The sequence below is a fragment of the Galendromus occidentalis genome, unplaced genomic scaffold (genome assembly GCF_000255335.2).
Source record: "Galendromus occidentalis unplaced genomic scaffold, Mocc_1.1 scf7180000077476, whole genome shotgun sequence".
NCBI lineage: Eukaryota > Metazoa > Arthropoda > Arachnida > Mesostigmata > Phytoseiidae > Galendromus > Galendromus occidentalis.
Window position 1 is genome coordinate 262647 of NW_003805464.1, and position 66025 is coordinate 328671.

General features: G+C 50.9%; 9 protein-coding genes across 9 annotated transcripts; 5 read left to right on the forward strand and 4 right to left on the reverse strand.

Moving 5' to 3' along the window:
• The first annotated feature begins 1384 nt into the window (after nt 1-1384).
• On the forward strand, nt 1385-3040 carry LOC108864467 (uncharacterized). Its single transcript, XM_018640182.1, has 2 exons — nt 1385-1393; nt 1502-3040. Exons 1-2 carry the CDS (start codon nt 1385-1387, stop codon nt 3038-3040), a joined length of 1548 nt encoding a protein of 515 aa, XP_018495698.1.
• A 1554-nt stretch (nt 3041-4594) lies between these two features.
• On the forward strand, nt 4595-8766 carry LOC100898279 (valine--tRNA ligase, mitochondrial). The gene is made up of 13 exons (XM_029111922.1): nt 4595-4941; nt 5037-5157; nt 5258-5385; nt 5522-5661; nt 5774-5911; nt 6194-6389; nt 6464-6672; nt 6771-6894; nt 6997-7257; nt 7358-7594; nt 7691-7904; nt 8016-8236; nt 8347-8766. Exons 1-13 carry the CDS (start codon nt 4756-4758, stop codon nt 8764-8766), a joined length of 2595 nt encoding a protein of 864 aa, XP_028967755.1. The 5' UTR covers nt 4595-4755.
• Nucleotides 8767-8822: 56 nt separating this feature from the next.
• LOC100904282 (dual specificity mitogen-activated protein kinase kinase 7) lies at nt 8823-11195 on the reverse strand. Its single transcript, XM_003744957.2, has 5 exons — nt 10912-11195; nt 10537-10784; nt 10238-10427; nt 9992-10150; nt 8823-9869 (listed from the first exon to the last, which is right to left on the reverse strand). The coding sequence occupies exons 1-5, from the start codon at nt 11153-11155 to the stop codon at nt 9595-9597; spliced, it is 1116 nt and encodes a 371-aa protein (XP_003745005.1). The 5' UTR covers nt 11156-11195; the 3' UTR covers nt 8823-9594.
• Nucleotides 11196-15234: 4039 nt separating this feature from the next.
• Nucleotides 15235-21060, forward strand: LOC100898428 (uncharacterized). The gene is made up of 6 exons (XM_018640184.1): nt 15235-15508; nt 15607-15747; nt 18899-19084; nt 19481-20342; nt 20450-20721; nt 20818-21060. The coding sequence occupies exons 1-6, from the start codon at nt 15347-15349 to the stop codon at nt 21058-21060; spliced, it is 1866 nt and encodes a 621-aa protein (XP_018495700.1). The 5' UTR covers nt 15235-15346.
• A 329-nt stretch (nt 21061-21389) lies between these two features.
• LOC100898568 (valine-rich protein-like) lies at nt 21390-22235 on the reverse strand. Its single transcript, XM_003745004.1, has one exon. It carries the CDS (start codon nt 22233-22235, stop codon nt 21390-21392), a length of 846 nt encoding a protein of 281 aa, XP_003745052.1.
• A 2124-nt stretch (nt 22236-24359) lies between these two features.
• LOC100904425 (proline-rich protein 4) lies at nt 24360-25288 on the forward strand. The gene has a single exon (XM_003744958.2). It carries the CDS (start codon nt 24383-24385, stop codon nt 25070-25072), a length of 690 nt encoding a protein of 229 aa, XP_003745006.1. The 5' UTR covers nt 24360-24382; the 3' UTR covers nt 25073-25288.
• A 4090-nt stretch (nt 25289-29378) lies between these two features.
• Nucleotides 29379-30294, reverse strand: LOC100905055 (E3 ubiquitin-protein ligase RNF12-B-like). Its single transcript, XM_003744963.2, has one exon. The coding sequence runs from the start codon at nt 30285-30287 to the stop codon at nt 29583-29585; it is 705 nt and encodes a 234-aa protein (XP_003745011.1). The 5' UTR covers nt 30288-30294; the 3' UTR covers nt 29379-29582.
• Nucleotides 30295-44309: 14015 nt separating this feature from the next.
• Nucleotides 44310-45166, reverse strand: LOC100905196 (zinc finger protein 512B). Its single transcript, XM_003744964.2, has one exon. It carries the CDS (start codon nt 45099-45101, stop codon nt 44442-44444), a length of 660 nt encoding a protein of 219 aa, XP_003745012.1. The 5' UTR covers nt 45102-45166; the 3' UTR covers nt 44310-44441.
• A 17104-nt stretch (nt 45167-62270) lies between these two features.
• On the forward strand, nt 62271-62960 carry LOC100898855 (MAGE-like protein 2). Its single transcript, XM_003745005.1, has one exon. The coding sequence runs from the start codon at nt 62271-62273 to the stop codon at nt 62958-62960; it is 690 nt and encodes a 229-aa protein (XP_003745053.1).
• Nucleotides 62961-66025: the final 3065 nt, after the last annotated feature.

A 66025-nucleotide genomic window follows, 5' to 3' on the forward strand; every position in this document is an offset into this window, starting at 1 on the left:
AAGCTTCGCAGTCGCTCGTTGTCTCGACTAACCGTGTAGTCGAGAATAGCATCCGAGTTTATCTTGCCGTGAAGCTCCGCCAAGCTTCCAACCGTCTTCGGCCTCATCAAGCTCGCGTGATGTCGCAAATATCGCAGCTGCTTTTGTGGGATAATTTGCGAAGCTGGTCGGATTGGCAGACCCCGCCGACGATCGATCACAACATCCATCGGTAGTTTGCGAGGATTCTCCCGTATGTCTCTTATCATGGCATCTTTCGTTGCACGATACTCCTTGGCATAACCTCGGGAGTCTGGCAAGTGATTGTGTATACCAAAAACGTTCAAGATGCTACCTGACGATGTGATTCTCGCGGTGACGGGGCATCGTATGGAATTCTTCTTTCTTGAGTAAGACTTGCACCTCAAGCTTAGAGTAGAATCGGAGTGACTTTGCTTGATGTGAAAAACGAAAACTGACGAGCCTTCCTCTGAGCCGACTTCGTAGCGGCCTCTTTCGTGACACCAACAATCCGTCTCTCCAAAACGGAGCGAAGGAATTCTTGTAAATGCTCCCGACATCTCGAATGAACTTCGTGGCGAACGGAGTTTGCGCCAGGAGCCGCAAAATTCGTTTTCTTTTGGACATTTCGCACAGGAAAATTCTAGGTTGTGATGCAAGGAACTCGTATCCAATATCGGGGTCGATGGAGACTAGGGGAAAAGTACCAGTTATGGAACACGTACCAGTTATGGAACACCTGGTGTTCTTTCGACAGTCCCGAAGCAAAAAAAGCGATCTTATGGGTTTCAAGTGGTACAATATTTTGTTCGAGACCCAGGCTACCGTTTTCCAGTTGAAAAACAACGATTTAGCCATTCTCGCGCAAGATCGGAGAAGATCTATGCTCCTGATGCCGAAATTAGAGGAAGACGAAGTATTTTCCTAAGCTTATCCATAATTGTTTCGAGGCTGGGCTTTCCAAACCGATTCTCATATGGTGACAAACGAGTCTGTTCCTGAGTCTAACTCGGAAAGACTCGAAAAATTGGGAAATTCGGAATCGAAAAACCTCATTCGAGGTCATATAAACTCGTGTTCCATAAGTGGTCCGGAATTTTTCACGGTGAGACCAGTTTTGGAACACCACTAGAAATGTCGATCATTGTCCCAAAACGAGCCCATCGTCGTTCAGTGGAAGTAGAATTCCAAAAAGACGATGTTCCTGGCCCGGACTCCATTGGAGAGAGGATATTGAAGCCTCGAATGTATTATCAATTATCATCTCGAGAATGTTGCGGAACTAATGTCGGCTCCGATCACATTCGTGAAACAGTTAGTTGAGCCCGCAGTTAGTCGAGCCCGCAGTTAGTCGAGAAGAGTGCGAGATTTGCGATCATTCAGGATGCCTGCGGTGAGTACCGAGGGAATCGGCGTTGACTCCCTACGTATTATCGTTGATCAGATTTCGAGTCAGCCGGGGCATTTCGTTCGTTTTCATCCCATGGCTCCCGCCTTTCAGAACGCCCAATATGATGCAGCTGATTTGAAGAGAGCAATCGCGTCTGTCAGGAGAGGTACTGGTCTACGAGAAGCAGCGAGACATTTCAATGTGCCTCCGAGTACTCTACACAGGAAAGTCAAAAGCGACGACGATGACCCTCAAAGACAAAGGCGTGGTCCGCATCCTATTCTGGGAGAGACTGAAGAAGACGTAGTGGAGTGGGTGAAGAAAATGGCACGAATGGGCTTCCCAGTCACTATGTGTGCGTTGCAACAAGTCGGGCTGAAACTCGCAAAGCTGGCAAGCAAGAATGGGATCGAGAGAGCTGAGCAGATAGTGTCTGCAGAAAAATGGGTGCGATTATTCCGTGACCGGCACAAGGACCTTGTTCTGCGAAAAGCGGAACATGTTTCGAACGCTCAAGCCAGTGTTTCCGAGAGCGACATACGATCGTTTTTCACAAGAATCGAATCCCGACTGGCTGAGGACAATCTGATGGCAATCCTTCGCGAGCCTAGTCGCATATTCAACACGGATGAGACCGGGATGGCTCTCAATCCTGAAGGAGGACTCGTTGTCGCTGAGAAAGGGTCTCGCGTTGTTTATGTCCGAGGAGGCTCAGAAAAAGAGATGGTCACAGTCCTCGTGACGGGGTCCGCTGCGGGGTCTCTAGCACCTACAGCGATGGTCCTGCGGCGGAAGCGTTTACCTCCCGCTCTCACCAATTCCGCTCGCGAAGGCTTCTGCGTATTGAAATCGGACAGAGGGTGGATGACGGGCTCGGTTTTCCGCACATATCTCGAGTCGCAGTTCGTGCCTTTCTTAGTCAAGAATGGCATCCAGCGTCCTGTGCTGCTTTTTCTAGACAACCACAGATCGCATCTGACGATGGAAGTAACCGATTTTTGTGAAAGCCAAGGTATCGTACTTTTGCCCCTCATGCCCAACGCGACTCACATATTGCAGCCACTCGACGTAGCTGTGTTCAGACCGCTCAAAGCGATTTGGTTCAATACGGCGAGCGCGTGGAGGATGCAAAATGGAGGTCGAGCAATGAGGAAGGACGAGTTCGTAGTGCTGCTGCAGAAAGCTTTCGAAAACTTCGAATCATCGTGGCTCATCAACGGATTCCGGAAAGCAGGGTTATCACCCTGGGACCCCAATGCGGTAGACTATTCCAAAATCTGTAGCGCGGAGGGAGCAGTAGATGACGGCCAGAATGAGTCGACGCCTCGAGAACGCTCCATGTACGATTTCATGTTTGATCTTGAAGAGCGACTGACAGTTGAGCAGCTCGATTTGTTCCGCCAGCACGATGGCAAAGATTGGCACGGACCTGCACGCATGAAAGATCTCTATAACCTATGGTTGGAAGCCGATCGGCGAGTCCGCGGAGAAATCCCATCTCCGCAAGAGAGCGAGGAAGAGCGCGCACCGTCAAGCTCCGAATCTCTATGCCAAGAAGACATATTAGCTGTCCCAGAACCCTATAAGCCAAAACGCCGACTGAGTTGTTCTCACTCACTGTTCATCGATAGCTTCTGCGTTCCAGAATAAATCGAGCAGGCATGATAAGATGTTCGAGGACCTCAGATTAATCCTGACATGTGTCATAATTGGTCTAATCGCTGTTATACATGTGAACAGAGGTGTTCCAGAACCGGTCTGATCTTGTTCCACAAGTGGTACAGGTGTGTTCCAGAACTGGTAGGACCATGTCTGAAACTTCAGGCTCCAACTCCAGGGGAAATAAATTTCTCCGCTGCGGCATTCCTAGCTCTGATGATAGCTGAGTATCTAAGCTTCACTTCAAGGCCAAAGAGACGTTTCTATCCGTGTTGGTCTCCGAGATATTGTCTCTCTCATGTATGCAGAGCCCTTAGGTGTTCCATAATTGGTACTTTTCCCCTATTTTTTTTTCGACATGCAAGCGACATTTTCAGACGTTGCGACGTTCAAATTCAAAAATTCAGAAACACGTCGCGGACCTTCGCCTCGAGATCTGAGATCTGAGCAGATGCTCATGGAATTTCCTTCTGCTGCCGTATCCATGCGGACAGTGAACATCATGGATAGTTGCGATAATTCCTCTAGTATTAAGCGTTCACAGGGGGAATCAATCCTGGGGCCTGTCATGCGTCCTTCCCGCTCCCTCGTCCTTCTTTTTCCTGTCTCACGGAGCTCCTGTCCCCGTTTTCCCGTTTCAGTATGTCTCGTTTCTTTCATTCCCGCGTCTCCTTCGTCGCGTGTTTCTCCTTCCTTATTTACCGTGGTTTGTACCGTGGTACCGTGGTGTGTTTTTTCGGGTCGTTCTCGTTCTTCGCTGGCTGCAGTCTTTGACTACTGTCCAAAATGGAGCAGACAGACAGCAGTAACCGCTACTGGTCCTGAGAGCAATCGTTTCCAGTCCACAGAGGAAAGGCTCCTCCATACAAGAACGGTCATTCCCTGAGAACTGCCCTTAATTCGAGTCCTGAAGTCTTAGTGACTTCCACGTCGATCGGCTGGGCAATCTAGGAGTCCATAGGCGACGCGGAGTCGAGCATGCGAAGCATTTGCTTTCATATTGATGGGGGAATAAGGTATGGGACATACAGAAATAGAAAACATATTTATAGGTTTCTCACATTTTATAGTCCGCCGCCTTTTTGGGAAAGCCATCTAAACCGCCACTTTCTTAAAACAAGTCGCCGCGCCATGATATCTCTCGGCCAACGTAGCGGGCTCATCGCCTAGACTGTCGGACCGCCCGCTCATGGGAGATGAACGAGTATTCATCAATCGATGTAAACATCCAGGGTGCAACCACCGAGAGTCCTTACGGACGGATGCAGACCATATGAGAGGTAAAATCCCAGACACCTTCTAGAACATTCTGCGCGGGATCTTTCGAAAGGATCGCGCCGTGAGAGGGTCGGACTCAGATTGAGCGAAGGAATTCAGGCGGACCAATCCCTTGCAGGGTCCATTCGAATCGTGGAGGGACGCAGATCGAGCTCGCGGGATGGAGCGGAGATTCCTCATACTGCGGAAATCACATCCTCGAGAACCGCCTGCTGACTACGATTCGAGGAGCGTGCTCGCCCCTAAATCAAAACAGAGCTGTGTCGGCAAGACGTCCATGCGCGGAAAGTGCTTCTCGTCGGAGTGAAATCTCGGACTTGACGGATCAATATGGATTGAAGGAGCGAGTGGGAAAGTCGGGCTCCAGTTGGAGGAATTTGGTCTCGGACTCCTATCTCGGGTCGCGAAGGGCAAATCCTGACGGGACGATGCTGCGTGGGAGGCGGAAACTTTTGTTCTCAATGGGACGGAGACACTGCGCCAGTTCGAAGAAAGTAACCGCTGAATTCGAAGATAAGTATGTTTCTGAAAGAGTCGAAGTAGGATGGGAACAAGAGTGGTCTCTGAAGCGTGCTCAGCGAAACGATGCTCCGAATGAGACAACATTTCGAATGGTGGGTTCTGTTCGATTTCCCGACCAAAAAACAGCCGATAGCTTCCGTCCACCCATGATTGACGTTCTCTATCGTCAAATTCCCGGAAACTCAAGGTTCTGCCCCCGCCGAATATCACGGGAGATCTTCATCTGGGTCACGCTCTGACGGTTGCGATCGAGGATGCGATTTGCAGGTTCCGAAGACTCAGAGGCTCATCCGTAATCTGGATACCCGGTCAGTATCATGCAGAGCGATATTGAGATGCAAGAATTCGCCATTCACTCTTGTCCAATCCCTCGGGGAGATCGTCGTATCATTCAAACCTCCTCTCCAGGAACCGATCATGCCGGCATCGCCACTCAAACGGTCCTGGAGCGTATGCTGGCGAGCCAGTATGAACATCCCGCGCGGATTTCCGAGGAGCAGCGTCTCGATCTCGCCCGAAAATGGAGGGGAGAGAAGGTGAGTCTCCCGGCGTCGAATTCACTCCGGCTCAATCTTGGTGCCTCTGTGTGAAAAAGTCGATACGAACTCCCCCCCTTCCCCCAAAGGATAGAAAGTTCCCTCGAAGAAAAATATGCGATCAATGGATTTCCAGGAAACAATCATAAACTCCCAACTCCGTCGACTCGGGGCTTCGCTGAATTGGAACCGTTCCCTTTTCACCATGGATGAAAAAATGAGCGCGGCGACTATCGAGGCGTTCGTTCGAATACACAGAGCCGGGAAAATCTACCGGTAGGTTAAATTGCCTTTCCAAAGAATAATTGTAGAAAATATCTCTGATCTCAAAAAAGATTCGATTCATACGATTTCCCTGGAATCCATCGTAGCCCGTGATTCTTTCCAGGAACCGACGTTTGGTCAATTGGTGTTCCGCGCTCCAATCCACGATCTCAGACATCGAAGTCGATCATATGAATATTAAGCCTAATCAAAAAGTCGACGGAGTAAACCTGGGCTGCATGCATCAGTTCGCCTATCCCGTGCTAGGGGGTAATTATCTCTCGATAGTCGAGCATTATCAATCAATCGCTACTGACTTGTCCGCGATGACAGTATGGACATTCGGACATTCACTCATACTAAGAGGAAATGAGCAGATTACTCGCCAGTCAGCCTGGAAAAGAACACGAAAATCGGTTGGTGTAAGTCGAGAATGTCCGCGCCCTTCTCTGCTCGGGCTGTAATTTCACGATCGGGACTGGTCATCCCTGGATGCCATTTTCTTCCCCGTGAGCATCAGGTCCTAGGTGAAAGTCACATACAGGCTCTCGAGTAGTGATACAGGATCTCTTCCAGGCGGGGAAGTCGTGGTCAGCACAGGTCGTCTGGACACTATGCTGGCTGACGTGGCTGTTGCCGTCCACCCAGAGGACAAAAGATACGCACATTTGGATCACGGTCAAACCGTCCTAGAACACCCGATCACAGGACGGAAACTGAAACTATTGAAAGATTCTCAGGTGCGTCCGCTCACTTGGATAGAGCCTCGCGTCCAGCAACCAGAGGCTGCAGCATCACCCATCCCTATTCGCAGGTGGATAAGGACACGGGAACCGGTGCCATGAAAGTGACTCCGGCTTACTCTCGTATCGATTACGATATGTGCACTAGGCACGGAATCCAGGACTTTCTCGAGTGCTTCGATGGTGCAGGTCTACTGACAGTCGAGGGGTTCAAAGGCGACTGTCGAGCGAAAGCTACGAATAAGCTCAAGAAGCGTCTCGATGAGCTGGGTTTATACAGGTATCTATCATAAGATGGTGTCCTGAGGGCGCTACAGTTGTTTGCGGTGGGAATGGATGCTCAGGCTCGTCCTCAGCCACTGGCTTGAAACATTGCAGGGGCAACACTCCGTGTGAGAGATCGATTCCGGTATGCAGTAGAACCGGATGTCTCGTGGATCAGAGGCTCAAGTCTCAATGGTTCTTGAAATGCGGAGAACTGAGCCAGAGGGTTCTTGATGAGGTAGGATCTCGAGCGTCGAAGCATAAGAATGACGACATGAATTCTCTCCCGAGAATCTGTTTATCCATATCGATTGACCGACGCGACCCGGCTCCTTCCCAGATACAGTCCGGTCGCTTGGAGTTGATACCAGCGTATCACGCGAAGATCCTTCACGAGTGGGTCTCAAAGAGTCAGGACTGGTGTCTGTCGAGGCAACTTTGGTGGGGCCACCGCATTCCAGCGTATCTGCTGCCCGACGGGCAGTGGATTGTTACGGGCGATCAATCGTCCGTTCCTCGAGAGGCCGAGCAAGATCCGGACGTTCTCGACACGTGGTTCTCTTCCGCCCTGTATCCTCTAGTCGCCTTCGGATGGCCCCAGGTGAACGTCTGGCTCGCATTCGCCATTCCCAGAGACGATTCTCTCTTGGATCTCTGCCTCGGATCATGATTATTATTTTCACCGAGCAACCTCTCCGCAGGTCGGGAAACCTCCTCCGTTGGATTTGATGGAAACCGGTCATGACATTCTCTATATGTGGGTATTTCGAATGGCTATGATGTCTCTAGAGCTCTGCCAGCAGCTACCGTTCAAGAAAGTCCTTCTACACGGTCTGCTCCGCGACGCAAACGGTCGCAAAATGAGCAAAAGCCTCGGGAACGCCATCGATCCGCGACACATCATCGACGGAGTGACTTTGGAGACTCTGCAGAAAACAGTATGTAGAGCATGGAAGGTCCCAGAGGTCTGGGCGTCGGTGGACTTCGTTCTTCCGCTCCATCTTGACAATCTTGCTGTTCCTCAACTCCTCTAGACGGACAATCTCCACGCCTCGGGGTATTTGGACGTCAAGCAGAAGACGGTTGCGACGAAACTGACGAAACAGTTATTTCCTCACGGCATCAAGCAATGCGGAGCCGACGCCCTCCGTTTCACTTTGATGAAAACCGATACCACCGGTCAAGACATCCCTTTCGACGTCAGGAAAACCGTCGCAAGTAGGAACTTCTGCAACAAAATCTGGCAAGGTTGGTTCACGTGGCGCGTGACGCCCCTCGCCGCGAAGGCTTCCGGTCTCCAAGTAACATTCCACAGGAGTTATTTTCGGCTCGTCGCAACATTCGGAGATATTTCCCTAGGTGTTCGTTTCTTTGTCAACGCGAGAAAATCTTCCGGATATTCGTCCGTGGAGCTGGACACCGACGATCAGAGGCTTGACATCGCCGATCGATGGGTCTTGAGTAAATTTTCAAGATCGGTGAAACTCATCGAGCAGTCGTTGGAGTCCTACAGCGAAATACACCATGGCTCTCACCAGCTTGAGAAGTTTTGGACCTCCCAATTTTGCGACGTGTATCTGGTGAGTGGCTGAGTCAATCTGATGACTGAGGACGACGCCTCGGCGTCTCGCGAAGCTCCCAGTTATTGTATTCCGCGTGATCTGAACTGATCCTACTTTAAATCTCACAGGAATTCGTAAAAAGCGATATATCGAGATCCCCAGCAGTCTCCTCCAGGAGATTGCAAGTCCTGGAAACGATTATTGAGTCCTTCGTGATCATTGCGTCGCCTTATTTGCCGTATCTCAGTGAAGAAATTCACCACAAACTCCAGCTGCTCAAGGGGTCGAAACGGGAGCTATGTACTTCGGTCCAGGACTCCTCCTGGCCATCCGCGCATCGATGGATCGACATCGGATCGGAAGAGAAATTCGACATCGTACTTGAGAGACTGAGCGAAGTTCGACGGGTTGTGGAAGAAGAAGGTGTGGATGAAGCCTTGAAACTCATAGTTGATCTCGATGATTACGATAGCCGCGCAATATGTGCTCTCTCCAAGATCGAGCCCCGCACGGCGGTCGGGACCGCTGTCCCGAAGAATCCTCAGTGATAAATCAGGTCACGCGCTGCTGTGTGGACTTCCATGAGCGATATTGTTCATTTGAGTGACTTTATTCATTATTAATTTATGTACATGATGATTCACTACGCTTCCGCTGACTTCCGTCGACTTCTGTTCGCATTATTCTTGAATGCTCGTGATCACAGCGGACTCCGCGCAGTCGAAGCTTCGGAGAATCCGTCCATTTCCCTAGCGAGACGGTCATTTCCGGAAAAGACCCACCGAGTGGAGTTCTTAGTAAACTCGAATGGCTGGTTGACGGCGCTGTTTCAGATATGGCAACCTCATGAATAGGTGAGACATCGATCAAGGTCCGAGTTGGAGATTCCGGAGCGCTATTCCGGTGATAGCCTGCTAATCGGTCGAATAATGCAAAGAGCTCAGAGGTGTGCTTAGGACCGTGGACGAGATTACAACAGAATTTCTTTCCGATCTATCTTTGCTCCCAGGTACACATAATCTACAGGTTGAACCTCTCGCATGGCGATACCTCCAAGCGGAACAGTTTCCAAGGTTTCACGATTGGTTTCCGTTCCTGGAGGTGGCTGGACTCAGTCGTAGCCATGATTCCTGAGGCATCGATGCAGAGACTGACTTCGAGCCTGATCACGATTATTTTGTCGGAAGTAGAACAGATCGCCACGGTCGAGCTGTGACATTCCACGCGGCCTTCCGAGGGTGATTACCCAGGAATTGCTCCCCTTGGTTCCGTTTAAACTCTGACTATTAGTTCTGGCCCTGATCACGATCGTTCCGCCCGGACCTTTTGCTTGCTTCCAGACATAACAAGGAGTCGGTATCTCGGGCGAGAATTCCCTAAGATACACTGTTGAACCACTCTGCCACTCTCTCTTTCGCGATGCTCACATCATGTGTTTTGATGAATGGGTCCTGAAGCAATTGTTTGTATTTCGGGCGTTTGTGTACATTTTTGGTCAGACACAACGAGACGAAACTACAGAAACTTCGGGAGAATGCCGGTTCCTCCAATCGCGGAGGGTCTTTCTCCATCACTTGCACGAGCAGCTCGAAATCGGTTTTACAGGAAGCGAACGGGTGCTGACCCATCGCCAGCTCGACGAGTGCTATACCTGCGGCGAGAATCAAGAGTCATACTCTGATCAACTCGGATTTCTTCTCGATTTGTTTTCCGAAGCCATGGGTTCGGATCGAAAGGTCATGTCCAAGCTCGATAGAGGTGACGAGAACTCACCCAGCGACCAAACGTCTGCTCGGACGTCGTACTCTCTTCCAGCGAGTTTCGGATCCACGCGCTCTGGAGCGATGTAACCGGCCACGCCGGCGTCACGACTAGTCACTTTCGAATCAATTAGACGGCCTGCGATGCCGAAATCGCAGAGTTTTATGTTCCCTGGAGAGATAATAGCTGGATGTGAGATATTTTCCATGAGATCAAGAGAAACCTCGAGAGGACTTCAATCATTTTGAAGCGCTTCACCTTCTCTATCTAGAAGTATATTGCTCGGTTTGATGTCCCTGTGAATGACATTGTGCTTCGACTTCAGGTAATCCAAGGCTTTGAGGACTGAGACGCTGATATATCCAAGAATTTCCTCGGGCACGGGTGCCTTCCTCCGCCGTTGTAATTTTTCCAGGCAGCTGTCCATCAACTCCATGCATATCCAAACCTAGGAATAGATATGATTTGGCTTGAGACGATTCGCTTCCCAGAGTAGATGCACTATGTGAAGTCGAATATTCTGCTGGCTTGAGTCAGACGGCGGGGAAAGTTCTTACATCGCTATCCGTTAGGAAATATCCGTAGCAACGAACTATGTACGGACAAGCGGTACAACTGAGAACAACTTCGAGATCCATGTAAATACGGTTGTTCTCCTGGAGGTTCCCGGATTTCCGCATCTGTTTGACAGCCATCACACGTCCGCTCTCGATGTGCTGCATCTTCACAACATGGCCGCAGGTTCCGGTACCGAGATCGCCCATCTTTTGGAGCCCATCAGGACTGACCGAGGTGAAGGAAACGCCTGGAGAAGGAAACACTAGATCGCGTCAGCTTCCTCGAGCTTCCTGGGTAGCCACCGTCTGGGATACATGCAGAAAAATAGGCGTTTGCCAATCTCAATCCTATGTGAAACTCTTCTCGATGCGAACCGTCTTCGAAGGTGAGCTTCCGGGAGTTCTGTCGAATGCTTTTATCGTCGTAGGATTTCGTTCTGCGCGTCGGAAGATGTCTGGTGTCGGGATCCAAGCTCTGATTGCGCTGAACCGGTCGTTGTGCCATCGGAGATCCATTGGCGCCCGTCAAGCCGTCAAACGAAAGGTTACCCGGCCGACTCCGCGTCCTGGAATATCGAAAGCTTCCGATGAGAACTTCACCGCAGGGATTGGCATACATTCACTCGATAGAAGGATAGAGACTGAACCGTGAGCCAGAAGCTATGTCGAGGTGCTCTGGACTCATGTCCTCGAGGTTGTCTCGTAGTCGTCCAACAACTTCAGATCTCTTCCGAAGAGCCAACCATCCAGAGACTTAGAGTAACTGTTCTTTCTCCCTAACACTGATGAATGTGAGTCAAGTACAGCTCCACTCGGAGCCGAAAATATCTCTTCGCTCAACCGAGAGTGTTTTCGAGAGAGCGGATAGCAGTGACGTAACATGATATTGCTGTCAAGAACCGGCCTCTCCACTCAATTTAGAGCCGGCGGTCTTTGAAATATTCCGCCGAGTTCCCGGCGAGCCCCGGAGTCTCTACGATGAGGGATCCGAGCACCATTCATTTAAAATACTGTCACTTACCGGCTGCGAGCCTGTTGCGGACCGGTGGTGCGCTCATGTTCAGCCTGGAGTTTGTCTCCGAATCCGCGGAGTTTCAAACGGAGCTCGTCTTTGGTTGGGAGCTGAGGCTCTTCACCAGATGACATACCGCGCACGAAGAACGACCTCCGTTGGGCGGGAGGAGCACTGATAAAGAACGCCGCGGGGAAACCTCACTTGCGCAACTCGATCTCGATCGAGGCTCCGACTCCGGATGAAAAACTTGGAGTCAGTAGCTCATTTCTGCATCCATTTCGCTCGCTCGCCTTTCTCCAGTCCAATGTCATTAGGTCGAGAGCGTCCAGCCGGTTTCGGAGGGCGGAAATCAGTGATTACGCCTCGCCAAAGTTGAGCGAATCGGGTCGAAATACGAAATGTTCAGGTGACTAGTGTTGTGACTCTCGCTGGTTCGGATGACGGCTGCCACTGGTTCCTCTTTTTCCGTCACTCCAGAGGTGGGATTCGGCAGGTACGCTGCTGCGATTATGCTGCGTCCTTCTGGGCAGTCGCCCGTGCGTTCATAATTACGTACACTTGCACCGCGAGTTCACAAATAAATGCGTTAAGAAAGAACGCGGGGTAAAATTCCACAAAAATGGAATCTGTCGACGGGAGAGTGAAGGGAATGATGTCGATGATCCATACTGGACGTTCGGGCAGGGTCAGGCGGTTTGGTCCCTGAGCGAGATCGCGGACGCATCCGACATTACGAGGTTCACGCCAGAGAGCGTCTGATTCACGCCAAAGCTGCCGATGTCCTAGTAGACTGTGCCTGGACCATGTCGGCCGGGAGAGGATCGCAGCGCACCTTATTCGAATCTCGTCGAGGTGTCGCATCACTCGCGGATCACTCGGATCGCCGGACATAGTCTCATTCAATCTGATCCGGGTGTGATCCGCGGCGAGTCCATTCTGATCCGCTGCGATACACCAACGTTCCACTATGGTCAAGGTGTCGGTCGTGATCGTGCCTGATCTGGGGACGAACCACGCATGGTCGACTGTCGCTCGGTCCTATCGGAGAAGTCGGGACTAGAATTCTCTCGCCATGGAGACAGCAAGATATGGACGACAGGGATCTTCGGGTGCTCCATCGGCGAGAGTCGAATGGAAAGAGGGAACCTTGATCGAGGAGGCTATTCAACCACGGTGATTTCACCCGTGGGGCGACCCATGGGATCTGAGTAACTTCGACGTCGTGGGGTGTAATCGGCTGTCGCTCTCATAAGCAGATCTTCAGAGGCGGATGCATACGTGGGGAAATTCCGAATTCCTTCGCTTAGGGGGGAACAAACTCGAGCCCTCTCCTTCTCCAGAGGTATCAGTCTTCCTGAATCAGAGCTCTCATCTAGACTCGGAGCGAATTGATTCGGAGTTATGAGGGTCTCCGGGATCAAATAGCCACCACCAAGGTCCGCTCTATCGCTCATCTCTAATCTGGCAAAGATCATCGTCACCTGCCCTCCTCATCATTCAAAAGAGGAGGTTTTCAGCTCTGGAATCCCTCTGCATGAACTTTCTCTCCCCAAATCCATCACCGTACCTCTGAGTCGCTGAAAGCTCCCTCCTCGAGGAAACTTCCCGCTCACTCAGAAAGAGGCTGTTAAGCTGGTAAAATTGCCCCTGAGAGCGATCGATATGGGATATTTGTGAGATTTCATCGAAAATTCCCTTGGTGAATATGAATTTAGTTGGTCAGAGCACCTTGCGCTTCAGTCGATGAATAAAACGTCTCCCCAATGAAATTATCTCGCATCCAGGTTTATTCGCGCGCCGATGGTCGATCGGGGTGACCTATGAGCGAGCGAGAACCCTGGCTGCGATCACTCATCCGAAACCTGCAAGATATGCAGAGATGCGGGCAGCATCTCAGGCCTGAGTTTCCATCGAACCGGAAACCGAGAAAAAATTCCGCTCCTGGTAAGAAAACGGAGGAAAACACGGAGATAGGAGCTTTGAAAATTTTTATAGTCTCGAGGAACAGCCGTTCTTGGGAGGAAGCGGGGGAACTCCTTCCCGATGAGTCCCAGACTCCGAGAGCATCTGAGGATAATCGGAATATCTGGACCTTCGCTCGGCCTTTTAGAAAGCTACTGCGTTGGATAGGTGATGAAGAAGACATGCTCGATGTCTCCAGTGGACCTTGGATACGACGAATACGATGAATGCCAGACGGGCGCGCTCGTGGCGTGGAATCAGAAGCCTATTCGACACTGACTCTTCGGTGTCGGAAGTCTCGGACTGGGAGAGGTCACGTAGCGCGGGGAAGGACAGCGCTCATGTCCCGATCACGCTTGATCCGATCAGATCGGGATCCCTTCACCTAGAATCGGGAGGGGACATTACCCTTCCACCGGAAATCCGCCGCCCACAAATTCGCCGTTCTAAGTACAGCCTAGCTCGCCTGGTTGTCCATTCACCCCCACCATCACTCATCAAGTGAATGTATACCTGAATTCGTTTTTTTCTCAGAGCGTCAGATATCGACTAGGCTAAGAATTCCTCCTTCTACAACCAATCTGAGGGAAGACTCACTGTTTGGAGCCCGGGCTGATGCAGCTGGTCGAGATCGATGGCAACGGCTCCCTCTTCGAGCGCTTTGCGTTGTGCACGACTCCCGAATTAGGCAGATGTCATGATTCCATAATTAATAATTGCGGCGTGCTCTAGCCTTGAAATGTTTGGGCTGAAACACGTCGAACGCACCAACTGCCGAGCGGGTCAAGCTCGAGGCTGCGCTGAGAGTCGGATCCTTGAAATGCCTCATCCTTGATTGATAGATATACGCTCAGCGAAGGACGACCGTTTTTCATTTCCCTCTCAGAAGTCTTTTTGTAGCAGAAATACGACAGATCTTCATCCCTCCGCCTCTTCTCACCTCGCAGGGGGCTTCCGTCCCGGGGTTCCGAGAACATTGCCGCTTCCTTTGAGTTATATGGTTGCGCTCTTCAATTTCGATGAGCGGACGCGATGTCAGAATGCTGGATAAGCGCTCCTTCGCACAAAAGAACCGAGAGCCGCATCAATGAACCGAGAATCGCATGTCATTATAGATTGACACGCTCGAAGGACTGAATCCCCTCCGCGGCTCAGCGTATCCCCCATCCCCGATCACAGGTGCTCAGCAGCTGCGGAGAACACATGGAACCGTTGGAAGGCCAGGCCCTGACTCCTTTGTCTCATGGCAGCCAAGGTGGAAGTCTGAGATTCTCAAAAGCATGGACCGATTCCGACGCCAACGAATATACCTACCCGTCGGCTCCAGAAATCGTTTTGCTCACACACATGTGAGCTTGACCGCTCCATTTTGTCATTTACTCGATTTTGTGTGCATCAGCTGGTGACGCGGAGATAGAACGATCTCTGCGCGAAACGCAGAGTCTCGCGCGCGCAAAGCACAACCTGGTCACACGCACCCTCACCCAGCGATGACGGCGGCACTTCCACGGAAATCATGCGTGACGTATCGCGATCTCTGATAGGTCTCCTTCAAGGCTGGACCCCTGCGCTGTACTATATCAACCGATCTTACGAGTCGAATTCAAAGTCCAGCTCCGTCTCATAACCGGAACCGAGTAGAGAATAAACATCTACTTCAATGCAGACGATGCTCTATTTGTAAATATCGCAGCTACAGCAGGGAGAGGGTGTCAACAGCTGCCAAGTATGCCGGGGTTCCAGACGGGCGCAATTTTTTTTTATCGCAGCTGGGCGACGTTCGAAATGTTCGGATTTCGGAGAAAAGGCGGAAACTCCGAAAGTCCCTTATGAATGTGCGTGTTTGATACCTATGAACGTGTTGGAAACGTAGTTTTTAGCATGAAACAAGACGACGACGTCAGCTCCTCGGACCTATGGAGTCTAGTGCATGAACTCCGGAGCTCCCTCGGAGACCGAGACCTCGATGCTGCAAGCAGCACTGGACTGGCTCGGGTAAGGTCTGGTTCAAGCTACGATTCGTTGCGGTGCCATAATAAGAACTTCACGTCTGTGGTTCTAGAGCTCCCCTCAACTCAAACTTGTATTTCCAGAGCATTCTGCACATGCTCGGTGTGTCGCGGATTCAAGACATTCTTGCCAGAAGAGACCTGCAGGAGGTCCTTCTGGAAGCGCAGTTCTTCGTCGCAAATCAAGCGGGCACAAGGAAATCCATCGAGGGTCCCAACGTCGCGGTATGTAGAGAGCTTTTCTCATCCACCATTATTCAGCACGTATGGTGTGGATTTTGATGCCCAAGTTTTTCCCTGAGATTATAGAATCTGGACTTCCAATTCGATTGTCTTGTTTAATGCTACAAATCTTACCGGGAGCATCGCTCCTCATCGACATAGTCGAGCCTGATAATGGTAAAAAAAGGAACGATCGGAGACCCGGATGACTCCTCAAGATGCCAAGAATGGCTCTGGAGTTTTGACCCGCTCCAGACATCGGACTTGCACGAGAAGTTTCGCCAGTAGCGAGGAGCCTGGGAAGAGTGGTACTGCAGTGTTCTGAGAGGTGCGATTTCCGGTCCCATCATCCTCAACCGGCGTAGCACCTCCGGCAAGCTCAACATTTGCGAGCGATGGAACAACTCTTCGAGCACGACTTCATTTTGAGCTCGGAGAATAACCTGCTATTTCCTGATACAAGCCCTCGGGACTCGCATGCTGGTCGATATCACGCCCTCCTGCTCTTCAGCCCAGAGCGATAGACTCGAGGGCCTCCTACTCTCTGTTCGCCCGGAGGATTCTCTAGTCTAGCGCATTCTGGGCGTTTATTGATGGAACTTTGCTCAAACTCAGGCCGCGTTCCGGCCTAGCCCCAGAGAGGCCGGACGAGTCCAGATCGCTCGTCATCCTCTGTACTTTCCTCAATTATTATCGCCGATGCCAGCCGTATTCTGAACTTCGAAATGTGCTGTGGGATATTACCCGTATTCTGGGAGTCGGGGTCTGACATACATCTCGCAGCACACATGCTGACACATCCGACGGGTTGTCTAACAATAAGAAGCTCTCGGACCAGGGGCATCGATTGAGGCTCGATTGAGTTCTAACATCCTTGGAACTCGCTGCGAGTAGCGGCCTAGATCCCCGAGGGAGACCATTCTTCCTTACGCTGCAAGGAGACCTTCGAAGATGACCTGCCTGTCCCCCAGATCAGTATGCGGCCATTCGGGAAATTTTGCCTCCAGAGCGTCAATGTCTTGGCGGGGCGGGCCTCCTCTCTCCTCTCGAGACCTCTGGCTCGAACCGTAGCATGACTGTCCAGGTGTTTGCTCCCTCTCTCCCTAGTATTTGAGACTGAGTCAACAAGCCAGCGCTGAAGCGCCGATTGGCGAACCTCACAGAAACCTCGGATTTCGAATCACGGTGCGTAGTCCGAAGTTCTGACGAATTGGGAGAAATTTCTCCGCTGATTCCTGGCTCGTACAGAAAATCCCAGACAACCTTTCCCCGCATATATTAACCATCATTCATCAATCGGAAAGCGTGAAGTTCACTTTTCAATTATCAAACTTCCAGAATTAGCCCAATTTTTCTTCGCGCGCAAGGGATGACCTTCATAGGGTCAAATCTGGGCGTAATCTGTTTTATCCTTGAAAGACACTTTCTTAGAAGTGCTGAAGTTACTCGAAGCCAGAAGTTTGGTTGCCATCTCGACGACTCGGTGTAAAGGAGCATCCAGAAAGGGAAGGGGCTTGTCTCTGACGGGAGGCTGGTGAGTCTTCGATTTTGTCTCACTCAGGTTTCTCCTCGGGAACTTATTTTTCTTTTTTTGGTATTCGGAACGCACCTGTTGCTCTGCTCTGCATGACAACAATATACGAATGGAGGGCAATGACTCGTTCTCGGACAATTTGTTGGGCTTTTTCATCCATCATCACGACGAGAACGAAATGTACCCGGCTCTCCCGGTAGACGACTCGTCTGATGAGGTTTATGGATCCTGAAGAGTTGATGAAGGATTTCGTCCTCAGAGAATTCCCGGGATCTCATTCTTTGTGATCTGATACAGTTGAGCTCGCTGCGTGTTTTGGGAATCTGCACTGGAGCCTGACTCGACTCGATGTCTTCGGATGAATCGATTCAGAAAGATGATCTACTCCTGTGAGCCGGCGTCCGCAGTGCGCGCGAATTGGCGTTGGACCGATGAAGCTCTCAAGAGCTTTGCACTTCCGAATCGGGTTGAGCCGGATCCATACACATGAGTCCCTTTCAATCGGGAGGACGGGGGCTATCTTGAGATAAGACCAGGAAGAACTTTCGATTTACCTAATGCCATTTCCAGCAAACTCTCAGGGGCAGATTGGGCCCTTGATGTTCCGTTGGCCACGAAATCACTCGGGCGCAAATAGTGGTGGTTTCGATTCTGGGGCGTTATTTTTTTGCCCCGTACTTGCTTCTTGCTGCCAGCTTTTGCGTAGTCAATGACGTAGCCAACATTCGTGTTAGCTTCAGCCAAGAGCAAAAGATTCGACGATCACTCGACAATTTCGAATTTAAACTCAGCAGTGAAGGCTGCCTCCTCAGGCCGATATCTTCGGTGAGATAAGTCGTCGGCTCGGTTTGACGTCGTTCGATTTCCGTTCGCGAGGGAGATCAGGCCCGCCGTTGATGATCATAGATCAGCAGAGGAAAATACACGAAGCGAACCTCGCAGCTCCCGTGGAGTTGTGTTCTGAGTTCTTCCGGAGAAACCTTTGATCGAGCCAGCGGCTTATTGTTTGATCAATTTTTTTCATGGCATGGGACCTGACACACTTGTTTCCGGGAACACAGGGCTCACTCGAAGCTTACAGTCGGATTGGAGCTCTAACGGTCAACGAAAAGCTCAGAAACTTCGAAAACGAAGTTTGTCCGTCAACAATATCACGGGGGACAATAATACAAAACGTGACGGGAGCCCATGGCCGAGAGAAAGAAATCAAAACTCTGATATTGTGGCTCATTGGATCGAGTATCGTGGAGCTGACACACCACCGCTGCAGACCTTCGTCCGAGCGGGCGGCAGTCAAACAGTGGTGGGAGGGTGTGTGATCAAGTATTCCTCTGTTCGCGTATACGCCTATCGATAAGCGGTCAATCACTTTTCCCCGCCTTCTCTCTATTGCTGCGAGAAATCCATTGGCACAGATAGATATCAGGGTACACGGTCCGCGATCGTTGGGCACGAGGCGAATTTGCTTCTGTCTCGACAGGAACAGTTCGACCTCTATCGGTAGGGTCACCGATTCAATGTGTATTCCGCAGAGAGCGTCGGAGAGTTTTCGCGCTCTTTTCTTTTCGGCCGTGGAAGCAGAAGAGGTCGCCCATTAATGTTCGAATCTCTATGCCACAGTTTCGTGCCAATATACCGGAGACCTTCGACGCGGCGGCCCGTCCCGTCGAGGACGAATGCGACGCCGTCGACCTCTATGTCGGATTCCCAAAGTCTGTCGCGGAGACCGCAAATTACGGAGCGTTCCTTCAACACGAATGGCAACTCATAGCGAAGATCTTTTCAGAGGCCGGAAGAGCCCCAAAGGTACAAGAAGGATTGCTCATCCTGAAGCTTGAAGTGGAAATTCTTAGAGAGCCAGAGAGCTCGATGGTGATCGAGCTGAGGAATCGAACAGACATTTATTTAAAGAGAAAAATCAATCTTCATCCACAAAATTTCTATGTATGGAAATAGAGACCGACTCCTATCAGACTTTTCGACATCAGATGACCTCACGATCACACGCTGAATCGCGTGACATGATCTAGAGCGGCATCCTTCCACGGATCGCTACCGAAAACTGAAGTTCTCCTCTCAAGTTCCCTCACCGTGGACGTTCCCTCAATTCTTTTAGAATCAATTGAAGAGAACTTTCTCCCAAACTTCATGGTTATCCCCGCGACCGAATCCCATCTTTAGTTAATCGTACGTCTTTCTCAGGTGCCTGTACTCTGCGAGATTAAGATATTCGATGACGTAATGAAGACTGAGAACGTCAAATTGCTGGAGCGCTCCGTATGCTGGCAATTGGCTATACATGGACGAAGCGACAGGAAAGATCGTCACGGCGATTTGGTTCCTCGGGACCGAATTCGGTCGGTCGTGAATGCGGTTAGCATACCAGTAACTGCCAACGTAAGCGTTCATTTGTTCGAAGACGCGGAGGATCGCGTCCGGGAAACGAGCGCATATGGAGTGATGTCTGTAGACGGTTCGCTGCAGAGTGCGACTCTGTCCCCGAAGAGTGTCGATCACAACAACACGGACATATTCCGGGAATACCATCTACTTGCCCATGAATGCTCGACTGATATTCGGATCGTTCGGAGTCATGTGTTCAAATTCTTGGATCACATTGTCGACGGCTGCGTTCGGTCACAATTTAAGCTTGGAAGCTGCTCAACATTGACCGGGATTGTCGATTTTCTCGACGGAGCTGAACATTTCGAATATGGCTCGAAACCGACGCCTCATATCGCAACAATTATCGGAGGAGATGATCTGTCAGCGGGACATCCAGTTCAAGAGCCGGCCTCATCTGTTGGGGCTGCCGGTGTCCGCCCCGCTGGGGACTGGGACCAACTCCCGCAGTCCCTTGATTCCTTCACAGACAGCGACAATCATCTCGATCTGTCATTGACAGAGGCCCGCAGGGACAGGCGGAAGTCTAGAAGAGAAGCACATCACCAGCGGACGTTGGCTGCTCGAAAAGCAAAACGGAAGGAGAAAAAAATCCGTCGTAGAGAGCGTTTGCGTGAAGAGCGGGTGCAGCAACAGCGGGACTGGATCGGAGTCCCTCGAGGTGTGTCGCAAGTATTCTCTAGAGAGGGATTGGACGCACACAGTGTTTGAATCGAATGTCCACACGACCGGGTGTGGAGCAACTTATCTTAAGCTGCCGGTTTTCAGATGCACATATTCAGAAGAGGGATGAGATTGAGCTCACCAGGAAGAGGCTTGCGAGAGCTTTGGAGAGTGGCGTGGCGGTTTGCGTGGATCTCGGCTTATGCGATCATATGAACCAGAAGGAATTGGGGAAATTATCCTCCCAGATTCGACGTCTGTACGGAATCAACCGAAAGACGCGGATTCCGTTGGACCTCAACCTCATCAACTTCAAGGAAGACTCGCTCTTGTATAGAGACTGCGTTGCAAGGAATCAAGGCTTCGAGAATTATCAGGTTCGTAATTATGGTGCTGAGGGTCCATTCGCTGTCGTCAGCCGTCCTCCGATATCGGCTCGAATGATGCCTTGACGTCCTGGTCCCTTCTCGTAGCTGTCGATGTATCCGGGAGGATTCGAAGCGGTGGTCGAACGACGTAGCATCCGGAAAATTATTTATCTCTCTCCCGACGCCGAACTCTGTCTGAGGGGCCCCCTGGATCGGGACGCAATCTATGTTGTTGGAGGACTTGTCGACGAAACCGTGGAGAAGGTGAGTGAGCACTTGATGGATGTGCGCACGTCTCTTGTGCAGCGGCAAGGGTTTCGCCAAAAACTTCTTTCGAATCTGGTGTGACAGCGCCGACGATTCCCTTCAGAAAAAAGACTGCCTCATTCCCTCTTTTTCGGATGGGATTCATGCTTGCGGTTTTTTTCCCAACCCCGGACGGAACGTTGACCCGAATAGCTCCCCAGATCAAAACGGATTTCCTTCGTGTGAAGGACTGCTAGGGAGACCCTACGATTAAATTATAGAGGAGTCGATGCATTCCCACTCGAGAGGTTTGCGACACTATGCTCGCGATAGCGCCATCGGATGAATTTATTCAACAAATAAATAATCATATAAATAAACATAGTATCCTCTTGGGCAATAATCTACAAGAAACTTTTTGCCGGCCTGAATTACACAAAACCATGTCCCGTCGTCGTCCGGATCCCGTTGAACGACCTATCCTCATGCCTTCTGAACCAACTCAGGAAAGTTTCTAGACCGGTTCTCCGTTCCGCCGTGATCTGATTTTCCTCGCCTTGGAGGAAGTTCGACGGAAAACCGTTATCGGATTGCTGTTGCTGTTGTTTCTGTGGAGGCATCTGCTGTTCTAGTTGACCAGTGAAGGCGCCATGCAAGTCAATTTCTTCATTTCCATGCGATTCTATGTGGATCGGCACAGGTTTTTTGATGGTCACCTTCTTTTCTCTGATTACGGGGATGATCACGGGAATTCGCTTCTTTATAAACATCGGGTACGGTTTGCGTACGGTGACGACGTACGGTTTTGGAATCCTTACCTCGACGGGCACCGCGAACGGTTTGTGCACGATGAAAGGTTTCGGCACGTTGACCACGTATGGCTTCGGCACTTTGATCACTTTCGGCACGGGGAACGGCTTTTTCACGGGCACTTTCACGGGAACGGGAACGTATTTCGGTACATTCACGGTTTTGTGCACTGTGTAGTACTTGTTGACGATATGCGGAACCGGAATGTGTTTGTAAACGGGCACTTTCTTGTAGATCGGAACTTTCTTCTGAATTTCGATCACATGCGGTACGGGGACATGATGCGGCACCGCGAACGGCTTGTGTATCGTTTTGACGATCGTTTTCACTTTTGGTGGCTTGAAGTAATGTTTCTCGAAGTGGCTCTCGCTGTGCTCGTAGCTGTGGGAGTCTTCTTCACTTTCATCGTAGGCGAAAACGAGTCCACAACAGAGAATAACACTGGTCAGAGACAGCAGGAGCTGCATCTTGCTGATCAAGTGGTCAACGATTGAACCCCAGAGGAACTGCCGGTTGGCGTTCTGTAAAAGTCTTCGAGGCGCATCGGAGAAAGCCAGCCTGCTGGTTGGGGAAAAATTCTCGCGGGTGTTCAAGTGATCACGACATCAATCAAGGGGAGAGCTCCTCCCGCCCGAGAGGGATCTTCAGGCGCTTTTGACGGCAGAAAAAGAAGAATTGATTCGCTTGCTCACTCAAGAGTGAATGGTGGAGTCGGCGGACTCCTCCGCGACTGTCAAAACTCGATCATTTCAAAAAGCGGAAACGAGGTTTTTGAAAGACCCGGTTTTTAGCCGATCGATAGATAAACCCTGATCCAGAACCGGAGTCTGCACCGCGGAAAAAACTCGGGATACAATGAATTTGAGGCGGTCTCGCGATAGTTTCGGAACGTTCTTTTCTGGTATACCGTTGAGAACTGATCCTCGGTGGTTTTCGGTATTGACTTGCGTATTATCATCAGGAAAAAAAGTGTTTCTTTCTTCTGCCGATTACCTAAAGTTCTGGTTTTCGATTCGAACGTGTCGAGAAAACAGTTACATCGATCTGAGGTTTTCACAGAAGTTCGAAGACAAGAGAGAAGTGAACTAGAACAGGAGCGAATCTGCGCTGCGATGACTCGTAGGTCCGAATGCGTTTTCGCGGGGTATGACTTATCCTGCCTTGAAATTTTCCCGTTCACATCCGGCTTGAGCTATGAATAGTTCTAGGGGCTTTTCCGTTCTACTTGTGTGATTTCTGCTGCGTCGGTCCGCTTTTGTTCTGGTGGAAGGGGCGGAAAATCGAATATCTTTTCGACGAATTATCGTGAGGCGTCGGCCGAGCGTCTTAACGCTTCACTGAGGAGCCAAGCGACAATTCCACCAGAAACCCTAAGAGATCGCTACCAGCGCTTATGGATGTTCTCACGTTATCATGGAGATCATTATTATCATTACGGTACCCACCAGTCACCAGAGAGACACGAGCGGTGATGAACTCCCCAAAAGCCTTTCTTCCGGAAGCCGGACTCCAGCATCGATGTGTGGGATCGTCTCGAGTTTCTGCGGAGAACTGCGAGAAAGATGGAAAGGCCAAACTTCCATGCATGCGTTGAACCTCGTTCGACCGGTATTGTAGCTCCGACTCTCGTTTGCGCATTTTCTGAAGAGCTGATCTGGGCAAACAGAGCTTAGCCTGGTCAAAGGATTCTTCTGGAGCTGGTTTTCGGTATTGACTTGCGTATTATCATCATTATCGGATCGCTTGCCGTCTACAATCTAGTGCATTGAGCCATGTGAATAGCCCCTCGCGCAGCCGTTGCGACCGTCCATCTGTGTGCGAGCCCGATGCGAGTCCTTGTCTTGAATATCAAAGAGTGACCATCAGATTTTTAGGACAAGTATTTCATTGCGCTAAGTCGGGCTCTGGGATCAATGACTCAGTCAGCTTGGTGGGCATGCTGTTCGCCATCTTCGAACGGGAGGAGCTCGATTGGGAGGGGGGGGCGTCCGCAGAGCGACATCTCGATCTCTGATTCAAAGGTAGAGAGCGGTTGACGTCATCATGATGACTTTTTCGCGTCTCGAAATCCGCAAAATCTCACGAGGGATATCCTCAGTTTTCACGAGAGCGCCTTCCATTCCGAACTCCATCGATTGAGGAGCCAGGAAAACAGGGATTGGGAGGAGGCTCATGGGAGACTAAGGACGATCCATGCAAACGATCAGATATGTCGAGAATTTCGCGTTACTTCCTGATCGCTCGCGATTCTCCTCGGAGTCACGACCTGTGTCGGAAATGGAGCGCTAGGAACAAAGACCTGACAGAAAGTTCACGCCATTATTCTGGGTTTTGAATTTGTTCTAAGCGTCGGGCGTAATGCCACTCCGCTGAAAATTGCTGGCCAAGCACTTCAGAATAACAATTCAACTCAACTAACAGTACTGGCAAGAGCAGCGGCGGCGGCTGCGTCGACGCGGCGGCGGCAAAATGCGTTAGGATTAGAGCAAAAACTCTGCTCAAGGTCGATAAGGGTCCTTCTCTTCACCAAAATGCGGAGCTCGACGGCCGACGATATAAAACGGGAGCTCCGGTGAGCTTTCGCCAGTGCAATTGTCAGTTGGCTCTTGTAGAAATGCAACCTTTCTTAGTGCTCGCCAGCGTCGCGGTAGCCACCGCCACTCACGGCTACGGTGGTCTCGGAGGTTACGGGGACCTTGGAGGATACGGACACGGATACCATCACGCCCCCAAAGTCAACTATGTTGTGAATAAGGTACACAAGCCCTATCCCGTCCCACACCCCGTTCCCGTACCCCATGTGGTGCCCGTGCACAAAGCCGTGCCCGTCTACAAGAGTGTCCCGGTCCCGAAACCGGTGCCGGTCCCTCATATAGTGCATCAGTACTACCCCGTGCACAAAGAGGTCCCTGTTCCCAAGGAGGTCCCTGTGCCAGTCCCGGTGGCCGTCAAGAAACCCTACCCGGTACACCACATCGTGAAGGTGCCCAAGCCCTACATCGTGCACGTACCCAAGCCCTACGTCGTCCACAAACCCTACCACGTTCCCGTGGAGGTCAAGATTCCTCAGCCCTACACTGTTCCAATCCACAAGCCCTATCCCGTCCCGGTGAAGAAGGCCTACCCCGTTGAGGTTCCGGTCGTCAAAGAGATTCCCTACGCCGTTAAGAAGCCCGTCGCTGTCCCAGTCCATTCGCACGGCCACGGAGACTTCGGATACTCTGGTGGATTCGGTGGTTTCAGTGATCTCGGAGGCGGTCTAGGAAGCTACGGCCACGAGCTCTACAAGAAGGCTAAGGCCTAAGCTCTCCTACACTCTCATGAGGAAAAATCTGTAGGGAGGAATGAAGGAACCATCCAACCGACCAACTCGTAGAGTTTGCATGAGATACGATGGCGACAAGCGACCATCATGTACAATAATTATGTAATTAATTAATATGGTGTATATGAAAATACTTACAATTGGGGGTTTGTTGACACATGGAAGATATACCAGCTGGCTTTTGCGATAAATCAGTTATCATCGATCAGATATCTCTTGAACATGCAGAGTGTTTTCGTCCTCCCTCAGAGCGCTATCTCGTACGTTCGGCTACACGAACTTATCTTGCCTATTAGTGAACGCTGGCCTGTCGGTCTCTCCGGATATCAGCGATGCGTGATTATAAACTCACCTCGAGGGCGGCGTCCTTGGGGACATCACGCCCTGTGGGTGTTCTGTAGTCGGACCGCTCAACGAGAAGTTCCCCTTCACTGTATAAATTTTATAATCGGAGATAAGTGTTAAGAGTCAAATGGTTATCGTCAATAACGACAAGGGGCCCTTTTGTTCGAGCCCTTGGCCCTGAAGTAGCGGATTGAAACTCGACCAGAAATCGAGCGAATATCTTCAAATTGTGGGCTAGCCTTCATCGCACTTGGCTGAATCTGTGGAATTCAACTTTCGACGCAGATTCGACTTCTTGCGTCGAAATGTTTCAGCGTACTTGACCATTACGGGACGCCGACGCATCGGAACGGCTCGGCGCCAGCAGTATCGGCGAGTACCTTCTATATGCGGAATGAGCGATCGGGATCAGCATCGAGCGACTCTGCGTCCGTTGTGATTCCGGATTCCGCTCCTACAGAAACTTTTGTTTCTCCTTCGTTTCCATGCAGGCCCCGATGCATCAGACATGGAGTCGTTTTCCCCCGAAGAACCTCTCCCAGGTAGTCAGACTCCGAGTGAGCGCAGTTCGGTCGGTTCTCTGCTCGGTCCATTTGCTTCAGATCCGATATCAAGATCCGCATCGAAAGCCTCCGCGGCTGCAAGCGTCCGCCTGGAAATGATCGGTCTCCGTCCATTCCGAGCTCAGTACCTGTGAACGGGAATTATTGCCGGAGCTCAGAGCCGAGATCCGAGACGAGCGAACATAGGTACATATATGAAGTCTCGCTACATCAATCGTGTAAAAGTCGCTTCCTGCGTGTATTTATGATGAGAGCTCTCGAGATATCGTGAACGAGGAATTCCCTGGATCGTTGTCCGTCCAACGTGGGCAATAAAGGATGCTCCGGGGTGCTTATGAATCACTACGAGCTTGTAGTCTCAATAAGCTCGAGCCGTTTCGTGGGATCATAAAACGAACGCCCTGGTGCTGCTTTCATTCCCCCCGTGTGCACTCGGAGCAGACGCTCCGACGACTTTATTCACTAGAGGATCCAATTCTTCCCGAGGAAGCGACTGCAGCCGATCGAGAACCATTTGCGCAGCTCGATGATGGACGCTGATGCAAGTGAAGTATTGATGAAACAGAACGACTCTGAGTGAGACTCGGAGTCTGTACTGCGCGGGTAAACATCGATCTCGGAAAAACTTCTCCGAATCCAGGGACTGGGTGGAATACGGATCAAGTGATCGGGATCGGATTCGGCTGCAGAGCTGAAAATCCGTTCGGAGCCCCGCGGTGTGGACCCTTGATGCTCCCACTCTTCCCGGAGTCGAATTCAGTCATTCTGCCAGTGGGAGAACTCTCTCGTGGTTCGTAACGTTATGATGTGAGAAATTGGATTCTATTTTTAGCCCTGCCTCTTTTCCGGGGGGCGCAGGTCTCTTTAAAGTCAGATTTGTGGAACCCGTTCCTCTCGTGGCGAAGGTGAAAGCTGAACACGCGATACCGGGAACAACGGCCAGAAACTGGATTGCTTTTCGCTCCGACGCAATCTTCTTCCGCCTGAATGTGCGGGGTGGTTGTGGAGCAGCCACGCATCAAGTCAGTCATCGTCATCGTTTCGGTCAATCTTCCATTTTCTTCGCTTTGAGTGTCGACGCAAGGAGAAGGAAAGAAAAAATTGAACTCTCCCGGAGAGATCATTCCGAGGGCAGGGGCAGACCCCGAAAACCATCGCCTAACGACCCGAAGAGACCGGCACGCGCTTCGCCCGCCGGATATTCGGAAATGTTGTTCATGCATGTTTCCGAGCAGTGCGGAAAAAAAGCCGAACCTACGTGAGCAGGCTCGGCGGGAAACGGGACAATCCCCGGAGATTCTGCGAGTGGAAAGACGAAGCATGCCTTCACTGGAGAAGCGGACGCTCTTGTCCTGAAGTTCTCCCGAGCTCCTGTGACGGTTCGAATCGCTCGGTGAAAATCTGGAGCTACAAAACGACTTCGAGTCTTTTCCGTCGTATGACGTCGGGGTGGCGTCCAGGACGCGACAGTGTATGATTCGACTCACAGTTCAGTCGCTCACGGCATCCTATCCGATCTCGAGGACCCCCCGAGAGACGATACTTCACGCCATCGCGCGCGTTTCCCGTGTGTCTAGAGGGGCTGACATCGTTTCGTGATACTTGCCTGGAATTTCCGTCTTTTTGCCCAAAAGGCAAAAGGAACATGCTCCGCACGTGATGATCTCAACATGGAGCTATGTAGACTTTCCGTTTTGACGCGGGACGATGATGATTTCTGAACTTCATGTTCTACGGTCGGATTCAACATTCAAGGTCCCTGAAAAGTTTCGGTAGACATAAACAACCACGGGAGACGAATGGTTTCGAGCAGCGTGCATTATTCCTCAATCCAGAACACGATCATGTTGATATGGCTCATGTTTCATTAAGAATGCGTGGCTGGCAACAGCTGCGGGAAGCCGGTGGTCTGAATACTCTAGCAATACAATGATCTGCTTGCATGACATTAGCATCAAACATTTACACCGGGACTTGTACGTCTTACTGAAGCCAGCCACGTTGAGTGGTCATAAACTTGGCCCGCGGACAGCTCGGCCACGGAGAGTAAATTATAATGCGTCACTGTTTAGAGCGCACCTCGACTTTCTGCATGCGGTCGCTGAATAGCTGTACGGCTTATCTTCTGCCTCTTCATGCATCCGAGAGGCTGCCGGGGTCCCGTGCGGCGACCGCGGTTATTCCAGTGTGTCCTCTCTGTCGTTGCCGTGCTGTGGCCAAGAACTACCTACGTATCGAAGGTACCGGAATGAGCGGAAAATCAGTTGCGTATGAGTTCCGCGGGGTGGAAGTGTTTCAAGGGGAAGAATCCTTATCTGAAAGCCCGAAGCAGCGATTCTCGACTTTCGAGCGTATTCAATCGAGGGGTGCTCCGTACCCATGGGAATCGCAGAGATACTCGTTCCGACGGACCCCATCCTTCTTGGTTCCATCGCCTCTATCACCGTGCTGAGATAAATGGAACGATGTCACACCAAGTAACATACTCTCGCCACTCGGAAAGTCGGCGACCTTAAGGCGACTGACGTGATGGCTCAGTATCTGGCACCGCTGACGGTAAATGATCACGCTTGGCTTTGGGCGCAGTACGCTTGCCTACTCTGTAAGCGATTTTCCCTCGCATTTGGAGGTAGATATTTGAGTCGTAGCGGAATATGTGAGTCGGCGATGGCCTTCCCGGAGGTTTCCCTCGAAGAGTCCGCGGTTTGAATCTCTGACGGGCTTCCAATCGAGGATTCCCGTCAGGAATCGCTGTCCAAGGGACTCGAGGCAATCCTTCAGGTCTGCCTTCGCCAAAATATAGCTGCTAGAACCCCACCGGGAGAAGAAGCAAAAATCATATCCGGTTTCCTGTAACAATAATGCTCTTTTCGTCTATCCTATGCGGTCGTGCATCCGCTCGACGAGAGTATATCTACCACACTCAGTCTGTATGAGCGAGATGGGAAGCGACCGTATCGCCTTCCGGACGTCTGATGTCGCAAGCACTCGAAGGAAATCCTCACCAGCACAAGGAGTGGCGAAAGTAATTGAATGCAGGAGGGAAAGGTTGTTCGGATGCGTGATATTGATTCGCGATCAGTCTCCTAGGTCGTAGATCATGAGTCCGGATGTCGGTATCGACATCACGTTGGTTCGAGATCCCTAAAGTAGGAAAAGTGTTGTGCCGCTGCTGAGTGCTTGGTTGACAACGTGACCGTCGGAGGAGCTCGACCGATCCGGCTCGAAGTACGCGGCGTGCGAAAAGTGCGATCCACGCTCAAGTTCAGCTGCCAAATTTTCCCCCGCAAAGAGCTTATTCTGTTTCTAGGTTTCGACCCCAGAGTCCATGAGGACCGGAAAGAGCGTCAAGCGATAATATCGAATAAGGGACCGGATGTTTGAGTGTTACATTCTGAAAATAGCCGTTGTGGAATTTTTACTTGAACTTCTTTACAAATTTACACATGTTCCGCGCTGGTGATGATGTTGCAGTTGCTGCTCAGATTCGGTCTTTGTTTCTGAGAGCTTAAGGTTGTTTGTTCTCCTGAATTTACCTAAGTCTCCCGCGTAGTCTTGTCCAGAAGGATTCCTATGTACATCTAGGCTTTGTAGCCGTGACCGTAACCGTGACCGTAAGCCTGACCGTATCCGATGTTGGCGTAGGCGGAGTGGCCGTGGACGGGAACGGCGACGGGCTTGTGGATGGCGACAGGAACCTCCTTAACGACGGGAACGTCGACGGGGTAGGCCTTCTTCACTGGCACGGCGTAGGGTCGGTGGACAGGGACGGCGTAGGGCTGGGCGATCTTGACGGGAACCTGAACGTGGTAGGGTTTCTCGACGATGTAGGGCTTGGGCACGTGGACAATGTACGGCCTGGGAACCTTAACCTCGTGGTGGACGGGGTAGGGCTTCTTCACTTCAACGGTGTAGGGGACAGGGACCTCCTTGGGGACGGGAATTTCCTTGTGGACGGGAACGTATTGCTCCACGATCTGGGGCACAGGGACGGGTTTCGGCACTGGGACGCTCTTGTAGACGGGCACAGCTCGGGGAACGGGCACCACGTAGGGTTGGGGAACGGGGTGAGCGACCGGGACGGGTCGGGCAACCTTGTTCACGACGACGTTGGTGGTCGGTGCGTGATGACCGTAGGCGAGACCGGCGTGTCCGTATCCTCCGTAGGAACCTCCTCCATAGCCTCCGTAGCCTCCTCCATAGCCTCCGCCGTATCCGAGTTCACCTTCGGCAGCGGCCAACCCAACGAGGGCGGCTCCAATGAACACTGCGGTGAAAGGACGCATGTTAACTAATGGTGTACGTTCCGCTTACCTGAACACTTTTTATACCGGACGTACGATGAGGGCGGGCAAACGGGAGAGCGAGTGCATGGCTAGGATAGTGAGGTGGGGGGGCGGGCGAGCGAGCGAGCGAGCGGCTGGCCAGCCAACTTGGAATAGACAGACGAATGGACGTCAAACGGGAGAGTGAGCAACTAAGACACACACACATACACGCAAGCACAAGGGAAGAAACTCTCCGGCGGTGCATCGGAAGAATAGCACACCAAGGACAGCTGCGGACGGAGCGGACACCGTTAACCACCGCTGAAGTCTACGACAAAGACTCGGAGCTGGCCAGCGTAAAAACGTCGACCACCAGAATTCACTCGCCCGTATTCAGAAGATTCAGAAGAGCATAAATCGGAGATAAAGCGCCGCGGGAACGGTTGTATACAATTTCTCTCGTTTGTTCATTCAATCATTCCTTCATTCACCCATGTATGCGTGTTTCTTGCCCATGCTCCAGTGTTCATCATATTTGAATTTACGGTTCTGGAACTTTTTCGAATCGCCAGAAACGGCAACTCTCCTACCCCGAGACATTTTTCTCTGAAAGAAATCAAATCATGCACGTGGACATAGACTAGTTCGCTCGGCGTTTGGAGAAGCGACGGGACGAGTCTTTTGAGTGGAGTCGCGTCGCGATGATTTGCGAGAGTTCTAGGTTCTGATTCGGTGGCGAGTTTGTTCAAAGGAATTCTTGGGAGACTACGTCTGATTCCGCTGATATCTGTGAGGTGTCAGCTTCTGTCTGATCCATGCGATGACTCCTCGATCCATCAAGACCGATTTGAGCCGATGTTTAAGCCATAATCCGTTCGACATCACTACGGGAACGAAGACCTTTTCTGCAACTGGCACTAAGAATACTAAGGCGGTATGCAGACGGAGCCGGTGCAGTATGCACACTGAAACAGCCGTTGAGAATTGAAAGACCCGCTCAAGCGCACAAAAGAGACAATTCCAGACTGCCGGAACAACGTTCGCCTTGTCCCTGAACCTGGTTCGCTCGGAAAGGTCGACGAAAATTGCTTCGGGAAATCTCTCCCGAGCGCTCCTTTCGAGAACGTATTGCATCTGCCACGCCAGGTATCGATGGACCACTCTGCGAAGAACGCGGTGCGGGAAGAAACCCGCGGAAGGGAGAAGGAAATCGCGTACACCCCTGTCGGGCGATATCAGTCAATTCTGACCGTCTCGCTGAAACATGGCGTAACCCACACGAGAATCGAACCAGACATAACTCGAATGTCCACGATGTCGTGATGAAACAAGATAATCGAATCATCCTGCCAACTCGGAGCGACAGGAGCCAACTCGCAGCGCTGCTTCCGAAATTGATCAAGTCTAGCCGCACCAGAATTTGCTGAATGGCAAACGATCGATGCCGACCACGCGATTAGATGGCGATAGACACCCTCAATGCTTTACTGATTGCAGATCACCTAGGAGTCCGTAATAGGATCCCATTCACTACGACACAGAAAAAGCTCTAATAGTAGCACTCGGCTAAAGTACGAGCTCTGCTGAAATGTCCCCACGCTCCAAGTTTCCTACTTCCTGATGACCGAAGTCGCCTTGGTGTCCTTTGGCATCGGTCGGAAACAATTGGAAGATCACTACGGCCGGCGTCCAGCCGCGACTTATCCCAAGATCCCTGAGAAAGTTCGCCGGCATGCAATGCTTCTTCGAAACCTCACGGCTAATTTGATGCCCGAGTTCCGGCGTCTCGAAAAGAAGAAAAAAATTCCCTCTCATGCTCTCCGCCTTCTCGTCGAGCCCCCGGATGATGAGCTAGGTCCTCGATTTCAATTGCGGCTCCCACTGGTCCGGCGTTTTCGAGGCGATTTCGGTCGAGATCTCCCGACAAATCCCGGCATCCCGACATATGTATGTAAACTTCAATCACTGATCTTCGATGAGCTCGTGGGGGTGCTGTAGGCGGTCCTGAGTGTTGAACTAACCAAATCGAGGACGAGCCAAACGCACAACGACGGCAACAAATATGTAGTAACGGGTTGATAACACAGCTCGACAAAAAAAACTTTTTTCGCGTTACAAAGAAAGTGAAAGCTATTTCGGGGTAAACCGGGGGCGCTGAATCCGAATTTCTTAACAGATTTTCTCCATCAGGTCCAGTTTTTCCGAAATTTCACTTTTTCGATTTTTTGCCATTTTTCGTCTTCAAAAAATTCTAGCTCCGCCCCTGAGTGGACTAGATCGATGAAACTTTGGTGGCGGATAGACCTCGGTTGGGGCTACACCTGGCCGAGTTTTGGTGCAATTCGTCGCAGTGGTCTCTGAGCTAGAGCCATCGGAAACTAAAAAAAATAAGAAAAAAGTGGGAGAGGGACCTCTTAAAACGCACTTGACGGAAAAACTAGGACCTTTGAAGCGGTCTGACCTCGACAATTCGATAGAGGAGGCTTCTACGAGCATTTTGAGACCAAGCAGAGCAAAATCGGTCGATCCATTCAGTTTTTATTCGCAAAAAACATTGAAAATTTGAAAACGCCTAAAAGTCGGCATTCGTCTGTTCCGGCTTTTAAGCAGAAGCTTCGACCGTTGGGCCGTTGGAATCTTCCGTAAAATCAGCGAGGTCGATCAATCCGCATCAAATCGAGCCGTCAGCGATTGTCTGGAATGTGGTCGATATGGGGCTTCCCTCATGAGGTTCCAGCAATAGTCTGCCATCATAGACTCATCCCACCTCCCTTGGTATCGCTCCTCGCTCCTCCATGGTGCTGATGTCTTGATGGAACCTTTCGCCTTGCTCGTCGCTCATTGACCCTAAATTCTCAGGGAATAGATCAAGGTGGGCGTGGAGATAATGAACCTTGATACTCATTCTACATCCGAGAATGCGGAAGCTTTCTACAAGTCTCTGCACCAACTCCACGTAGTTGGAAGCTCTCGTGCTCCCCAAGAAGTTCGTGGCGACTGAGACGAAGGATTCCCAGGCGGCGGCTTCCTCCGGGTTGATCGATTCGATGAAGTTTGGGTCCTTCATGAGTCGCCGGATCTGCGGCCCGTTGAGCACTCCCGCTAGCAGTTTCTGTCTGCTCCTGGGACGGAGCTTCTGGGCTATGTATTCGAAGCTTAAAAGTCGGCACAGACGAATTCCGACTTTTAGGCGTTTTGAAATTTTCAATGTTTTTGCGAATAAAAACTGAACGGATCGACCGATTTTGCTCTGCTTGGTCTCAAAATGCTCGTAAAAGCCTCCTCTATCGAATTGTCGAGGTCAGACCGCTTCAAAGGTCCTAGTTTTTCCGTCAAGTGCGTTTCAAGAGGTCCCTCTCCCACTTTTTTCTTCTTTTTTTAGTTTCCGATGGCTCTAGCTCAGAGACCACTGCGACGAATTGCACCAAAACTCGGCCAGGTGTAGCCCCAACCGAGGTCTATCCGCCACCGAAGTTTCATCGATCTAGTCCACTCAGGGGCGGAGCTAGAATTTTTTGAAGACGAAAAATGGCAAAAAGTCGAAAAATTGAAATTTCGGAAAAACTAGACCTGATGAAGAAAAACTGTTATGAAATTCGGATTCAGCGCCCCCGGTTTACCCCGTAATAGCTATCACTTTCTTTGTAACGATTTGGCTGTCGAGCTGTGTAATATACACGTATACGTCGGACTCGCTCTGGTACCTGATTGAACTTGATTGAATTTCAAGGCATTAGCTGGTGTCGGGAATCTCACTCAGCAGAAATTTTCGCTCCGCTGAGGAGAATCGAACCGTTGCTGCCTTTGCCGGCTGCTCTTTTCCCTTCTACTGATCAGCTGCTTTTCAGGACTTCGTTTCTGAGACATTGGGATCTCGTCCTTCGCCAGAAGAGACAGCGCTCATTAATAAGATACCGTTATCTTCTCGTTCCATTTCTACCGTCGATTCGGTATCCGCCGTTCCCTGTCGATTCAGGTAGAGTTCGGCGGTTGAAAATGCGCCCGTAAAATGAAAACATCTGAAGCTACGATATCCCAACGCTGGGATCGCTCTGCATTGTCGTGGGCTGCGATCGAGCACCTCGACTTCTGACGAGCCGGCTAGACTGAAGTGCCCAATCAGAAGCATCTGCTGAACGGTCCACGCCGGAGCAGAATGAAGTTGTCCTGTCTAACCGCTGAGAGCCATTCACTATTTTGGCGTACGCAATCGGTTAGCCAGAGACATTCATAATTATTCGCATTGGTTTCTTAATTGCGGGACATTGATGGATTTCCTCAGCAGATCTCGTTTCTCGATCGAGCGAGAGACCATCGAGCGGTCGATCGATTGGAACCCATACAATTCCCTATGGATTTCTAGTCAGGAAGGACATTTGATAGCAAAATCAACGTTCCCGTCGGCGCAAGCAATGACTAATCGTCTGTGAGTACGTGCGTTTGCGTACAACGAAGTGTGGGTATTTTTCTGTGTCTTATGGTGATTTTTGCAATCGATAGCAAGGTTGGAAAACGCTTTGCGACGTTGTTTCCTAGACTCGCGGGACAAGATAGAGCTCTATATTTAACTGAGCGCTTGACCATTTCGTCAAGTCGGGTTGGTTGTGTTTGATTCATTCTAGCTGGTTCCCGAGCGTGAGATAAGTTGCGATGCTGTTACCGCTATCGGCGCGGGCGATGTTAGGCCCCGGAAATACACCGTTGTCATTCGCTCTCTGTATTCTCTGTATTCATGTGTTCGGGGGATCTGACCGAAGGTGCGAGGAGAAGACTATAGGTCCCGTCCGGGAGCCGTAGGTCAATTTTCTGGCTGGGCCGGAGCGTCGGAGTCCCTCGAGGTTTTCGGAGAAGGAACCGATCGATTCTGGTTTTAGATCACGACAGTTCATTCTGTGCTTTGGTCGTGGTGGTACTCCCCAAACTAGCGTAGCTTTTGTTCGTAACGAGTATATTCAAAAGGAGTTCCGCGACCAGATCGGATTTCGATCTGAGAACATCTATGCCAGTTAGTGGGTTTCGCTGACCACCGTCGAACGAAAATCTCCTTTTATTTTTCTAATGCGCGAAAGTTGGCATGTGTTTTCTTATCACTCGATGCCAGTGACGGAATGCGGCCACCTCCACGCGACCTTGGCTATGGGAATCTTTCATCGCTCCGATCGATTGATGCCAGTCTGCGACGATTTGAAGCAAGCCCTGCTGAATACACGATGAATGGAAAGAAAAGAGGAAAAACACAGGAGGGCCGAGCTGTTTGGGGTCGGCGACATAATCTCTCCCGATTCATCAAAAGCGCGGGTGCAGCGGCCAGACATTCACTTGCACGAAAACTCGCTCATTCTGAGTCGAGAACCGAAGCGAGAAATCTCTCTCACGATCAGACTTCCGGGACCAGCGGTGACCAGAGTCCACTCCTGCGTCCATGGAGAGATTCTCCTGACGGTGTGGGATCAAGAATTCGTACTCCGTTCCTGCTCATTCATCCGACGTACATAGGCGAGCGTATCAATAATTTTGATGGACAATATTCTCATGGCTTTTCATGGAACAGTACCTAGATGAGTACGAATTAAATTACTTTACTCGTAAATTGATCTAGCTCTCTTGCTGCATCGTTAGTTTCATAATGGGAGCCGGGGAAGAGGTAAGTGACGTGAGCCTGTCGCTATCCTTTAGAAAGTCCCAGAAGCAGACCACATAATTCAATGATGCGTTGAAAGTTCCGACTGCGAATGTTCCTGCTCGCTCGCGGACCCATATGTCTTCCCGCCCCTCGGTCAGTCTACCGGCTTGTCGCTGGATTGACCATTGGGTCTTTTGTTCATGGCATTGGACCGCGTAAGCGGTCGAGAAAGAACATTTCCCCACAACTATGTCGTTGGCAAGCAAGTAAATTGAAAGGTGCAAAACAGCTACATTATGGACGCACTGATTCTTATGTGACCACGATGGCACATTGAGATACCGAATTTCGCAAGGCTCCAGAATCACTCGAAACGGAACTGAGCCTCCGTGAGATTCTGGTGAAGGAGACAGACGGGCAAAAAATTCGAGCTTTCTTACGTCTTGGAGCGGTTAGGCTCTGACGGATGTTCTTGGTGCCCGTGTCGTGTCACTGTGTGTAGTTGAAAGAAAGTAGTCCAGAATCGTCGAACCGTCAGATAATTAGTCGGAAAACCATACTTTGTCCGGTCACGACGCCGGCGAGGAAAATCGAGAGATCGAAAAGAAGTGAGCGTAAGAAATGTTCCATTGGCAAGGAAATGCTCAGAAGAGAAAAATGCGACCGATTTCACTCGGAACTCTCAAGAATAACGTGACTCGCGTCGATGTGTCCGTGCGAGCCGTTATCAGAAGTTTCCCCGTCAAGGTGAATCGGATCGTATTGTGACCGTTGTGGCGGCACTGACGGGCCGATTTCCGTGTTCCCTTGCTATTATGCGCCGTGAGAAAGTTCCCGTGAGCAATTGAACGGCCGGGTGGATCAACGGACGAGCAGAAGTAGGGAAGCACCGATGGATGTTCGGATTGATGGACGATCTTCAAATAATGATCGCGAAACGGACGGTGTCAAATCGAGCGAAAGGAAGACTATTGTTCATCGATTGTCGGGCGCTAGGAATCCGGATTTCATTGAGGAAGTCAGGATCAAACCTTGAGCTTGACTCCCAAATAGCAATCGCAGCGACTTCCATCAGCTTCTCGGCCGTTACATAGGTCCTTCCTCCATCGGAGACTGTCCCTCGATGGGATCCTAGAAGTACTCTCAGGTCTGAGACAGCCATAGGAGAATTCAGAGTTCCTTCCTCGGATATGGCGGAGCGATATAGGCTTGAATTTTGCCGAGCACGAAACTCCGCCACGCACAGTATGTTGGACTTCACGTGAGGGGGAGGCTTTCCGGAGTGGAGATCGGGCGAAAGGAATTCTTCTCGCTCCATTCCCCGCCGATCAAGTTTTGAAAAGCAGGAGTCGTATCACTGAAGTCAGCGACAGACTCAGAGGGTCAACCTGAAAGCATGGCTCAGAGGGAGCTCTTCAAGACATCTCTTGTTCTCAAGATCGGACCGAGAGGCTCATCTCTTCGGAAGAGGCGATGGGAAACTCTAGCACCGAGGTCGAATCGAATTGATGGATTCGATGCATGTTCCGAGAGCCCCCTGGCTTCTTGTAGCGATGCTGCACCCGTATCAGCCTTTCTATACTCACTCCTCTTCCCATACATTGTACGTCTCGCACCGAGTAACATCGGACTTTCGGATTGCTCGTTTTTCGAAATGATGATTGGATATCCAGCACTAAGAAGACTGCCGACGGGTGAAAGAAGCCCCGTATGGATCGAATTTATTGCGAAGCATACCGTTTTCTGTGCTGAGCAGCGGGAACGAGCGACCGAAAGCAGAGAATGTTGTGCTTAGAGCTCTCGCTTGGTGGTACCCACATTCGTATGGCACCATGACCACCGCCGCGGGAAAGAGGAGGAAAACTCTGTCGGGAACCGCTCCAGAGAATAATTCTGGCGGAACAGTTCTCCGGCTTCTGCCCAATTTCCGGCGACAGCCTCGACATCTCATGTATCCGAAGAATGCTCATCAAGGGTATTCCTATCTTGACGGGAGCTCGGAAAATTTCATCTGCGGTAGTCGACAGATAAGCAAATTTTCACTTCTGATTTAATCCGGCTGCTCCCGGCTGGGATAACGTATGACGGCGTGTATGCTGACATCTTCATCCCGAGCCCAGAGAAAACTCCCAGAATTAGCTCTCATAAGGCTCGCGAGGACTGGTGAGACACGTCTCGGACGACGAGCACTTGATGGGCTCACCCTGTCTCGTAAGGATGGAATTCCGACTCGTCGGCGAATTTTCGCGATCCGAAACGATTCCCGCAGAGAATGGAAAAACGAGAGTGTCGGAGGCCAACGGGACTCTGGATGACCTCGGGAATAGCTGCGCGAATACCGAACAATGTTCCAAAAAGTCAGTCAGAGCTTTCCTCAGACACGTCCCGAACTGACGATTTCCGAGAGTGTGCATCCCGCTATTCCAGACAAACTTCAACTCTGCTGGAATGTGGTTTCCATCTCGGCCCATCTGTGGGCTTTGTTTGCCGCCGCACCGAGAGTGATTTGCGAGTCAAGGAAATTCATTTTGGCATCCGGACTTCGGGGCTCGCTTGTTTACGCAGCTCAATTTTCGCGTGGCGTCATACACCACCTCCTCCTCCTCCTGTGAACGAGGAAGCCGATTCATTTTGCGTGATATCTCCATCCGAGCCTGACTCGGGACTCTCTTGGAGCCTGACTGCCCCGAATTCGGTGGGCATCCACATCGGGAACTCTGGTCACGTCGGTCTTCCTTCGATTCACGGCTGCGATACCTCGCGGCTTATTCGCTCATTCGTAGCGAGTACTGCTTGAGAAATCGAGACGAGAATGTTGTCCGCTCAACAACAGCGTGTCCGCCGCCGAACGAGCTGCGAGAGAGGAGCGACGCTGGATTGTACGGGCCGCTACGTTCCCGCCTACAAGTCGGCGGAGGAAGTCGAGAGCCTCGCTCGGGGACCGACATGAACCTACTTGCAAATCGCACGTCCGAAAGTAAGCTTGATTTACATACGTATACATACACACGCGGCTCGTCGGATGTTGAATCCGAAAAAGTTCCCGTCTGAGTAAGTAGACCTCAGCCACGAATGCGCGGATGGCCAGCACGGACGAGCACAGTCAATTATAGAGTTGCAAACAAGCTACGCAGGCGCCATTTTGCTAACAAATTGCAGCCTGCCTAGGTAATGTGGCTTGCCCCGTGTTTCCTGGTCCGTCATCGTCATGCAGCTCCCTCCTCCCCATCGGCTGATCTGGTCCGGCCGTGGCTTCTTGCATGTCGCTGCGCATACATTCTAGGACGTCTCGCTGAGCACGGACGTCGGTTCCGACCCTCCGGAGCTCAGTTCGCGAAACTTGCGGGCGACTCTGACCGCCGCGCCGGTTCTCTACGCCAAATGTGAGGGCCGCTTCGTCTAGCTGTCCCGAAGTCTGCGGCCAAGTCCCGTTTACGCGCGCTCCCAACATTCCGAAAGGTTATGAAGCGGTCAACAAAAGATGCGGTGTCATTGAGATTCTTGGGTCTCTTGGAGACTCAATGATGCGGGTCTGATGTGCTGTGTCCACACGCGCCCCTTGCATTATGAACTGTGGTAAGAGCCTCTTCCGGCTGGGACGTCGGTTGCAGACCTTCACAGCCCCTCGACATCTAGTTGATAGTTATTACATCACAACAGGCCGGTGCCGGCCGTCTACAGACGGCTCCGCCTGGCCATAGAGGACCGCAGCTCAATTTGACACCGCGGTACTCATTGTGAATAATTAAGCTCCCCGAGCTGGTCGTGTTCCTGGAAAAACCCTCCGGCTTCGACCCTCTCCCTGCTGGCTTTGGTCTTCTCTCAGGACACTCGGCAGGAATTCGGGATTGGAGCTAAGCTCGACCCTGCTCCCGGGACACTGGAAGTAGTGATTCAAGACCCGTTCTTTTGTAGCGGGGTTCCGGAAGGCGCTGGGGTCGAAATCTCCAGAGGCCAAATCCTTGGTAGGCCTAGGAACTAGCGACATTTGCGATTGACTTATACGATTTTTGACGGCGCATCCGACACCGAAACGAGTCAAATCGCGTTGATGATCATGCCTGCTGTGGATATCCGTGACCCATTTCGGAAAAAAACCGAACGGAGCCATCCTCAAGGAATTTATTTCCGTATATTCTCTCATCGGATCGAATGAGAACGCTTGCAAAAAAAGCTCCTCCTGTGAAATTATCCTCCAACTCTGAGAGGCGTGACCAGACTCCTAGAAACGTAACTCTTGAGATCCTAGTCAACTGACGCGACGGGGAGTCCTGGCTCCGGCTCAACTTTGCATCGCTCGGAATGTTCGGGTATCCATGGTCAACTTCGTTGCTAAGACCAGGGTTTCTCCCTTGGTGGAGAGTTGGTGCCGGCAATAATTTCTCCCGAGACATCGAGCCGAGGATGTCCTTTCCGTCCGGAGTTCTCGGCTACTCCGACAGTCCAGACCTCAGGCTGACCTTGAATGCGAAAGGAAGCGATGTTGAAACTCGATCTAATCGAATCTACGGTACAGTCTCCACGCGTATTGCGTATGGAGCCGGCTCCATCGAGGAACGAAACGAACAGGAACGTTTCGGATCATCAGTACTTCCAGAGGTCAGACGGAAAACCTACTCGATAGCCCTTCACTAGTACAGTGCTTTTTCCTCCGCGCGAGGCCAGAGCAGCCTGTCTCAATGGTTCTCTCGCTGGTTATGAGAGGTTTTTTGCTCTATATACCGTCGGACTTGATCGATGAGCGTAGAATGAGGACCCAGAGCGGGGAGAAAAAGTTTTCCTCTCGTAATTTTTCCTAGTTCTCGTCGACCACTTGGGTGAACTGGCTCTGTAAGGAAGGGTCTAAATTTCGCGGAATTCAAGACTTCGCAAAAATCTCCGGGAAAAAATGTTTACAAGCCGCTTCGGCTCTTGCTTTGACCCTACAGCGAGGGGCGAGAGATGTGGACGTCGTCGTACAGAATTTCTCGCTGCGAGAAATCCCACGATTATAGATGCGCGACAAGAGAGTTCCTTAACCGGCGGGAATGGAGTCCATGATCATACATGCAAATGGTCGTCCGGATATCTATCGGAGCGGAATAAAATTCCTCTCACAAGGGGAGTGCCGAACATGTAACACGCCGATCGGGCTGGAACTTTGGTCATAGAATCCCCACCCCGAGGGAAGTTTAACCCTAGGATATTATCTGCGTATGGCCACTTTAAGGGTGTTTAAATTTTTTTCGAAAATCAGCCCTTAAGCATTGACTCTATGGGAATAATGGAAAATACTATGAACAATGGACGAATATTGGATCTGCCCGAGATATCCGAAGACATAATATGTTTTTGGATCGCCGGATTCAAATTTGGCGCATCTTCATGAGTGGTATCGACTCCCAATTCCTCCGAAACAGCCAAATAATTAGAGCCAAATTCCTACATAAACGGAATGGAGCAATTTATTCTGACGAATTCAGCATACGTGGTAGTCTAAGAAAAAGAACTTAATACATAGATTCTGCTTGCAATGTATGCATTTTATGAACGGAATACAAAAATCTGTTTGTAACTTGCACCAAGTTTGGGAAGTTGGGAAGTTGAACAAGGGACTGATGAAGATCTGGTGTCAGGAAATTCTAAAGGAAGTTCTGGATCGCACCCAAGTCGATCGATGTGTGCTTTATCTCGATTCCTGGGGCGGACAGCGAGATCAGAGCTTGTTCCAACTGGACGACGAAGAAATCTGCCTTAAGACACTACCGCCGGGGTCAACACCGCTGATTCAGCCGCTGGACGTTTACTGCTCCCAAATGTAGAAGAATTTCGCGAAGCGAATGACTCGAGCATGTGGCTTGATCGGATGCCGCATCGACCGCCGCGATGATGTCCTTCGACTCCAATCACTCATCTATAATCATTTTCAGCACCCTGATTTCCGAAGTATGTGGTTGTACGGCTGGTACAAGTCCGGCTTCGATGTGCCGGAGATACCCTTCCTGAGTATCGCCGAGATGTTGTTCTCGGTCACCGAAGTTTGTTCCGGTGATTCATTTCATATGAATTCCGTTCATAACATTGCAAGCAGAATCTATGTGTGAAGTGCTTCTTCGTGGACTACCACGTACACTGAATTCGTCAGAATAAATTGCTCCATACCGTTTATGTAGAAAGGCTCTAATTATTTGGCTGTTTCGAAGGAATTGGGAGTCGATACGACTCATGAAGATGCGCCAAATTTGAATCCGGCGATCCAAAAACATATTATGTCTTCGGATATCTCGGGCAGATCCAATATTCGTCCATTGTTCATAGTATTTTCCATTATTCCCATAGAGTCAATGCTTAAGGGCGGATTTTCGAAAATTTTTTAAACACCCTTAAAGTGGCCATACGCAGATAATATCCTAGGGTTAAACTTCTCTCGGGGTGGGGATTCTATGACCAAAGTTTCAGCCCGATCGGCGTGTTACATGTTCGGCACTCCCCTTGTCAGACTAGAAACTTTTACTTTCGTTCGCAAAGTTTCGCAACCAGAATCAATTTCATGTGTTTGACAGGCCGGCTGCCGCTGCATTCAGGAACCCACGTTCGTCGGGCGATTCTAATGTTTCAAAGCCTAGATGGCGGATTTTTGTCGACTCCATAAAAACATCGATCGAGCTTTTTAGGCTGACGCCATCATTGTTCCGGGGGGTTCGAGATTTTTTACTCGCTTGGAGCAAATCAAATCCTTTCGACGATTTCCTCCGGGTCAAGAAGAAGAAGAACATTGTCATTCTTCTGAATCAGTCAAAGTCGATTCTCTCCGGGCACAGCCCATACGTACGCTGTGCTTCTGTCTTCTGCATGGCCGGAGCATGAAGGTTTTCGATGGCAAGCCGATCATCGATGCTAAATGGACCTCTTTGTCCACTTTCCCATCGATATTCGACTCATCCACTATGCCGAGGAATCGACGATCGAATAGCGCAAACTGCCAGCGGAGTGATTCATGAGTCGAGGCGGCTCGGAGAAATCGATTAGTGAAGGGGGTTCGATCTGTATTCCGGAATTCGGTTCCGATGACACGCTCGGCTACCTCCACATCTGAATCCATGGAACCAGGCAATCTGTCCAACGGACGCAGTGAGATCTGAGAAATTGGATCGCCTTATCAGCTCCGATGCCAAATCGTGCTGAACGGAAGCCGAGTGGTTACACAAGCCTTCTCGGCTTACCGTTGAGTGGTGGGAGCGATGCGTGGTCGCTGCTTCTGTCGACCCTTAAGTTTGTCCTTCTTCTTCTTCATCATCTGTTTGTTCACGTGTTGTTTCTGCACAATGCCGGGTAGCATCGACACGACTCACCTTCATTCCGACGGCGAACTTCACCAGCACCACTTTTCTCTTGATAATAATCATTGGTATATTTCATTCTTCATCTTGTTTTTCCCGTTCACTTAATTGAACAAGTCGAGCCTCCGAGCCAGTCGACGAGCTTTCCAGTTTGCCGTGCTGTACTCCCCTGCTGGGGAAAGCCTCTCCAGTCGCAGAACTCTCCCTCATCGTGGAACATCAAGCAAATGATGCGATGTTGGATTGCTTTTGAAAAATGGAACCGAGGATTGCGGCGTCTGGCTTGATACATTCTTTCCAAACTCTCTTTCTGTCTGCGAACGCGCTCGAGCCGATAGGATTCTCCACCTTTCTCGGATCGACACGGAAGTTCCAGTTGAGAGCTCCAGTCAGAGAAACGGAGAAAGATCTCGACTGGAGTGGAATACAGAAAAACTCTGTGCCAAGTACCGAGTTTCGAATAAGGGATAAATTGTTGGATTATCCGTGCTCATCAGTAGGGATGTGAATTTTTCGCGGAAATATCCGCCAAATTCTCGGCAATTCGCGGCCTCCATTGAAACTCTATGGGGAGTAGCCGGAAATTTCCGCGAATGTTCGCGGAAAAATGGGGGTCCGCAAAAAAATTACATCCCCACTTATCAGTAATTCCTCGAGTGATAAACTTTCCCATCGGAGAGGCTCTGCGCGGTATCAATGAAACTCAGCGCGCGAAGAGGAGTGCGTTCACTCCTCTTCCGATGCTCTCACACGACCGGCGATGCTTACGCCGAGTCTCGAGTAATGGAAACTCTTGAGCATCGCCATGAGGTCCCTAGTTTCGATCTCTGGCATCGAAAATACGGACGTTCGTCAAACTCGAGTCGAACATTTCTAGAATCGGAAATGCGACTTCCCGGCTGAGCCCACGGAGTGAGGTCAAGACGTAAGAGCGCCGTTCTGCATAAGGGAAGAGCTTTCCCAGTCTACCGTTAAGCAGGGGCGCTGGCAACTCGACCATCCCGCCGGTCTCGATTCAGCGAGTTTGAACTCCGAATGGGCTTCATAACCATCTTAGTCTCAGACTCTCGCGAGGGAGCTCAAAAGACGCGGCGTCGTTTGAGGAGAGCATTACGTATTTATTTAAATTTGGCAACTCGGTTTCCTCCGTTTCTTGATTGCGGTATATCAACAATATATACACTGGTATTGTACACTGTGTCTTTGGGTATGCGTTTGCGTTGCACCTGCTTAGGCCTTGTGCCATCCGTGGGAGTGGACGGGGATAGCGATGGGCTTCTTGATCGCATAGGGGATCTCCTTGACGATCTGGACCTCATAGGGGTAGGCCTTCTTCACCGGGACGGGGTAGGGCTTGTGTACGTTGACGGTGTACGGCTGGGGGATCTTGACCTCAACGGGGACTTTGTAGGGCTGTTCGACAACGTAGGGCTTGGGGACGTGGACGACGTAGGGCTTGGGTACCTTGACCACGTGGTGAACAGGGTAGGGTTTCTTGACTTCGACGGTGTACGGGACAGGAACCTCCTTGGGCACGGGAACCTCTTTGTGGACTTGGTAGTACTGGTTGACTATGTGAGGAACGGCCACCGGCTTGGGAACTGGCACGGATTTGTACACGGGGTATGGCTTGTGGACAGAAACCACGTGGGGAACTGGCACGGGGTGAGGAACGGGGTAGGGTTTGGCAACCTTGTTCACCACGTAGTTCACCTTCGGAGCGTGGTGGTAGTCGAGTCCAGCTCCATACGAGTGACCGTGGCTTCCGAAACTGGCTCCGTAGTCGAGACCTCCGAAGTCGCCGTAGCCACCAGAATATCCACCACTGAGACCACCGGCCGCCGAAAGCCCAACAATTCCAGCTCCGAGCACAACTGCGAAAGCGCGCATCTTTGACGTTGTTGTCGCTGTTGTTCCGAACACTTCACTTCGACGACTTGAGAACGATGTTGTGGTACACTGTGTGCTCACTGCGTGCGCTGCCTTTTTGTACTGGTTGCAGCTGCCCGCGCAGGCCAACCAAGGGCCAAGACCAAGGGCGCCGGGGAGGGTTACTCTGCTTTGACTCTAGTTACGGTTGTGTTGTCCCTCCTTGCCTCCGATCTGTCCACATGACTGTCGGTTCGTACATCTGTCCAACCGCCCGCCCGCCAATCCGACCGACCGCCCGTCTTTTTGTTTGTTCGTTCGCTTTGCGACGGAAAAATTTTCTGAGGCACGGTCCGAGCGAAATCGTGCGTCATGAAATCATTCGCTCCTCATCGATGGAGGCGCTTCATGACTGTTGGCACGATGGCAGTGTGAGGTCAACTCGAAGTCCATCGCGATCAACGAGTACTGCACGTTGTGTCGAATACACGAAAATGTCTGCGTGCTCTTTGTAGTGGTGGGATTCGTTCCTATTTGACAGTTCTACCGATCCATGGAGGGAAAGCGAACAACGAGCAGAAGTGGAATGACCAGCCATTGATAAAAGGCATTTCGGTGGATGATGGGGCGGCGGCGGCGGTGGCGGCGGCGGTGATAGTGGACGCTCATACTGCAGGGGTCAATCTGGTTGTCGGAATCACACAATGGCTGCCACTGGCCTCCTGATTCTGGGCTTTTGAATAATGCCACTGTTGCCGTCGTCGTTGTCAACTACTGTTGCTGAACTTAAAGTCGTCTTTGTATCTAACGACGTTAGTCACACGGGCAACGGCTCGTTGACATAAATGGCCAGTCGGCGTCGTGTGCTCCCATCCTCCGTCCAGTTCATCCTTGCACAGCTGTGACCCAATTAGTTTCGAACTTCTGAGATATTCGGCAAGACATCCGATCCCGTCTTGTTGTTTCTCACTCGAACGACTGAGATGCTCGAATCGAGTCCTTTTTCAGCGCTCTCGAGGAAAATCGCAGACCACGTGAAGAGAAACGAAAAAAACTCGGAAAGTATTGACTGGCTGCGATAACCAGTGGGAATTACCGATATTGACCTTATTGGCTTCTATGTTATCCAGCTCTATAATTCTATCGATAAGAATCATTTTTCGCCGCTTAGTCAGGATTCAGGACGCGAATAGTATCGTCCGTTGAATCAAAACTATCGTTCGGTCAATCAAATCTACTTATGGTTTCGAGTGTTTGTCCTTATTCTGATGTCGCTTGGTTTATCGATACCCTTCGTAGGCGTGAGATCTATTCAGCAACTTCGGACTGCGCGAAGTCGGCGTCATCGATAAATTCTTCATAAGAGACGTGAAGGGAGATTAAAGAAGAGCTCACGGAAGGCTTTATCTGTACCCGTGCCGCGAGAATCATTCTAGAAAGCGTACACGAATCCACCGATTTAATTCCCTACCAACAAGTGTACACGCAACAAGAGATTTTCAGCTTCCAATTCAATGCATATCTGATCTGATATTCAATAACGATCAGAGAAGCGCCAAGTGCGTGATATCCGATTCGGCAATTTCCCCGATTTCTTCTGGCTCGCTGAAAATGGGAAACATCGACCGTCCAGGGTCGGGCCTCGAGCTATCTCTCGAGAAACCGCTTCTGCTGTTGTTGTTTGGATTTTGGCTGATCTTCGAAGACGGGATATTGCTCTGAAAGTAAAAACTGCGCTCCATCCTGAAGTCCGGAACTTTGTTTTGTTGGCTGATCTAGTCGCCAGGTCAACACGCCCAGGAGGAGGGGAATCCGGAGATCAGATCACCGAGTGTATCGACGTTCTCGGGTTGAGTAGCTCAGAGTTTGGTCGCGGTCGAACATTCGGAAGATTGAGAACAGATGTTTTTGGAGCTCTCAAGCAATTCAAGTCGTCGAGGCCCTGGATTGAGATGAATCAACCCTTTCACGTCAGCTCCATACTCAGGATGGCGAGAGATGGCAAAGGCGAATCAGGGCAGGCTGGGGATAAGACTCTGGAGCGAGGAGATTTGTTTCTGCGATGACGTTTGACTCTCGTTCAGGCATTGACCTCTTCCTCGCAGTCAGACATCGTACTAGTCGAATCCGAATTCCCGTCGGTGCCTATCATATCAACCCTCGCAGTGTAGAATGAAAATTTGAAGACGAATACAATCAGTCCATGGACGACTGGACTCCCCCAACGATAAGCAGCGAATGAGAATGGACCGTATCAGCTCCCGACCGATAAATGAGGTTCAAGGCAGTTCCATCATTCAATTCAAGAAGCTCTTCTGCATATCTCAAGCCCAACCCTCCGGGGCGCTAAGAGATCCACCGTTCTCTTGTCGTTCATATATACGCGTGTGATTCGCCAAGAGCCCAGATAGTATATCATAGTGAATGATAATGATATCCCTAACTAAGCATCACTATCGCATACGGTCATCTGTATCATCACGTATAGATATTTTCCAAGGAACCTGTCGGGGGGCCTGCAAAGTTGTCATAAGAGCTCTTGAGCTGCTAAAAATTCTCCGCATGAATCTGCTGACGCGGGAAAACTACGCGACCTATCATAATATCCTGCTCCGAGAAGGGAAGCATCTAATCGTCTTGTTTACACAACGCTCTAGATGGAATCAATTTCGCTAAGCGAACTTTCGCTCTCCGCCTCCGTTTTGTTGTATGAAGTTCAAACTGGAATCTAAAAGTGCTGACCAGACGAAAGCAAGACGTCACTTTGCATTCAGGGGCTCCGCTCGGGAAGTTCCAAATTCTCGGTCGGTGATTTGGAATTCTGGACATTCGCGAGGAAAAGATTCTCGTCTCAAGGCAAAGTTCCAAGGAGTAACTGAAAGAGCGACTTGCTTGTTGGGGGCTTCATTCTCGGAAGAATACCATTACATCAAAAAAAGAGGAACGAATGTTTTGAGGGCTTTAATTGACTGAAATTGCTCGACCGCTAGGATGACCGGTCCATTGGACGGAAAGGCAGGCGGGCGGGCGGGTCAGTAGTCAGGGAAGACGGCGGTGACCGACACTGAGAATCAACCGGTACGACTGGGGACGTGCTTCGCATTGTTTGGTGACGATTAAATTGCTTGACGCTCCCCGAGCAAGCATCCGCTCGTCCTTGCTATCTGGGGTCAGAACGAGCGTCGGAGGTCTTCAGTGTGCAGTGTTGCTCGCCCGCTTACCTCACCTTCATTCTGGTGGTACCTACGACTAATTTCTCGGAGCAGCAAAGCTCGGGGCATCAGTCGCGCTTTCGGTCACGCGCTTTTCAAGAATTCATTCATTTATCACGTTCCACTGCGTTCCAGTATATGGAGCGGTCGGTCGGTCGGTTTGTCTGTCCGTCTATTTGCTCGCAGGCTGGCTCACGTGTTGCGCTCTTATGCTGAGTTTCCTGTTTAGAAACGAATAGTGACAACTCTGGGGACCGCTACGGTGATCTGCCACACCCGCTTGCAGCAGTGACCGAAGTTTACGGGGGGCAAATTTCTGTTTCGCTCGGTTCCTGCACATGCTCCCGCCCGGGGCAGGTCATTTTTCTTCTCGGCCCGGTGGTAGAAGCAATTTCGGATGGCGAATTGTTCGCTCAATTTTCCGTGATCGACATAATCATAGCGATCATCGACGACGACATCATAAGCATCAAGCATAGACAGTATCGACATAATGTGTTGAAAAAGCTATTATTACGGATGTTTTACTTATCATTATCGACCGAGGGATTCGGTGGGGGCAACGGCGACCATAATTCCCCCGAAACGTACCGGTAAGATCTGTTCTCCATTGTCTATAATCACGAAAACGTTCGTGTATCATTGAGTATTAATCAGCTACCGAAGAAAAGGAAAAAACTCTCATCATAAACCCCGCTCGCTTCCATGAAGTCGTCACACGCGAGACGATTGGGTCCCGAGAACGAATGCGGTGTCGCTTTCCTTATCGTTCAGAGTATAAAATGTTCAATAGATTGCTAGATCCTTCCCTCCTTCTGAACTGGGCTGGCTTTGTTATACATACAAGCGCCGCTGCGGTTTGCGATTCATTCCCATCCAGAAGAATCTGAGAATCATCCCAGAGATCATCAGTTGCTCCTTCGGATATTTCTGCTCAACAATAACGAGCGTGGATCGATTTGTAAGGAAGATCCCCCCTAGAAAAGAGGCGGTAAGATTATTATATTCCTTTTCTGTTCCTTCAGCATTTCCACCGCAATTTTTTCATCACAATACATAACGGATGTCTCTGGAAGCCAGCCAAGTAGACGGCTCCGTTATCTCCGTTGAAGGCCTGAAAACAGAAGAACTGCGGACGACCTCTGATGACTCACTCGCTCAAGGGCAACAATTTCTAGCAAGGATCTCTTGAGTGTTTTACGTCTTTCCCCTTCGTGTGACGTCCGTCTCGAGGGATTCTAGGGTGAAACTCTCGTCTTCTGCTTCTTATACCCGGGGCCGCCATTCCCAGATCACGGAGTCTCTTTCGAGGATCCTCCGGGCGAGACTGAAATCAATTATCCGGGAGCTTTCGATAGATCCCAATCAGCCACCGGCCCTTGTAGTAATTACCCCGACTGTCGATGCAGAAAGTTAAGAATTTTCGGTGGGGTCGCCATTCGAGTCATTTATTCTGGTGATAGATTAGCGATTGCGTCCATTTTCTGTTCGCTCGCGTGGCGGTGGACCCAGGATAATCGTCACCCCACATCGATGACATTGATCGCGTCGCGGAGAAGTGCCGCTGACATCACGATTACATGACGCTTTGATAAATGCGTTCGCCGCGGACGTCAGCTGCAGAGCTATCTTTCGTAACGTGCACTCTTTTCCCCGATCCTACTCCTCGCTCTTCATCCTCGATTGACAAATGTCGTCTCAAGACGACTCAGACAGCGAGGAACCGCCTGTGGCTAGGCGATGAGCGGATCCCAACACGGACCTTCACTCCCTTGAATTAACAAAAATTGAAAGTCCCGAATCACACAACTTGCGTTCCTGAGCACTCGAACGGGCTCAAAAATTTTTATGATTTTTCTCTTGAGCCAGTCGAGCGGAAAATTGCGAATACCGATTCTGAAGTCTTCGAAAGCGATTCGAATCGTTCGAAAGCACTTCAGTGATCGATGTCGGCAATAATTGCTGCTCGAGCTACGAGTCGGAGCTTGAGTGAAGTCAACAACGCCGGATGACTGGTTGACCTCGGGTCGGGAAGTAAACGGACATCTCATGATCTTCGGATGACTTCCGTGCTGGACAAGTCCGATCGTTTCGCGAGATTCCTCCTTGAAAACTTTGGAAAACGCTTCTGCTCCCGGTCCGAGTCGCCATTGTTTCCGGATCGACAGCTCCAGAACCATTCCACGACCCACTGCCAGAAGTCGCGAGCGAATCCGCCTCCGCTGACGAGGAGATGATTCCGAACTGTCAAAAACTCATCTAGAGTCCGAGCGGCTAGACTGGGGTCGTCAGAAAGAGAAAAGAACAAGAAAGCGAACAGGGCGTCTCTGCCCTACGCGCTGAATTTGGGGCGAAATCGTGAAAGAAGGAAATAAATTACTTTCGTTAGCGTGATTTTTATACGCAGCATTCATCTAATCATGGCGATATTCTGTTCTTTTTCTGTCCACTAGAATGGGATTTTTGGTGATTGTTTCACCGTGTCAAAGTCAAGCGACGTGTACTTGCGCTGGGAGGGCGAGAAGTCAGGGAACGAGCTCCGAGGGGAGGATAAGGCTCTCGAGTCATTGAACCCTCGAATACGAACTTCCTCCGCGTCAGAAGTTCAGGAGGGGTCCCCTGTTCATGTATCGTGTTGACGTTGGAGTTCGAATGGCCCGTTCGACGGGAGAGAAGGCGCCGCGCCGCATGAATAACCTGCAGCGTGAGCATCAGGATTGTCAAATCAAACCTCAGCAATGGAAATTGATTAGATCAAGCTGAGCAGAGGAATTGCGATCTTAGGAACAGAGGGGCAAGCAAGTTCTGAGGGGGGCAAACGGAGTTTTGAGGGGAGGCGAATCGAGTCTTGAGGGGAGGCAAGAGGAGTTGTGAAGGGGTGGGGGACAACCAACGCGCTTCTCCGGGCATATACTTTAGCATTACGGCCATAAAATTTGGTGGCGGCCATGAACTCCTCCCCCTCCGTGCACGCCTCTGATTGGGGAAGATCAATGTCTCGGAGAACCTCGGAGGAAGCTTCCGCGCGAGCCAGCGTTGATCTCCTTCGTCAGATGTTCCTATCGGCGAAATCGTTGTCCAGTCATCCTTATTAGTTCCGTCTTGGTACACAAAGGAGCTGCCTGCATTGCCGTTTCCTCAGCTGCCGAACATCTGTGAATTAGCCGCTCCGTCGCTTCCTCTCTGAATGAGTGGGTGATCGAGCTATTGTCTAGCTCACCCACGGACCGATCGACGTACTCGAATGAAGATCTGGGTGCGATGCGAATATTTCCGAATATTCTTTCCCACAATTTATACTCCTCGCAGGAGTCTTCTGGGTTGTTCGACGGGCCTGATATCATAAAAAGTCAATTAGAACTGATAATGTAACAAGAGCGGGCGAACATCAAGCCCTCACGGAGCCGCGACGAAGCGATTTGTCGCACTAGCAAATCATTCGGCGTCCGAATGACACCCGACGCGGTTTTCCCCCCGAAGGCGGCGAGAATCCGAAGTCCCCACCGCTCTGCCAGAATTCGGACTGCGGTTGATTTTCAGAGGCGAAGCGATCGGGCTTCGGTTCGTCCACAATGACTGCTGCCGTGGCAACGGCGGCGGCGGCGACGACAAGAACTTATCACCAAATTCGACCGCGGCTCCCACACTTGTGTGTCTGTAAGTTTGAGCGCATGTTATCACCGGCCGAAAATGTTTCTTAATTGCGGAGCCAGTAATCCCTGTAAACACAGACGAACCTTGAGTGAAAATCTGATTCTGGCTCCAGTTTCTACCATTGAAGGGCGGCTGGCCGGCCGGTCGGTAGCTCGGCCGTCTGTCCCTCCGACCGACCGGCTGGCCGACCCACTTCACCAGGCAGATATGGCGTTTTTAGAGCTGCTTTTATCGCTCATTTCTCCGCTAGCAGAATTCGCGTACGTGAGCTTTCCGTGTACAAAGTTGTAGAACGGAAAGGTTGTCACAAGATCATTCCGTAACTGTCGCCGCGAAAGCGTGAGTCCTTCGCGCATCATGAGAAGCTCTTTTTTTCCTTCGTTGTAATGATCCCTCGCTTTCTGGATGACTGTGAGGATTGTAGCATGGAATGTAATTGGATAAATAATTACAGAAACGGAAGCCGGGTCATTCCCTATGAACTTTCTCTTGTTCTTTGCTCGTCGACGCTTACGCGACGACAGCGAGGGCAGCTCCAGAATATTCACATCGCACGCTGGATGCGCTGGAGCATTTCATGCGGGAAAGCCGATTCCTACCAAGCAAAGAGCGACTTTCAACGATGATATCGCTGAGTCGGAGGCGTTTTCAATAATTTCTTTTAGGCGGCTCCGAACGATCGTGCGGCAGCCGGGTTGCGCTTTCGACAAATCGTTTTCACTCTCTCACCGACTACGTGTTGCTGTATTCCCGCCCCGATTCATTTGCGAGCTTCCAATTTTCTTGTGGTTGACTGATGGAACGATCGGGACCTTTCGCCCCGGGCGACGCGACCTGCGGGGCGTTAGTATTTTCTGCGGTTCCCTGATATGGTCAGAATTTCGGTGGCGGTGGGACAATCTACGCCATCGAATGCCCGAATTCGATTCTCGTCTGACACCTTGACACCCTAATGGCCAGAATCCCCTCAACTTGAGTTCTGTAGCAAGAGATTATTCGTGTCGGAAACGGAGTCCATTTCGGACGATTCGAATGGTATTTATTCCTGTGGAGGAAGTCCGATCCACGAAGAGAGGGAGATTTCGTCTTTCACCGTGCCCTGGGAAGACCTACCGGAATATATTCTCCATTCACTTGCTCATTGTCCACGGGGGAGTTATGCGCTTATGGCTTCTCCGCTCCCACGCCCAGAGCTCTTCGACTCGGGGGAAAGTGGTTATTGCTCGCCATGTTTCCATCGAACGCATAATCCATCCGAAAGCTTCTAAAATTTCCCTAGGGTCAAAGAAAGTGCTCTTCCGTCGTCGGCGACGACGACGTCATCCGACTTGAGAGGATCCTCCGTCGCATTCAGCAGATGCGCTGAAGATTGCTTGCCCGCCCGCTTTGTCCGTCGTCCTGTCGCTGTCCTGTCGCTGGAACCTTTCCGAGGCCAAGTGGCCTCTGGAAACGATACATCGTGCCTTGCTGAACAAGTCCATTACCGCAAGTCTTCGGGGAGAACTACGAGCCTGTTCCCCCCGATCGGTGCAGACGCGGCCAACTCCCCCGGCGGCAGAGCTGTAACATAGTCCGACTGAGAAAGCTATGGATCGCCGAGGACCAGGAAAAAGGATACACTTAACGACATGACGAAATCGTGGAAGGATGTCTTCCCGACCGCGCTCAGTCTTTCGGTTGCGTGCAGCGAGTCATTTAATCTTCTGTTGTTGAGCTCGCAGCGACATGTACTTGAACCGAAACCGAAGCGAGTGATCATGATACGGAGACTCGAAGCGTTTTTTTACCCCGGTGGGACGCTGCTGGATCTGCTCTGGGCAGATCGAGCGTCCCTCCCTGCCGTCCACATTGCCTCCTCCCTCTCTCCTATATCCATGGCGATGGACTCCTTGGCCACGTCGATCCTCACTGTAATTCCTCGGAAGTTCCACAATCATTGTGATATGACGGTTGTTGAGGGGTCATTGGAGCGAGCCTCTGGAACACGAAAGATTCTGGCATCTGGCGCTACAATAATTCGAACTTTGACAAGATTCGCCCGAAGATGCCGAATCAAGCCAGGTTGATTCCGAGCCGTCGACTGAAGTGGTCTCTCTGCGCACCTCGGCGCGCTGTCCGAGTCGATATCGGGACAAGGGCTGGAGGATCCGTCGAGATAAGAGGTCTCCCGTATTTTGAGTCGAGGAAATCACGGACCAGCGTTGGCCCTCTTCCTCAGGAGACTGTCGATTCAAGGAGCCAAATTAGGTCGAGATGATGCGGGAAACATATTGTTCCCCATGTGCATTGGTCTTGCTGCGCGACTCGTAGAATACCGGCGCGGCGATCGAGGATCCCCTCCGCTTCCCATTTCCGCAGGGCATCGCGCTGCGGCTGCGCCCAGCCATTAGGAATTAAGATGGGTATGTCCCTGGAGTGTAGCGTCTCCGCTCAAAACTTTTGTCGGCGGGCTGGCGACGGGGGTCGGCCGCGAGCTCGAAAACTTGCGGCGCGATTGTTGGTGTCATTCATCGTGGGTTGCGAGCGACCGGCCAGAGCTAGAGAGTCGTCGAGTCCGATGCGAGTATTCTTGCTTATAAACCTATGAAATGGAGGAAAAGCTCGCGAAAATGAAGTACTGTATTCTAGTATCGAGAGACTTCCTATGTACGAATTCCCAAATCGAAGAAGCATGGACTACAGAAGCTGGGAATCGCGGGTTTCGGGAGTCGACTGATATTGTCCCGAAGAACCATTGTCCTGAATAATTGGACCCAAGCAAGAGACGAAGTCGTTTGATGCGCGCGAGGTCGGAAAGTTCCTTCTCCTCGGCCACGTTTTCCACGGTCAACGACAATGAGTCCTCTGAGGTCTCGTAACCGAGCTCCAATGCTTCTCTCGTATTCATCGGTCAAAAGGCTCGGTGGTCTAGGAGCGTTCTCTTTGCTTCCCCACACAGAGGATGTCATGCGAAATTTGAGACGCGGGCGAGGTCGTAGCGCAACCTCGCGACCTCAGAAGACTCTCTCCAAAGGCTGGTGGACAGATTAGCTCGCTCACTCTCTTTATATAATACGCTGAGTCGCTGGCAGAGGGATATATCAAGGATACTCGAGTCATTAGACTGGAAGAAAGAGAGCGCTGTTACCGAGAGTTCTAGACTCTGGCGCGGGTCTACATTCGCAAGCGCCGTCATCCGCGAATCCCGATGGACAAAGTCGAAAAGCTAAATGGATACACGTAGGTGAATTCGAATCTCACTGCTTCCAGTTCTCGAAATTTCCGAGGGATCACGGTAAAGGCTCGACGAGTTTCCGGCTGAGCTCTGTCGCCTCGCACGTACCGGGGGAGATAAAGGGGATGTTTGCTGGCTGTGCCTAGGCTAATATCTGATCCAGATCGATGTGCTCACGCTCTAAAAAGATTAATGCTTCAAATCCGGCGCGAGGGTTGTCGGGACCTTCTGATGACGCTTTTTGAGCGAATAAATCGACGTTCATTCCCCATTGGTGCACGTACGCTCTAATTCACGAGTACTATCGGTGGTAACCAGCCCGGCACCGAAGGCGATTCGTCGGCTCCTTCTTCGGACGCATCGTTCGAGTCAGCTCCAGCTCATGGTGTCTTGGTGGCGGGCAGCCTTCGTAGAACTGTTTCCCAGGGAAGACTGAACGGAGAAACCGGCAGAGAATAACCTGGCTGAAACCTTGGAGGGAGCGTCGGAGGAAAGGTCCAGAGCCCCCATCAGTTGTCGCAAAGCGTAAAGCTCGGCCCTGCGGGCTCACGGATAGAGCTCCGTGGCGAAGACGAGATCTCTTTTCTGCTCATTGCCGCATCCCGGCTCTCGACTCTGGAGGCTGGGATAGTTAAGGCTGGAAGGGAACCGAAGTCTGCCAGCTCTCTGGAAGTTCGTTGCTCCTCTTTTCGTGATCGCCACGCCGTCAACAGAGGCTGTCCCGTGTGGCGCGCGACGAAATAAACTCCTCTAAACTTGTTCGACCTCCGTCTCTTGGTGTTTCCGTCTCGCTGTCAGACAAATATAAATACCCTAGTTCAAGAGAAACTTCTATCCACTCGGCTCCACCGTGCCTTTCTGAGATCCCGGGTCCCGGGAGACGAAGTCGCTTCTTCTATAATTCCTCTCCACTTCCAAGCCGGAGACCCGTTGCAGCCTCCATCGGAGCGTTGCTGAGGCCGGAGTCCGGCCTCTGCTCTCCGAAAACCATCCTTTATGTGTTAGTGTATGTGTTTTGGTGCGAGGGCGTGTTTGGGTGACAGGGTACGATTGTCGGCCTCTTTATCTCTGTGTTATTAAATTCCAAGCCAAGAGTGCTCTCAGCCGCCCGTTCCACTCTTTGCGAGACCGACTTGACCGTTTTCCCTTATTTTCGGCTGTTGTCATCAATACCTCGCAGGCAACTTCGAAGAAACGCTGAGGTCTGCGGAGTTCTTTCCGATCGGAGATTTATCCGGTCGAAATCCATATGGCGTCCTTACTCGGCGAGCGAGTGACAATGGGGACTACAGTCGCTTGCGGGATCGCGAACCATGTGACCATGGTTTTGCCCCCACGTGATCGTAGGACCGAAGAATAGACCAGCCAAACGCACGACTGTTGAAGCCGCTCGACCGGCGGGAACTCGCTGTGCCGATGCATGAGCTGCGGATTATCATTTCTGATCGAATTTCATCCACACAGCTCTCACTCTCCCGCTTGCCATTTGCATAAAAGTCCGAGGAAGTCCGATGCGAATTCGATTACGATTCTCCTTCTCTCCTTTCACTCGTTCTGGCCGGCATTTGAGCGCGATTTTCGGAAACATCCCTCACGCAGTAGCTTTTCCGGGGGGGTACGACGCTCCCTCCCGGAGTCGTGATCCGATCCAGGCCGAATTCATTATTCCCAACTCCGCGACGAAGAATTTCATGTCCTGAGGACGGTCTGGAAGTATTCATTCTTCGGCCGAGCGAAGCAAGCGTCGCTTCACGGTCGATACGGATAGATTTCGTGTAGAAAAGATCGCTTCCGAAATAAGGCAGACGAGGACCTGCTTCTGATCTGGAAACGGAGATGAATGGGATGAAAAACTTCGGGATCCACGAGGGACTTGAGGAGACGACCGCATCAGAAATTCAAAAGCATCACCCGACGTGGAAAGGATTTTTGTAGGGCTCCGAAGAATCTCCGACCGAACTTGGAAGATAGCGAAATATCTTCGTCCTTCGAAAGACCATGTAAGCTGCATCATTTTCTGCTTCGATCTTCGAAATTCCATGGCGGGGTGTATTGAATTGAAGACGATTCGCTTCGGAGTCTAATTGCCGTTCGATCGATTATTGTGACACGCGAGCACGCATGAGTTGCTCATTGTTCTGGTGCGCTTGACGGCAGCTACCCTCTCGTTGTGGGCGTTTTGACGACTGTGAAATGTCATCACGATTTCGATTACCCTGCTTTCGTGTTTCGGCTTTTTTTCTGGAAGCAGCTGACGTTGAATTCTTTTCTCCGGTCTACCCTCGAATCTCAACCTTGCTGCCGTTGGGGTCGATCGCGATGATTTACTTTCCTATAATTCTTAGAGTCTTGCGCACAAAATGAACTGAGAAAGACATTTAGGGATTCCGTCGCTTGCACAGCGCTTTTTCCGACCAGGTCACGCCTTGATCGGTGGCATTAGGACTCCAAGCAACGCTGAATGCAATTTTCCCTCGATGTTTACGCTAACAGAAAATAAGACAGGCTTTTCCCCGAGTAAATAATTATATAGCAGAAGGTTTCACCAGTTTTGATAAGGTGTTGCGTGTGTTCGCTCTAAAGTTTGACGGATCAGACTTACGTTCTGGGCAATCCTTTCACTTTTGTGTTACATCACGCGGACGTGGGGGCTCGCCTCGTAAATGTGTTTGACTAAGGCGGAGAATTGTAAAACATCTATGTTTTGAAATTGACGGATAATCCTGGATCAGAGTAAGATACAAACAAGGATATCGACTTGGTTTGTGGTGACGGCATATGCTGCTCGACTCATTCGACGCTGTGGTTCGTGGCAAGATCAGACCTCAGCGATTCCCTCCATCCGTAGGTTGGGAAAAACTCCCGCGGTACCTGATTCTGGAGAGCATCGAAGCTTCATTATAGAGCTCCCATACGACATGACAGGTGCGCCAACATTTCAGCGCGCGTCATCCGAGTTCGTGTGTCTCGAACTCGTTGCTGAAATATTTGTTTTGCTCCGAACTCATGTCTGCTCTGAGATGCTGACTGGGCCGATTCAAGCATTGCAAACAAGCGCATTGCTCGGAGCTTCGTCGATTGCAGATTTCCCGCATAAAAACGACTCGAAGGAGACAAAGTGTGCCTGTCAGACAGATAGTCAGCCAGTCACTCATTGGGCGGTCACTCATTGACGAAGTTCGATAATCAATCGCATGTTTTCTGATTTTTATCTGTAACGTAACGAACCGACGAAACCCACATTCGGGGAAGGTCAGGGTGACGAAAATCCATCGGGCTTTAATGAAGTTGCTTGGCGCATTTATCGTACAGAATTTACTGCCCCATGAAGTTGCGGTAGGCCAAGGCGAGGGGAAAGCTCCTGGAGCACCAAAATAGCATTTCACTCAATGTCCTCCATCGCGAACGACGTGTTCCGAACCAGTTGACTCTGCCTGGTAGTTGGAGCTCTGAACTCCGACTTGCTATGAGAGCGAATCAGTGCATCTGCAGAAGGCCGAACCCGACGTCGAAATCTGACCTCGACCCGAATCTCTCATTGAACGGTTCCGGGGAAGGGTGGGAGGAGCCTTCATGACAGGTTCTTTCTGGAAAGTATTTGATCGCAGATCAGATTTTCCATCCTCCCCATCGGACCATGCTGCAGATAGTTCCGTGCTCCACCGTCCCGTTAGTCGGAGCTCTGGGCCAGAATGTATTTAACGTAACAGGCTCCCCATCGTATAACAAAATAGGCTTCATCAGTCCACAAAGCCTCAAGCGAAGCTCTCTGAACGTGATTCAACGTGATCACCGGCGCCATGCGGCTAGCCTAGTTTGCAACATTGTAGCGCTCTCGGATCTGTCAAGAACGCGATAGACTCGACCGACATGCTGCCGTATGTAGAGCGTTCTCATCAATCCAATTTTATGGAATAGCTAGCCTCTGATTGCGGCGTCGGGTCGAGCGCTCTGAATTGCCGACCGTGTGACCCTCGGCTTTAATGGATTACAAGGAATATATTGTGGGAGGCGCCACGGGCTGACTCTGCCCACTCGATCAAGCCCTGTCAGCCACTCTCGTTGACAAGTCACCGACTTGTGGTATGTAGATTAAGAATACGACTCCTCGAATCGATTATCCCGACGTCGTCGTCGGTCGCACCGAATCGCACGGGTGTATCGCGAGGTTTTGTGTGCATAGCAATCTATTCAATCGACTCGAATTTGTTACCCCGCGTGCCCCCCCCCCCCGAGAATCGATGAAGTCGTCGGCTCGAACCCGATTTCGGCGGGTGTCTCGATGTAAATGAGACAGCTACAGGCTCGCCTGTGTCCGTTTACGGCTCACCTAATCCAAAGAAGTCGCGGGTTTCAATTTTCATCGCTTGAAAATCCACACCTCTGGGATCACGCCAAGGATTAAGTCAAAGCTTCGGTATTGCAGAACGTGAGCCTGGATCTCGCTGCGGCTAATGGGATTGAAGCGCGACGACTCCCCATCCTCGAATGCTTGAAGAGGGATTCGTCCTCGAGAACACATTCCACCGTGCTGACGGTCAACCAAGGTAGGTAAATTCAAATTTCACCTGAGCGTGTCTCCCTCCCGGGAAGAGGTTTGCTCCTCCGGTAAAGTATGCGCATTCCACTCAATCCATTAGCTAAGAACTCATTCGATTTCAGTCGTCGAGATCTTGATACGCGTGCACGAAAACGACGGTGATTGGGAGTCGGCGTTGTTGCAGTGCATTCCGAAAAGGAAGGGTTTTGTTCGGAGGACGTCTGCAGAGGAATCAGCCGTAGCGGATGCACCGACTCAATAAAAGATTTTCATCGAGGCTCGCTCTTCTCTCTTAATTCCCCATGGTCGTCGTTGCTTCTCCCAAATCGAATAACCAGCGAATGTATTTTTCTTGTCGACGACATTCGTTGTTTCTCTCCTTCACCGCGAACACTCTTGACGCGCGCCGTATACATGTTGAGCTCGGTCGCACTCGCATCGCCGGCGATGTCAACTCCCTGGCCGCAATGTTTTCGGCGTGCGGAATAGGAAATATCCACGAATTCGTCTCCGCAGCGCGCTGCATTATTGATCCGCTGGCGACGAGACAAGAGGGTCTCGAGTCGTCTGCCACCGATGCCAAAGAACAATGAGTCGATCGTGGCGGAGCGCGATGATAGGGGAGGTCGTCGTCGTTGTGCAGCTGAGGATCTTTCGGTCGAATGCGAGGCTGTTTCCGGGCAGAGCTAAAGTGAAACAGAGTCCGTATTGTGTCAGAAATGTTCCGGATATCCGCCATCCATACAACGCTACAACGATGCCTGAAGTCGCTACATCACGCTCCGCGAAGATCTGATCAGCAAAGACTGAGAGAGCGTCTCCAGCGCCGCACTCAAAACTTCTACAGCGCTTTGGCGCAAAACGTCGGCGTCCCGAATTTAGAGCATGATGGAGTCCCGTTCGCATCAAATTGTAGTCCCGAGCGAATTTGGCTATAGCTCGATCACGGCTAATTCGATAGCCTCAAACTCACTCACTCGTCGTGGACATCGATGGGGAACGCCTACTGACAGAATCAGCTATACGAGATGAGTCGCTGAGTGGCGCTGAAGTTCGTTCATCATTCATTAAAGAATTTTTCGCGCGAGCGGACGGCGACCGATTCTGCACAGCACTCATGTCGCTTTCGAGCTCGTCTCCGAACAATATTCCACCGTTGATAGAAACTCTATTTGTTCAAAGCTCCGGAGATTATTCAAGGCTGCTGCGAACGACTGTCTCTCAGTCAGACGAGTCCTCGCCGGGAAAACTTCTAAGTGCTACAAGAAAGCTCATCCTCACCGGCAGGCTGGGAGCTAACGAGAATCAGAAAGCTGGAGATCAGCCTGGTCGTTCATTATTCCCCGATTCCAGCGGTGAAGAAGCGTCTCGGAGTTCCGGTGTATCGGATGCCTAGAGTCTTCAAGCCCCCTGAAGTCACGATAATGATGTGAGAGAGGTGACCAGGCTTTTTGTTTTCTCTGTTCATCGAGTTTTTCATTAGAGGAACGAGCAGCTTTTATGGTGGAATTTTCAGGACGGCGGGACTTCAGGGCGTTCTATTCAGGAATTGTATCATTATCACGGGGGGAGCGATCGATACGGAAATTCCCCGAACTAATGAGAAGCGCTGACGATGTGATCGAATCATCTGACCAAGCTGATTGTGAGATTTTCTCCCTCCGATTCCATTCGAGGAGCGATACGACGACCGCAGATGGGAACGGAGTAGAATGAAATTAAGGATGATTTGAATAATGTTCCGCGAATCTTCGGAATCCTGAATCCTTCTTCGCTGAAACGATTTTCGCCTGATTCTCCCGAGAGGGGAGCGTTGCCATTATTCACCTGAAGGCCCGTGCTCGAGGCGATTCCATATGCACACCATGTAATGTCTCCAGTGCTTGCCACAATGGAACGGTAATCAAAATAGACCATTCCGCAGGGGTTTGTCCGATAGAGAATTCGAATTCTGGTCCAGCTAGGTGAGAAAGCACCGGCGCTCCCAAGGACTCACTGAGTCCATGTTTCTGCATTGATCTATTTAGACGAAGCCGAGAAAAGAGAAGATTCAGGAACTGGCCAATTGTGAGTCTAATGTAAATGGCGTGTCGTTATGGCCCTCTCGTGCAATGCCCTTTTTTCCAGAAGACCTCGTGGGAAGGGCCAATGCGAGCGAAAAGTCCACGGAGTCCTTTGATTCGTTCGACGAGCTAACTGTCCCGCTGCACACGCGGATCACGCTTGAGGAGCTCTGGCCACCCTTATACGAGTTTTCTGGCTGGAGCCGAAAGCGTGCTTAGGGCACGCTGCTGCTTCGTCGACAGAAACTATCTTTCCAAATCAAAACAGTTGACATCGACAGCCTTGAGGGAAGCCAACACGAATCAGCGCACCATATGCCTTGTGTGCCTGATTCCAGCGGCTATTCCCCCAATGGCCAAGTCAAGCAGCACAGTAAGTGGATCTGCTCCGTTGCTCCCGGGGTTCCATACCCTTTCTCGCCCCCGAATCCACAAACCACTACAAAACCCACGGCTTAACTCTAAGAGCGATCAGTGATTTCCGACGGATAGAACCCGACGAGCACCATGCGTTTGCTGGCGTTCCTCCCTGTGCTCCTAAGCTGTGCTCTGGTGAACGCTGACGGTTTCGGAGGTGGTTACGGTGGCGGAGGTTACGGAGGTGGCGGATACGGCGGGGGCTACGGCGGTGGATACGGTGGGGGACACGGATACCATCACCATACACCGAAAGTCAACATCGTTGTGAAAAAGGTCCATAAACCGGTCCCGGTACCGCACATTGTCCCGGTACCCCACGTCGTCCACATTCACAAACCTGTGCCTGTTTACAAGCATGTGCCAGTTCCCAAGCCCTACCCCGTCCCTCACGTCGTGCATCAATACTACCCGGTACACAAAGTGGTTCCCGTCCCGAAGGAAGTACCGGTCCCCGTGACCGTGCATGTGAAGAAACCCTATCCGGTGCATCACGTGGTCAAGGTCCCGAAACCTTACGTCGTCCACGTGCCCAAGCCCTACGTGGTTCATAAACCCTACCACGTTCCGGTCGAAGTCAAAATCCCAAAACCCTATCCGGTCCACATCCACAAGCCGTACCCTGTACCCGTGACGAAACATATTCCGGTCGAGGTTCCGCTTATCAAAGAAATCCCAGTGACGATCAGGAAGCCCGTGCCTATCCTTATCAAGGGCCACCATCACCACGGACATGGTTGGCATAAGGCGGCGGCAGCCGCGAAGAAGAAAGCGGCTTGAGCTCTAGCAGCATCTACATAAAGACACCTCTGAACGGAGAGGCGAGCTGGAGGAATACTTCGTAGAAGATTTAATTCACTTGTTGTAAATAGTTCGGCCGATTCGAGACCCTTAGTGTATATTGTACGGCAAGTTCCTCTCCGAGCATGGACTGAGTGAGCTTAATTGTCTCCGTCAATCCAGCCGCGACGAGTATTCCTCACCCTCAGCAATAAACGAATGAAGATCTAAACTTAGATTCCGGGTTTTCCCTGCCTCCCCACAGTAAGAGAAATTCAAAGTCAACTCGATTTTCTAAGTGACATCAAGGATATCGCGCCCTCTGTCGCAAACGAAAGCGACACATCTCTTAGGAATAAAGTCGAGAATATATTGTCCGCTTCAGTTGAGCGAAGCTTCACCCGAGGAGTGGATTGTAATATCAGTCGGTGAACGGGCTCACCTTTCACAACTGTTTATTTATTTTCATGACACTCACGCGTTACAGAAAACTCTTTGGACTAGAAACGAATTTTCGTCATCAATACAAAGCAGTGACGATCCAGCGGACAGCCACAGCGCGAGTAAACGAAGCGGTTCTCGCCCTTAAGGACACTTCAATATTTTGTAGAAATCATTCCTCGTCAAGCGTGCTTGCACAACAACAGTGCCATTCGTAAAAGCCATTCCATCAGCTGCTGAAAAACAGGATGGAACGAGTCAAACTCGACCGACTCGAGTAATTGATTGACGATTATTAAAATTCATGTTAACACATCAGCTTTCGCCGGCATTGTATAATCCGATCGACTGTCTATTCTCTAGACCTTCTCTCTCCTTCCGAGAGGGAGCGAGTAGTCTTCGCCGGAAACCTCACCCCGACTGCAACTTTTTCTCAATCGCCTCACTCCGAAAAGTTAGTATATAATAATTTCAATCGTCTGTAACGAACTATTCTGGACGGTTGAACGAGAATCGTCCGAGAGAAATTCGACGTTCGAACGACGCTTGTCGTCATGACGCCGACATGCTCCTGGGTGCTACAACAGGATTAAGGCGTGACTTCTGTTTCAAGTACGAGCAAACGACCGGAACAATCATTCCAGTTCTCAAGATTCTATGCTAGGGGTCGGATAGCTCATTATTTTTTCTGAATCTCGAAGACGCGCATTCTGACTTTCGAATTCATGAACAATACTGTTAACGGACATGGAACAAAATACCCCTCTCGCTCGAAATCATGTGCTGGAGGATGGCGCCTGCGTCCGAAAGTTTCTGCCGCTCGCTGTTTCGGTCCCGAGAACGGCGGCTATGCGGTGCCCCTGGGGCTCAGGCCTTGCGTTCTATACAAGTGGAGCTCACTTTTCAAGGGACATTGACCGTGGAACGAACGTAAACGACCAAACATCGCAGCCAATCCATCGCATCCGACCGCTGTATTTTTGAGCGATGCTCGTGGCGTATAAACCTTGGTCACGTTTCGTCTGGCTCGGTTGTCTGTGAGTTAGAGGGTTCGGGTTGACCGTATTCGATGGCTGTTCCATAGAGATACTCCCTCAGCCCAGTTGTCGTGCACGTATTAAGTTCCGTGGGACTCTCTGCCGATCGAACGATCAGCCACGACAAAGTTCACTGCGTAGCTGGATACTCTGCGGATTCCATACGCCGTAAATAGTCGGTGGTACTCTTCTGAGCGTCTGGAATCACGGGAGAGCTCCGAAGGATCCGGGGGAAGTTCTGTCCGAGTCCGGATCTATACGCAATCACCCTTGCCGCGAGATCCGAGAACGAGAATCACCGCTCGTTCCTGTAGTCGGAAACGTCATCAGCCTATCATACCCGTCTACACGTATGCTCCGAAGCCGACGGTGGGTCCGTGCGTTCGACATGCAGACATATCCATGTGTGTACATATGCAGAAGACAGGATGGTAATTCTGCTCACTTCCTAGCCACACGGGCCGGGATGTTCGTTCCGAATTACTTCCAAATCGTATTATCCATGGTCATTTCCAATGCTTTGCTACGTTTGATTCGCGTCGGATTCCGGATGCGCCCAGCGTTGTGATACTGGATATCGCTTTTACGTCTCATCCGTATTCCCATGTGAACCACGGTGTGCATTGTTTCACCGGGCGATGTTCTTGTCATTAGTTTTTCGGGCATTCGAAGGGAGCCACGAACGTTTCGTCCCTTAGTCAGCTACTTACTCGGCTTGCTCAGTTCGCTTGCTGCGGGATTGCATCTAATTGCACAGCTTCTGCGGACTGCAAGCTCCCCCCCCCGTACAGCAGCCGAAGTAGTGTCGGTTTGTTTGCACGGCTTCGGTGGGACTACTTGTAGATTGACCTTAGTTTGCTCGAGCCGTGGCTTGTTGGCAACCGCTTAAACAAGCTCCGCTGTCGTTCGTCGCTTGTCGTCGTTGGTCATAAGGAACAACGGTGATTGTATCAGTCTAACGACTCCCTCCGTTCTTCTGCTTTGACGTTCTGGCGGTGTTGAAATGCATTCCGGCCGATTGCCTTGATGACGAACGTGTAATTATTTTGGCGGAATCAGCACTCGCTCCGCGTAAGCCAGTTTCCGTCGCAGCGTTAGTCGACGATTGATACAAACAGCTGCGACCGAATCTTGTCCTTCTTCATCCGCACTTTCAATTGTTGCCGGTTTGCTCATTATCATCGGAGTTCCAGAAATTAGAGCGCTTCGTCCAAGCCCGGCTCCGACGACGTTCGGGGGCTTCACATTGCTTGCAATATATTGCCTCTCTTGTAGGTATGCAATTCTCGGAGTGATTCAGAGCAACAGTACTGACAAGCAGCCGTGAAACTCAATGATCACCTGAACTTCACACTTAGCCTACGCATCAGAAGTTTTGGCGCAATTTCTACGGAAGCGTATCCCGAGCTCTTGCCCTCATAGCGAAAGTTAGGGCGCATCCAGCGATCGCGGGCGGCTTATTTCTTAGGAGAAACTTCGCTTTCAAATACAGCACCTCCAGGGAAACGCCGCTCCGAAGCACAGGCAAGGCATCATCGCATGGAGTTCGGTGCCGAACGTAATAAGGTTCAGATCCACGACGCCGCT

Excerpts from the sequence above, each read along its gene's own strand:
- LOC100898428 (XM_018640184.1), top strand. The coding sequence starts at position 15,347 with ATGTGCGTGTTTGATACCTATGAACGTGTTGGAAACGTAGTTTTTAGC. Across the intron at positions 19,085-19,480 it reads AGGCCGGAAGAGCCCCAAAG|GTGCCTGTACTCTGCGAGAT; the intron begins GTACAAGAAGGA and ends CGTCTTTCTCAG. Across the intron at positions 20,343-20,449 it reads CTGGATCGGAGTCCCTCGAG|ATGCACATATTCAGAAGAGG; the intron begins GTGTGTCGCAAG and ends GCCGGTTTTCAG.
- LOC100898568 (XM_003745004.1), bottom strand. The coding sequence starts at position 22,235 with ATGCAGCTCCTGCTGTCTCTGACCAGTGTTATTCTCTGTTGTGGACTC.
- LOC100905196 (XM_003744964.2), bottom strand. The coding sequence starts at position 45,101 with ATGCGCGCTTTCGCAGTTGTGCTCGGAGCTGGAATTGTTGGGCTTTCG.
- LOC100904425 (XM_003744958.2), top strand. The coding sequence starts at position 24,383 with ATGCAACCTTTCTTAGTGCTCGCCAGCGTCGCGGTAGCCACCGCCACT.
- LOC100898279 (XM_029111922.1), top strand. The coding sequence starts at position 4,756 with ATGCTGCGTGGGAGGCGGAAACTTTTGTTCTCAATGGGACGGAGACAC. Across the intron at positions 5,912-6,193 it reads CATCAGTTCGCCTATCCCGT|GCTCTCGAGTAGTGATACAG; the intron begins GCTAGGGGGTAA and ends AGTCACATACAG. Across the intron at positions 7,258-7,357 it reads TCGCCTTCGGATGGCCCCAG|GTCGGGAAACCTCCTCCGTT; the intron begins GTGAACGTCTGG and ends ACCTCTCCGCAG.
- LOC100905055 (XM_003744963.2), bottom strand. The coding sequence starts at position 30,287 with ATGCGTCCTTTCACCGCAGTGTTCATTGGAGCCGCCCTCGTTGGGTTG.
- LOC100904282 (XM_003744957.2), bottom strand. The coding sequence starts at position 11,155 with ATGTATGCCAATCCCTGCGGTGAAGTTCTCATCGGAAGCTTTCGATAT. Across the intron at positions 10,428-10,536 it reads ATTTCCTAACGGATAGCGAT|GTTTGGATATGCATGGAGTT; the intron begins GTAAGAACTTTC and ends ATCTATTCCTAG. Across the intron at positions 9,870-9,991 it reads AGCAGACGTTTGGTCGCTGG|GTATAGCACTCGTCGAGCTG; the intron begins GTGAGTTCTCGT and ends TTCTCGCCGCAG.
- LOC100898855 (XM_003745005.1), top strand. The coding sequence starts at position 62,271 with ATGCGTTTGCTGGCGTTCCTCCCTGTGCTCCTAAGCTGTGCTCTGGTG.